We start from the raw sequence: 60,948 nt of genomic DNA, 5'->3' as shown, positions 1-60,948 counted from the left end.
CTAAGCCCGCTAAGCCGCTAATAGCGCTAATCTGCTAAGCCGCTAATGGGCTTGCTTCGCAAGACGAAAAAACCGCAAGACGAAGAGACTTGCGGAACGGATTCTTTTTGTCTTGCGAGGCACCACTGTAAATGGCCCTTGTGTGCACACAAGGTAACAGTGTAAGCTGGAGATGTTTTCTTTGATTGCCTCCCTTGTTTTCTTCTCAGTGCACCAGTTACCCTCCATGAACTCTTCAGTTACAGGTTACTAATATGTCCTTTAACATGAGGCGACATGCAAACCATGAAAAAGAGTGAAGTCACGAAAACATTCAAGTTAATGGAAACAAGTCTTTATTAAGTAACTTTTAATATCAGAAAAATAAAACTCTTATAATTCTCTTTACAGCAAATATATAATATCAGTGCTTTGGCCACCATAAGTTAAAGGCCCTTTATCATAAAATATATGGTTTGTTTTTTTTTAAATTTACTCAAATTGAATTTATAATCCCTATGACCTCCCTACATATACATAACAAAAAGAGTGTAGTAAAATTAGCAAATACTAAACTATATTGAGAGCTTTGTCATTCTTGAGTCTGTGGTTTATAGAAACGGTACACGCACCTAATGTCTGTTGACTCCTTGGCTTATTAGTTGCAGTGTACAATGCAAGGGTACAAAATACATGCTCTGTGAACGAGATTGTTCATATCTACAAGACTGCAGCTAAAGGTTAAGGTTTCAATACTGACATTTAAACTATCCTACAAGCTGTTAGCGTTAAAGTTATGCATTTCATAATATAATAATATTATAATAATAATATGCCATCAAGGCAACTTTTATACTGAAAAAAATCATAAAATAAAAACCGTTATCTGTAAACTTTTTCTTTTAATACGAAATGTAACCCTTTCAAGTGGAAATAAAAAATAAAGATTTCTGTATATTTACTAGTTCAATACACATAGAATTTGCTATACTGAGGGGAGCGGGGAATCTGTTTGTTTCAACTCGGGAAGGTATTGCTCCAAAAGGAAAAGAAAAGAGAGAAATAAAAAAATAAAGAAATCCACCAGAACTTCTGAGTGTTCTTTTTTTTTCAAATGCCAGCACAGATTTGGGAACATTCTGAGTATGAAGAAGCAAGAAAACATCCACAGGTTGAAATGTAAAGAAAACACAAAGGAAAAGAAGGGGAGAAGCTCATATTGACTTGCAAAGGGGAAGATGGGTGGCTTTGAAATGAGATAAACCCCTCGCTGGGCCACAGTCGCAGCTGCTCTCATGAATGATACAAGAGCACGAAAGTGACTGCTTCTCTGTCGTCGTCATCCCCTTTTACATTACTAAAAATAAAACACATGCTTCACATAATGTGCAAGTTATGGTTGAAACATAAAAATGATTCACATTTTTTGAACTCTGATATTCTCTAAAATAGTTAATTTAAGAACAGCTTGATCAAACTAGCCAATGGAATGTTAGCATCCTCGCTATCAGATACAAAGGGTGCAATGACCCGACAGCTGTCCGTCCACCAGACACCCCTCCTCTGAAGCAGATGGGGGGGGGAGGGAGAAGGTGGGAGGGGGAAGGGACTTTTGGTGGGCTGCTCGCAACACCACAGCTCTTCACATGGATTCCATGTGTGGTGTGGGTCAAACAGAGAGCTCCAGTGCAAGCAGAGGGGTCCCCCCCATTCTCAACGGGGTGAGCCAATCTACGGATACAAAATGCAAGACCGACTCCCTCCCTTGAAACGAATGGGGAGGCCAGCTACTTGGGGGGGGGGGGGACGGACTCTCTGCTTGCGCTGGGAGCCCCCCGCGTCCCTTAGCACTGATCGAGGCAAGGCAGACTTTCCCACGCTTCAGCAATGGAAGACCCGCACATTCCTGATTCTCTTAAGATGGCCCATTTGCATATTGGAGGAGGTGGCGGTCAATTCATACCATTTTGCCCTGTCCTCTGTCCCCTTATGAACAATGATCACATTAATAAAAGTTACCGCTACGCTACTTGCTGAATGCCAGGAAATCAAATTGTGCATCATAAAATTATTTGCAACATTAGGTAAGTTAAGCCTATGTTGTAAAGTGGGGAGGGGGGGGCGGAGGAAGCGCCCCCAAACCTGTTTTGAAAAACTGGCAGTGTAAAGAAGGCAGCATTGGAAGTGTGTTTGATACATTGATAATCCTTTGTACCCTTCTCTCTTATAAACCGACAGTTTCTACATTCAGGGCTGTGTCAGGCTTTTGCTGTCACGACCTGCGAAGCCTCACGCTCCATTCTGTCCTGTTCCAAGTTCCTGACCCTCCTATCGCCTCACAACTTCATTCCAGAACTTTGCTACAGGTGCCACAGCTGCAACCAAAATGGACAAAGACTGGCTAGGCTTAGTGTTAAACTGTACAGACCTTTTCCAAAAAAGAAAAAGAAAAAAAGAGAGTACATGCCTTTCAAACAACATTAGCCTAATCTCAAGAAAGCCCAATAACAGTCCGAGTTCATTATAAGTTTACTTAGGGGGTACCATTACATCCAAGCCATTAAGAGTTTAAAAAGTCCATATATAATATCTCTATATATTTAAGAGTGAATTTGAATCGCCTGAGTAACAGCTGTCTGGCAAACTGGACACGTGGGTACGTCTTTTTCACAGATCTTGTTGGCACATTCCATGCAGAATAGGTTGTGGCCACACGGAACCAGGGCAGCGATTACTTCGTTCTCAAAGCATATCACGCAGTCATGCTTCCTTCTCAACTCTGGAGGGGAACTAGAGGTGGAGCCACCATTGGAAGAAGAGTAGCTGTTGGTACCATTGGAAAAAGCAGGGATGTAGATCGGAAGGCCAACTTGGCTGACTGTACTGGGTGGATCGCTTCGGACTCTCCTTGCCAGCGGATGTTCCAAGGTTTCGGGAAATGTAGGTGACAGGCGAGGAGTGGATGGCTGACTCCCTCTCCGTGGAGCCTTCACGTTACTAGCAGGTTCGTTACCAAAACTGGAGAGCGGGTTAACGGGTTCAAAGGGTGTCCAGATGGTTTGAGAAGGCGTCGGCAAGGAGTCGTACGCAGGAGAGTCAACTGCAATGTCCTCCGCGCCTACGGAAGGCAACGTTTCTCCAAACCAAAAGTTGCCTGTGCTGAATGGACTTGTGGGGCTGAAGTCAGCCAGCCTATTGCTTCCAAAGTAGGAATCAGTGGAGCCGCTTCCTAAAGAACTGGAGCTGTCGTTTCTGTAATTAGAAATCATCCTAGTGCGGCTTGGAGGAGGTACTGGGTTGGAAGTAAGCCAGGCAGATCCCAGGTTCCCTCCTTCAAAGCTCACGTCCGTACCGTTATAATGGAAATCGTTTTCTTCGTTCAGTTCAATGTAGTTTCCAGTGCGCATGGCGATGTGCATTTCTATCTCTTCGCGAGCACGATCTACGTTTTCAGGCATACCGGTAACCTCAAAGACTGGCTCCTTGTCTCTACTGGGAGTAACTATGTAGGTGTGGGTCTGCTGCTGGATCCGCTTGATTGTAGCGCCTTTGGGGCCCACCACCAGCCCCACGACACGGTAAGGCACCCTGACCTGGACTGTAGTTTGGCCTGGTAGGTTGGGGTTACAAGACAGTCCTCCCAGTGCTGGGCCATTTTTGTTGCGTGAAGCTCTAATCATGGAGAAGTGTTCAGCAGCAGAAAGAATTTCCCTTTTGGCCATGGCTACATCTTCTTTGCGCCCAGTGACGACAAAAATGGGTTCTTCTCCGCGGACCGGGGTCTTGATGTAGGTATTTGTCTTGGCTCTCAATGCCTTTATTTTGCAACCTGCGTGGAGAAAGCACAAATAACAGTGCTTTAGTGAAGAATCTTGAATGGAAAAAGATGAAAGAAGCAAAAATCGCTTTGTGCTGACACTCTGATCCCCAACATCTCCCTCTCCCCACCGTTAGGTCAGTGCAAAATCACACCATTACAGTGAAAACAGCAATTACCCAATTAAAGAAGGTTGCTATTGAGAACAAGTGCTTAGGAAGCCTGGCAGTTAAGTCACAAAGTAACTAAACTCACAGAAACCTTTAGCAACCTACCCATCCATACCAAGTTGCAATTTGAAAAAGACAGCTAACTTTTTGAAAAGCCTCCTTGCCTGGCTAGTGACTATTTACAAGCCTCTTCCAAATCACTGTCTTAAGCTAATAAAAGTTGTTGACTTCTGTATTTGTTCTGTTCCTCCACGGAGTGAGGAACAACCTCTAAAGCCAGTGCACTTAGGTTTTCAAAGAAATCTTTTCCAAGTAATTAGCTGAAGCCAAAAACACATTGATCAATGGTGCAGCAGACAGTTTCATTCCATTCCGTATATAGCAATTAAACAGAAGCTACATGAAGGTTATTTAACTGAACAAGAGATTTAATTTTCTTCAATATGCTGCTTTTCATCAAAGAATATCAAAGCTGTTTACAATAAAATGAGCAAAACCCATATAAGGTCAACAGAAGCAGAAAAAGCAACATAGCCACATATGAGTGAGCAACAAAAAGCACACCCAGAGAAGACTCTCTGAAATTAATAAACAAAGAAAGTTCGGTCCAATAATAGTATGGCGCTGCCTTCTCAAGAGTTACTATTGATAAAAGAATAAACATGGCCTGGAGATCTTATTAAAGGTGTTAATAAAGGTATAACTACACTAGGTGGTCATCTGATATCTCTGTTAATTATATGATATAATCTTTTCTTATTAACTGGGGAAATGTTCAGTTCTAGTTGAGTGCAGATATTGCTTGGTGGCATATATATTGTAACTATATTCAACAATAACATTTACAATTTCATAGCCCAGGAAAATGTGGGTTTTTGTTAAATATCACTCCCCCCCCCCCAAAAAAAATGGTAAGTCTTGCAGTATTTGATAATTGGCACAAGATGGAATAATAGAATTCAGTGGTTTGAATGTTTTCAAGTAATGCACCTGCTAGAAGACCTTATAATTAACAGAAATTAACAGACAACAAGGTTTGAAAAATTAACTTCATAATTACAGAACTCTAAAGAATAATTATTTAAAATATATTGGAGCATAATGGTTGAGGAAAGCAAAGCAAATATAGATAGGTTTAAAAGCTAGATGGAATAATTATTGTGGGGTGGTCAAGCTATTTTCATTAAAAAAAACTCTAAAATCTCAATTCCTACTGCTTTAAAGGAAAATCATTATAAAGTTCTATACAAAAAACATTTAAATCCTTTAAAATTAAGCAAAAATGAATAGGGTAATGACAGAGTGAGTGCATTTCCAGCACAGAGGATGTTTCTTTTATATGTGGTGGGGTTCTGAAGGGAACTGGACGGAAATTGTTGAGTTAGAATCACTGCGCACCTTTACATTATTGCCATCACCAGTAAGAATTATTCTAAGATACACTGAGGATATAATACCATCTGAAGATTACAGAATTGGAGGGCAACTTAATATTTTACAACTCCAACTGAGGTAGCAAATAAATTTTAAAAAGTAAAAAATTCAAGGTGTGCAGAAATATAACAGGGTGAATAGTGTGGGATACACTATATTTGACAAAGTTTACCCACTTAGCTTGGTTTAGAAAAGTTAGGCGAAGGGTTTACTTGAAATTGGAATTTGTGAATTTTCGGAACAGAGATTGCCAAAAATAAGACATTTCTGTTGAACACAATGGGACTTACTTCTGAGTAGACACGTGCAGGGTTGTACCATTAAAACATCGCATATACAGTACAGAATTAAGCCTCCCAAGCTAAAGACACCCTATTTAGTGGCTTTAGGTTTCTCATCAGGAGAAATGCATGCGGTTTGGAACGTCACTGAAAAATGCCAAGTCCCGATCTATTATGTGAAAAGCCAACACAACGAGACCATTAAAAAGTTTTTCCTTAAAGTGACTTTTACAGGAAAGCTGACTCTACAGACTCCAAGGTCAATCTCTCCTCTGTTATTCGGAGAGAAGAAACAGCAATCGAGAGGAAGCCGCAGCCTCCGACACCTGAAACTTCTGAATGCGTCATCAATCAATGCTAAATGAGTTTAGCTTGTAAGGAACTGGTAGCAAGATACAGATGCAATAGACTACTGTAAAGGCAGCCAGGCCAAAACACAGGCCATTAACCTTCTTCTGTAGTTCCACTGGCTGACCTTCGTGTCTGCTGCCTTCCTTGTCTTCTCCATTAAATCACGTCTTCAACATGCCATCTAATAGCCTGGTAAAAGTATTAAGCCAGGGTGAGTTACTGGTACATTTTATGCTTCTAACAGACTGTCCTGGATGCTGAGGCCCAAAGCTATAAAGGAGGGAAACTTACAATCTCCCACACCTTGTTTCCAAATCCCTGGACATGTGAGAGATTGCCACATGCATTTTCTGTTGTGATGACAGAATAGATCTGATGCTTGGAAAAATTGAGTTAAACCGTGCAGTTCTGATTTGTTAGCAAGATATTGTCTCCAGACACGCTCAAACAGATGTTAAAGAATACACACAGTTCATGAATAAACCTAGGGCTACTGATCTACAACTATGAGAACGAACTACCACACTACATAGGTGATTCCCTATTTACTGGTACAAGGTGGTGTAACTGTATGTACAAACAAACCGACATCCACCCATGGGAAGTTGTTTTTTCTTATCTGAGGCCTTGAACTACATGCTCAGTTCTGGATGCGGAACACCGAAAGACTACATTGTGTTCCAATGTAGTCACCAAGATTTATGTACAGATATGCCTGCCTGCGAGTTGAATATTTCCATCGTTCTAAACAAAAATGAACAATTTTAGTAAAAGCAAAAGTTTGGCAGGCAAACACAGTCCTTCTCTCAAGTGGTTTTTTTTAAAAAAATTGATACTTTACCACCCCCCTTTCATTATTCCTCTTATTTCTATAGGTGAAAGATCACATTGAGGATGCCCAAGTCAAGTCAGCCAGGTATGTGCAGAAGGATGGAGGGAATAAACAAAGATAGTTTTCAGGACTGGAGTGCAGAGCTGCTGTAATTTTCTTCAGTATGTACATGCAAAATATATACCACTATGCCTAAATGTACCACAAACTGGGATATGTGGGCATTTCATGGGTGGAAAAGGAGAGTGAAGTATTGGGCTCAGAGGAAGTGCATTCCCAAGGCAAAGCCTCTGCTCCTCTTGCAACTTGTGAATGGGCCATTCCCCTTGTAGCTAAAACAATGCTTCAGGAAGGAGGGAATTGGGCCACTGGGTGTTTTACCAGAGGGTGCATGTCCTCCAAGGTTAATCCCTCACTGCATCTTTGAAGGGGGGTGGGGAGAGCTTGGAACTTGCATGCTGCAAGGTGCACTTTGTGCAAGCCCTATGGTCCTTTCCCTTTTATCCTTGAATATCCGTGTGATGTGTTGATGACATAGTTAAGGGGGGAGGACACTAACAGTTATAACCTCTCGACCTGCTTAAGACAGAAGCTGTGCCCATTACCTACTGCGGAAGGAGAGGGAGAGAGACTGTAGAGAATTCAAGATGTGTGCCTATTGCACCCATCTTGTATGGTCTCAATGTAGATTTTATAATCTAAGGGTGGGTGGTACAGAGCCTTTGTTGCTTCTTTTGAGATTTCTCAAATTATGAAACACATGATTCACTAAGTTTCCAGATGAAAGAGATATATATGGTTTGTTTTTTAACGTTTTGCTGATTTTTACATTACAAGTCTTGTACCCCGCTCTCCCTGAATCACAGCCCTGGAACTTTTTCCTCAGGTAATAAGATAACAATGTCTTTGGCCATGTGCAGTTAAGAGATGTCAGGGTTCTGGTTCGATCAACCTCTATTTGTAAGACCTTTTGTCTACTCTCTGGTGTGCGTGTGCATGTGAAAACTCTCTTTAGTTACTCAGTGCCAAATCCCTCATACAACCAGGCGAACTAATCATTGCCCTTTCCCAGAAAGACCATGATACTCATTATGCACCACTGCTGCCCTTTCTGACCGTAGAATTTGTTGGAGAACCCCCTCCACAAATGCAGCTGACTAGTTATTTGCTAGGTGAAATATTCCATCACCATACTTGTGAATAAAAATAAACCTAGTCCCATGTTCAGCAGCCTGCAAACTATATTGCAGTCTGCCTTCCAATGCAACTGATCAGGAAGTTCCATTGCCCAGGGAGTTAGCATAGGCTCATTTTTCACCACTGACCACTAATTAGAATTGGACAAGAATTTCTCTACTCAGATTGACTGTTGATCCAGACTACTTTTGTTAGCTTTTCTGCTTCACGTGGCTTGACTATGTGATTGGGTCAGCTTGAAGCTGTTTGCTTTAAGTAGCTTTCTGGGAACCTTGTAAGAGTCACTTGGATAGGTAAGGTAAAGGTAAAGGGACCCCTGACCATTAGGTCCAGTCGTGACCGACTCTGGGGTTGCAGGACTCATCTCGCTTTACTGGCCAAGGGAGCCGGCGTACAGCTTCTGGGTCATGGAGCCAGCATAACTAAGGCGCTTCTGGCGAACCAGAGCAGCGCACGGAAACGCCGTTTACCTTCCTGCCGGAGGGGTACCTGTTTATCTACTTGCACTTTGACGTGCTTTCGAACTGCTAGGTTGGCAGGAGCAGGGACCGAGCAACGGGAACTCACCCCGTCACGGATATAGGACCCACTTGGATAGGACCCACAGACAAATAAAGTCTTTCATTTTGTTTCCAACTGTGGCTGGCATTATACGTACGATGCTCTGTGGCGCATAAGTTTAGGTCTGATTTGCTTGGGTGGATCTGTGGTGCTCCTGCAGCAGTGTGTTAGATAAGGAGGTTGTGTACGGAAATATGTGTCCACGCCCTGAATGCTTGGCAAATCCCTCTTTCCAGATCACCATTACCAGCTTCCCCTTTTTCCAGAGTCTCCAGAAGTTTGGAGAAGAAGCAAGACAGACTCTTATTTACTTTTAGCCTTCTCAGGTGGTAAAACAGACCCGGGTTTCCTTCCAAGACCAGTGCTGCTTCTCCCCACTGCAGCAGTCCAGTATGACATGCAGCAAGATCCAGGGCCCCAGATTCCTCTGGAAGATGGCTCAGTGAATGGTGTCTAGGCTGCTGATGAGGGCAAAAAGCAGACCCCTCAGTATTATTAATTTTAATTATATTCTACCTTTCTGTAGAATACAATTACAGCTGATAAAGTACTAAAAATAGCAGCACTGTTAAAAAATCACGTTAGAAGCGGCAGTCCATAACGATCCCTAAAAGCAGCAAATTGTTAAGCATTAAAAGCTTGTGATGAAAAGTTTATGAGTAGATGAATCTCCACAAGGGCATCTCATAGTTTTGGTGCTTTCAGAAGATCCTGTGTCTTGTACCTGCCTGACTAATCTCACATTGTAATAGAAAGGGAGATGTCCTCTGACATTTATTTTTTAAAAACCATGCACCTTTACACAGAAATAGATAGTCCATAACCTAGGTTATGAAGTGATTGTCCAGCTCCAGATACCATGGTGCTAGCTGGGTTACATACGCTTCAGGTTACAGACGCTTCAGGTTACAGACTCCGCTAACCCAGAAATAGTACTTTCGGGTTAAGAACTTTGCTTCAGGATGAGAACAGAAATCACGCGGCAGCGGCGTGGCAGCAGCAGGAGGCCCCATTAGCTAAAGTGGTACCTCAGGTTAAGAACAGTTTCAGATTAAGAACAGACCTCCGGAACGAATCAAGTTCTTAACCCGAGGTACCACTGTACTATCTTGCTGTTTCCTCCACCTTCTCTTTGAGCCAAGGTTTCCCAGAGCAGAATTCCAGAATTCGTTTCAGTGGTGGGAACTCTGCAAGCCATACAGAAGTACCAGTTGACGGAAACCACAGGTAAGAGTACTCTTGTGTGAAGATCCTGCTTGCAGGCTTCACAAAGGCACCAGGTTGGCCACTGTGACAACAGGGTGCTGGATTAGATGGGCCACTGGCCTGGTCCAGTAGGTTTTTCTTATTATTTTCCTTCACTGCTAAGTAGTCCTAGCCAGCAGACACCTGGAGATAATAACTTCCAAGAGCAATACTTGAAGGGAAATTGGGGTTTGGGGGGAGGAGAATAAGATAGAGCAGGCTCCCATTCCCTAAACCAGTTCTCTTTCTGCCTATATCTCTTCCTCCAATCTATCTCCTAAGTTTTTCAAGACTGTTTGCACCCCTAATAGTGACTTAAAATAGTTGTGAGCCTTCTGTTTCCAGCTCTCTTCTACCACCACTGGTACAAACAGGTAAAAGCTTGGCCAAATTACATACTAGGGTGGTCCTTATTGTTTGCTAGCTCAGGGAGAAAATGTTGCTTTGGAAACAGAGCTAAATAGCACCTTCCTCTCCCCCAAAGTGCTGTGAACATTCTTTATAAAAAAAACCTGCTTATTGCCATTCAGTCCGCTGCTTTTTACTAGTCTCCTTCAATGCCATTAAAAATACACACCATTCAATTTAATCCACTCAATTAAAAGCTGGGCTATAAATCCTCAAAATGAGTAAGTAAACAGAGTCTTCTTCCTGGCAATAATCTCATTGATGATCCTTGCCTAGTGGGTATCGTATAGTGAGGAAGATGGTACCAAAGTTGACAACATGCTGGTGTGGCTGAGATGGAACATAGCAGGACTGCCCTCACTCTCAATGGATTTATCTTTTTGCCCTCTCTCAAAGCCATGTCCAAAAGGTTACTGTGCCAAGCGAGGTGCTTTTTGCTGCTGCCAATATTAATGGGATGTGCCCACCCCTCTTTCTGGCCGAGTTTCTTTTATACATTCCTTAGGGCTGGAGCAGTATTTCCTTGACAGATGCTTATTATCAAGCGCTTCACCTCACTAGGAAAATTTAATACTGGGAGCTGCTTGCAATAATTGAGGTTGCTCCTATCATGATTTTGAGTAGGTTCACCACTCCTCTCCCCTCACTGCCCCCATATGTGTGCATTATTTGTAGTTTTAAACTTTTCTACATGTATCCTGGGTTATATTTCCATAATAATAGATTTATCCTTCAAGTCAGCTAGCTGATACTTTCTGCATCTGTTGGGCTTATCCTGCACTCTCTCTCTCTCTCTCTGGTATTGTGGGTAGGATGATGAGACTCAAGTCAGCTTGGATAACTGGCAATAGCCATCTATCGCCGAGTGCTGAAATTCCCTACTCTAAGCTTGACCGCCATGTTATCTAAAACCTATTCTTGTTATCATTCCATATTATTTGCATGTTTAGGTGCGAGGAATCCCTCTCTCTGGAGGGGAGGGATAGTGCAACGACAGGAAGACATTTTGGCTGAGTACCAAGGCATGCCAATATCTCTGACCCCTGTTATCAAGCATAGAAAGAATTATTCCTGGAAATATAGAAAGCAAATAACTGGCTGCTATGCAACTAGAGGAACTCTAGAAATGATACCTTCGATTTAGACATCACATCATAGAAACAAATTATAATACACCAAAAATAAATATTTTTGAATACTATGTAGCCAAGGAAAGATCTACTAAAAATCAAACATGGCAGGTTTGGGGTCAGACGAGAACAAAGTTGATGTTTCTTCCATCTGTTTGTCTCTCCTCCACCACAGAATGAAATGTTACTGAATCTCCACTGATTTTTAGAAATGTTTCTCTACAGACTCGTTGCCTGTGCCTAAGTTATTACACTCCTTCCATTATAACTTACTTATTTCCCTTACAAATGACCACATTTTAAAAGTGGTTGAGAACACAAAAATGTATTTTGCATTATCTAACTCAGTGTGGTCCAACATGTGGCCCTTGTGCTACCTTCCCACAGCCTGGTGAGGCGCCAAAGGAGGTGGGAAGACTTCAGAACCCTGCCAGAGCCTTGTGCCTCCTTCCTAAAGCCTGACACCTCGCTTAGCTGGCTTTGAGAAGGCAGGCCCCCCCCCTTTTGGTCTGGCCCCCCACTTTGTGCAACAAGGTAGTGTGTGGCCTGCAGGTATGAAAAGTGGACCGCCCTGATCTAACTCATTGCTTCCTTCTGAAGAGTACAGTGGTACCTCGGGTTACACACGCTTCAGGTTACAGACTCCGCTAACCCAGAAATAGTGCTTCAGGTTAAGAACTTTGCTTCAGGATGAGAACAGAAATCGTGCTCCAGCGGCGCAGTGGCAGCAGGAGGCCCCATTAGCTAAAGTGGTGCTTCAGGTTAAGAACAGTTTCAGGTTAAGAACGGACCTCCGGAACGAATTAAGTACGTAACCAGAGGTACTACTGTATATCCCAATATCTTTTGAATACAACCCTTAAAACCCAAAAGCTAAGCAACAATTAAACAACCAAAATCTTTCTAAACCAGAATTTACTTTTTTTAAAAAAAATTGCACTAAGATGAGCAATTTTGGAGCAACGCTTACCAAAAGTATAATGGATTACCGTATTTTTCGCTCCATAAGACGCACCAGACCACAAGATGCACCTAGTTTTTGGAGGAGGAAAACAATAAAAAAAAATAATTCTGAATCTCAGAAGCCAGAACAGCAAGAGGGATCGCTGCTCAGTGAAAGCAGCAATCCCTCTTGCTGTTCTGGCTTCTGTGATAGCTGCGCAGACTGCATTCGCTCCATAAGATGCACACACATTTCCCCTTACTTTTTAGGAGGGAAAAAGTGAGTCTTATACAGCAAAAAATACGGTAATTAACTACCATTCAGGATATTTGCAAGGCAGTTGAGTGTGGAAATAAGCTTGCTGCTAAACAACCAAGAAATTATTTCCTATTCAAAGAAAGGGCATCTCAGTGTCAACAGGTGATGACCTCAGGCACAGCAAGGACATGGCAGAAACTCTCCAAACAGCCCAGCTGAGCATATCTCAGTCATTGCTTTAATCTCCAGGAGTCTGTGCCTGCTTGCACATGTGTGGCAACGTCACGCTGCCTGCTGAAATGTACAGCTCTTCTTAGCAGTCAAGCCCACCTGTTTCCTTCAACTTGGTTATTCCTCTTTACATGGAAGAGAGGCACCAAATTAAGGAAGTGCTGCCTACGTCACTGCAAGTGCTGGTCTTTGAAGAATAAGGAACTGAAACAAGAAAACTTGTGCTTACCCGTCAGCCTCTGGTCTGGAACAGTGGCAGTTCAGAAGTCGGCTGTTCCACTTGCCCTCTCACCTCTCTTGCTGACATCTGTTTAGACTTGGCACACCTTAAAATCTGCTAGCTTCCCTTGGGATATGCAGGCCAAACGCATGACTTCTGTATATAGCTTAATACAGCCTGCACCAATCTAGTGTCCTCCCTATCTTTTTGGCGGCAATTCCCATCAGCACCAGCATCAATATGGCATTGATGGCTGGGGGTTGGTGGGGTTTTAGTTCAAAACATCTGAAGGCCACAAGGTTGGCAAAAGCTGGCTTAATATATACAGTAACTTGTATAGAGGTTAAGAAGTGCCTGAATTCACTGGGCCTCTAGCTACAGTCAAGGCAACCACTAAAGTCTCTGGACATCTTTTAACTCTAATTAGGGCAGGCATTTTTCTAGTTGCACAAAAAAAGTGTGAATGATAGGAAGCTCCCACATTTTGGAATACAGATCCCAAAAACCTGTCTCCTTGCATTTCTGCACTTCAGCAAAATGTGATGCGCTATCAGGCTTATTGTATTGTATTATTATTGTATTGTATTGTATTATTATTGTATTGTATTATTATTGCCAATAAACTGACAGACAACAGTCTCAAAGAGGAAAAGCAGGGCTGTGTGTGTGTGTGTGTGTGTGTGTGTGTGTGTGTGTACATACACCCCCCACCCACCAATCTGTTGTATCATTGCAGCCTTCTCTCCTTTGCTTGTTTTACACATGTTTTTACCATTCTCTCTTTCCAACAGCAAAGGGTGAACCAAAGTGACAATTATTTGATTGCAAGATGCACACAACCACATGAGGAGCCGGTTGTCTGCACCGCATAGCCACATGCAAAGGCACCCCATATTCCTCCACATTTATGATTGGTAACAGGTATCAGGGTGCAAAAGACTCCCCACAAAATTAAAGTTTGCAGGCAGTCAGCACATGGCAAATGCCACAGATATTCCAATCCTGCTCTAAGAGTGGAGTCTGGACCCTTTCCTGTGATGAGAAAAGCAACACCAACCAAGCAAAGTTAGTTGCTTGGCTCTGCTAGTTTTACAGTGCAAGTTATTTTATACGACGACAAAACTGTCTGTTCACTGGCAACTTTGAGTAGCCTAAGGAGAGAGAAAAACAATACCCAAGGGAACTCTGGCAGTTACCCCCAAATACTGATGCACATAACAAGCCTGTGCTAGTCTCTGCAAGACATGTCTGTTAAGTAATTACTATTAGCATTTCCATGTTGAAATGCATAACTTTATAGAGGGAAACAGCACATATGGAAATACTGCCGAGGTAAAATAGAAGAATATATGCACATTTCTTAAGTAACTAACAATCCCTGAGAGCTCTCTCTCTCTCTCTCTCTCTCTCTCTCTCTCTCTCTCTCTCAAGGTAGGCTGCTGAAGACAAAGTACTTGGCTCCAAATCAGGTCAGTTTGGAAGAAACACTACAATAAAGGACACCGAAAGATACATCTTTGTGGGGGAAACGCATAGCAATTAAAACATTGGATCTTGAGATATATTAGCAGAATTCCACTCATGTGGCAGGGCTTTCCAGGCACCTATCTGCACTGCAATCCCAAGGATCCCTGGAAAGCCACTTCTGAAGGGTGAGGGACTCTCTGGAATGGCATGTGACTGGGTATGGGGGACTATAGCAGGGTAGGGTAACAAGAGATAAATTGGCAGGCGACTGCCTTGCGGAAGTGCTTTTCTGCTTGTGCAAGACGTCTCTGGTTCCAAGCTCTTGTAAATAAAATGTGATTGCCATATAAGTTGGCAGGTCGGACATATACAGTGGTGCCTCGCAAGACGAAATTAATTCGTTCCGCGGTTTTTTTCGTCTTGCGATTTTTTTCGTCTTGTGAAGCACGGTTTCGGAAAAGTTTCAAAAATCACCAAAGTCTTCAAAAACCTCAAAAAAGGCTACCACACCGCGTGCTATGAGTTGCTCCTCGAAGTCAAGTCGCAACTGTATTAACGGTGTTAAGAAAAAGGAAACAAACTTGCAGGACGTTTCCGTCTTGCGAAGCAAGCCCATAGGGAAAATAGTCTTGCGAAGCAACTCAAAAAACAAAAAACCCTTTTGTCTTGTGAGGCATTCGTCTTGCGAGGTACCACTGTACCTGCAAGCACAAGGGTCCAGGTTCGATCCATGGCAACTTCAGCTAAAGGAAGCTGGGTAGCATAGCTTTGAGAAGCCTGCTGCCTAAGGCCTGGAGAACTAAGTCCACTTCAAGAGAGGATACTAAGCTAGGTGGACCAGTTCCTTCTATCTTGTTTTAGAAGGTTGATTTTACAAAAACAACAAGTGTGAATTTGCTTGCCACCCTAGGCACCTTTGGGCGGGATAATAAATTCATTAAATAATAACCCTACGCCCAAAAGGGAACTTTCACTATTTTGTACTGATTCAAAGGCCAGAAGCCAGGTTATACTAGCTCAACTAGTCTTACAGTGAGTATATTTTAATCAAAGGAGCAATTAATCCATCAACTTTAATTACACAAAACAAGGTGGAGCACTTGTTCAATGACACCTGTTAACTAGACTCCAAAACTTCAACTTAAACTGGTGGGGATGGGGAGATAGAACCATGCAATTATATAGTGTAGCTTATGTACAAAGACTGATCTGGGCATTATGGTTTATTCATGTTTAGCAGCTTAAAAGTCACAGATACAGAAATGGTAGGGGTGAATTCATTTATTTAAGAAAATGGACACAACCGCCTGATTATAAAAAACCTCAACCTTAAACATAGTTAACTAGTATGTGGGACACATTATCATATCCTCCTTATCTCATCCACTCACTGCCAGGAGAGATAAAAACTGATTACTTTTAAAATTTTATTTTAATGAAAATTGCCAGATTGTAAAAGCTTCAAGTATAACAAGTTTCTATTTTAAAAAAACTGGTAAAAATGAAATATGAACGTAATGCAAACATTTACGGTGGAATTTAATGTGATACTACAAGTGTTTTCGTTTGCATAAGCTTATCAGCCTTGCTAGATAGTATTCCCCGCCGCCGCCCCCCCCCCCCAATGCTGGGAATTCTCCTACACACACACCCTGAGCCAATTTCAGGGTGAACAGGGAGTAAAAGGGAGGGAGCCCAGTTGCAAAGGGTTTCTGTTGAGGGGGTTTGAAAGGTGAATCCTGCCCGTTACAGTCGTACCTTGGTTGACGAACGCCTTGCGAGTCAAATGTTTTGGGTCCCGAACACCGCAAACCTGGAAGTGAGTGTTCCAGTTTGCGAATGTTCTTTGGAACCCAAACGCCTGACGCAGATTCCACAGCCAATCGGAAGCCACGCCTTGGTTTCCAAACGTTTTGGAAGTCAAACAGACTTCTGGAACGGATTCCATTCGACCTCCGAAGTACCACTGTATCTCTTAAAAACCATATTTATGTCACTCTTGTGAGCTTTTGATGAAAGGCTACTCTTTGAAAAGCAATCACGGCGGGGAAAACATATTCAGTAATTATCACTGCAGCACAACAGTCCATGTGGTCATATTATGGTTTGATCCCTGGCAGCAGAATCTAGTTGATGCCACTCTGTATCTCACTAGGATCATACACCGAGTACTTATGAGGATCATATACTCCCTTTTTATGCTGAGCTACCCAGGAACTGCAATGTATTAAAGTTTTGAAATAATTTCTATAAACAAAATGAATAGTCTATTTCCACTACACAGAAAACCCTGCTTTGTCCTGTTTTAACTATAATTCATTGCTTCTGAAAAGATATTGGCGGTTGTTACAGTCCAGTCGTATGAACACTATACTGGTGGGATGCAAATACTTACCAAGTTTCACTGGGAAAGAGGGTCCCTAGTGGGAGTGGCCCCAAACCAGGTACTTTGGGCAGTGCTGCCTGTTTCTCACATGTGGACTAACTTTGATGTCTCGTGTGATCACCAAATGCATGGAACTGTTTCATACAGCCAGCAGTTCTTTCTCTCTATTGGCTGCGTTGTCATTTGTGTATGGGTAGAAGATTCGAATCAAACTGGTTCAGAGCCAGTCCAAGGGTAACTCACCCATTACTTGCCTATAAGTAGATATTATTTCACAGTATAAAAAACACAGTGCTATCTTGCTTGTTACAGCTGCAAGCAGGAGGAGCACAGAGGAGCACTGAAATCCCTCCTTAGGTGGAAACTACACAGATATGAAAAACGCTGTGGAAATGCTTTTTTAAAACATGTTTTGAAAAATAAATTGAATTTGCCATAGCTCGCCATCGCCATCTAGTGTCACATTTGTATGTTGTATTTTACAACGCATTTAAAACTTTTTATTTGCAGCTGTATAGCTGAGTCCTCAGTAACACATTATTCGTGAGTACTGATGCGTTTCTGAAGCACTACCTTAGCACTGATTTTAAACAAATTTATTTAAAGAGATGCAGCAATAAGCCTGAAATACTAATGTATCACGAATGGGAAAAACTATTCTAAAAGCCAGAATTCACCAAGCCTCTAGATTTCCACTACCAAGACTTTTCAGTGGCTGACACAAATCTGTTCACCTTCAAAAGTAACCATAACATTGAAATAAGACAGTTGCAGCGGGTCCCGGGGGAAATGTTGCAAAAAGTGTAGACTTCCTAAGAACTGAAAGGGACTGCAAGTTACTGAAATTTTATTTAGAATTCCCCAGTAAGAATGATAATGGAAAAAATAACATGCCATATCAATATATAACACACTGAATTACATTTGGAGTTCACAACTGTATGTTAAGCGAGACTATCTGCACTGGAGGAAGTGTTTCAGGATTTATTTATTTATTTTGAGCCCAAATGAGCTTCATAACTTGCCCTCAGATAACAGTCACAATCACTCTGCATGGAAAGGGCACCGACTGCCATTAGTCACAAAGGTTATGGAACAGAGAGAATAGTTATAAACAAAACCTCCATGGCTGTGATCAGATCACTTGGCCTTGGCCTCTTAGGAGGACTCTGGGAACTCAGCTTTCATTAAAATAAGCCTAACAAAAACATACACAGAGAAGTGCTTCGAGCCCTCACAGCTGTCAAGCAAAACTAAAATCACGTGCAGACAGCGCCTGCCAAAAGACTGAAACCAGAGAGGATGTGAGCAGGAAGCACGGGCAGAACTTCCTTAATCATCAGAATTCCCTAACCCACAACACAGCCTCTAGCCCGGCTTCTTGTCCCAGAATCTACAGCCTTGAGCAATCCCTCCTCGATCTTTGCAGGACTAACAGAGTTTTGCAATAGCTCTCAAACCCCATCACTATTAAGGTGACTATCGTGCGTCTTTATGATCATGGTTGGAAAAACACGTTTTTATTTTGACAAATCTGCATGCCCCTTTCTCCCAGAGAGCTCAGATTACCTGGAGAGTAGGTTACACCCAGGGTTACCTTGTGAGAGTCACAGCTGGATGGTGATTTGAACACCCACCTGCCTGAGTCAGGTTTAAATGTTCTATTACACCAAACAAAGCACCTAAGTCCCATACCCCTTCAAAAGCCCCAGATTGGACAAATACACAGAAAGTTTCAAGGGCTCTGTAGCCTCACACTCCTGGAGTCTTGGATGTCTGCATTTCAATGCTTGTTTATTTATTTTAGCAAATAAAATAAAGCACCATGAAAAGGAGGGGGGTCCATTGTATCACTGCTTCTCAAATGTTTTAACTAACACCATGCACATATATGGTAAAGGATTAAGAAATGCATGTTTGAGTTAAAAGTGGGTGTTGGGTCTGAAAAGATCAAAAATGCTTTACACTACATACCTTTTCGTAACCCGATTAGCATATCAAGTATATTCAGGTTGACTCTCATCTAGGGAAATGCATGAAGAGATTTAAGCATGCGATATGGGACTCTCCCCCTGACTTCTCTGACTTTGGAGTTCATGTCTGGAAATGCACTCCAGTATTTTATTATTACTCCTAACACATTCTAACGACTGTGTCACGAGCTGAAGTGATTTCTTATCCTCTGAATGAGGAGCTCCCCATGTCCACAAAGATAAATTCATTTTTATTTGTGGCAGGGTCAGAGATTAATTGCTTTGCATGTTGAACGTCCCTGGTTCAATCTCCGGCTAGAAGGGCTGGCAGAGACCCCAGCTGAAATCCTGGAAAGCTGCTGCCTTCCAGTGTAGACAATACTGAGCTAGATAAACTACTGAGCTAGATGAACTCAATACAAGACAACTTCCTATGTTCCTACTCATTCAGGAGTCAAATACCCACAGCTGCCTCTTGATGTTGGCACTCAAAAGGCATAATTTATATAAAATACAAACAGACAGACACGACAGTATTTTCTTTAGCAGGTTTAGAAATTTGCCTACTTTTTAATTTTTGACCTCTGTTCTGGAGATTCAATAAACCAAAGGCCAGGTTGGGGGGGGGTGTTTCTTTTTCCCCCTTCTGACCTTCCTATTCTTATTGCAAGGAGGTTTGGAGATGTACAGACTCCAAGAAAGCTTCGATTGGGGGCTGCCTGGTTCTCCTCTTTGGAAATGGTACTACAAGTTTCTATGATGTCATCACATGCAGCAGGTGGGACCAGCAACCAAATTTGGGCTGGAGACAATGCAAGCCAACCAGCAGCGGTCAAAAACCTATTCTCAAGGTGGTCATTGAAACTTGTTCCTGGCCTGAATTCTCTGTGCAGTGTGCGTAACACTGTCCATTTTTGGCAGCAAATCATTCTGGATGACTCTGTGCCTCATAACACAGAGCAAAGCTTGTAGTGAATGGAGCTGCGAGATACTTACTGCAGCCCTGCCAGCAATGGCTTCAGTACTGACGGTGCTGAATGTAAGGCAATAAATTCGCAAGCAGCTGAAGAAATGGAATGTGCACACATAATGCCCACCCATTGAAATCACATGAAGGCCAAAAAAGAAAGAAAAAAAGACCTAAAATACCTAACACATTCCAGTTTCGGACTCTGGGAACTCTGATGTATCAATATTCCACAGTGGAAGTTACAAGAATACGCCACTAGCATATTTCAATATATACTAATTCTGGATGGAAAACATCTGCCATCAAGATGCATAATTACCTTGCTTGGTTAGGTTACCACATTTCTGTTAAGTTACCACTCTACAGGAACTCTCTCAAGAACTGTAATCTTAATGTCCATCTGGCCCTGTTTTCAGAAAGCTCACAAATCTTTCACCATTGTAAAGTTTCCTTGTCTTAAAAAATAAATCAAATCACTCCTTCTGCAACTACTCCACCCCAATTATTAATGCTCTGAAATACAGTTTCTTGCAGTGCAAATTTCACAGGAGTCATCATAAGAATATAAGAGGTACCCTACTGTATCAGATCAAGACCCAGAAACTTGTTTCCAACAATGGTCAACCAGATGCTTCCAGGAAGCTCACAAGCTGAAGAGGAAGACAGCAGCCCTTCTCAGCATCTGGCACACTGCCTCTGAATCCAGATGTTCCATATAACTGTAATGTCTAATACCTGTTGATAGAGACCTATCCTCTATGAACTTGATTTGATTTCTCCTCCACCCCAAATGTGGAGTGTACAAAAGACTGTCTGAAGAAATTGCAAACTTAAATGGCAATTTCCAGCTAAATAAATCAGCTTTATTGTATTTTTTGTTTTGCCGTTATAAAGCACAGAGGTCCTCCCATATTACCTCTATTAAAATTTCAAGTATCTTTTAAACCTAACACTTTTCAGTCAGGAAAGAACAAACAAGGTAACAATGGGTAAAAATGAGCAGCCTAGTTAGCAGGGGAGCCATTTACTGTTCTTAAAACCTTTAGAGCTATTTTCCCCTTGTTAACCATAATTTAACTAAATCCATTTTTCATAAAATTACTATTTATGTCAAATGAGAACTTTAATAACATGTAATGTACCTTCAATTTATTACCTTTCTATAGCACTGTAGAAGCTATACTTGTCCTCAAAGAAGTGTCAAATTGGGTTGGGAGAAACAACTTACATTGGCCTAGTTTGCACACAACATAAACTATGTGCAGTACAGTCATACCTCAGGTTACAGACGCTTCGGGTTGCACGATTTCGACTTGCGCACTGTGCCGAACCCGGAAGTACCGGAACAGGTTATTTCCGGGTTTTGGCGCATGCACAGAAGTGTGACCCGTGCATGCGTGGTGCTGCGGGTTGCAAACGTGCTTCCCGCACGGATCACATTCGAAACCCGAGCGTCCACTGTAATGTAAATAAAACACAAAAGAGCTTTTGCTCCTCCCCTGCTTGTGACTTTGCCACACTGGAGAGGAAATGAGTCTGAGTCTGATTTTTAGATGACTATCATATCTCCTCTCATCAAGGCTACCCTACTTCCTCAACCATTCCTCCCAAGGCTTGGATTCCAGACCCTAGATCATCTTGGTTGCCCTCTTCTGCATAAATTCCAGCTTGTCAATGTTCTTCTTAAACTGCAGTGCCCAGAACTCGACACAGTACTCCAGGTGTGGTCTGATCAAGGCAGAACAGACTGGTACTACTGAGTTCCCTTGAATGGGACACTGTACATCTGTTGATGCATCCTAGAATAGAATTAGCTTTTCTTTCTTTTTGCTGCTGCATCACACTGCCAAGCTAAGTGTCCCCCATTTTATATGTGTGCAGCTGCTTTTTCCTGCCTAAGTGCAGAACCTTACATTTGCTCCTATTGAAATTCATATTATTAGTGTGGGTCCTGTTCTCCAATCCGTTAAGGTCAGAGTGAATCCTATCTTCCGTGACATTAACTATCCCTCTCATCTGCAAATTTGGTGGCCATCCCCTCAATTTCTTCATCCAAGTAGTTAATAAAGATGCTGAACAACAGTGGGCCTAGGACAGAACTCTGAAGCTGCACACTTGTCACTTTCTTCCAGGATGATGAGGAACCATTAGTGAGAACTCTTTATGTATGGTCAGACACCCAGCTACAAACCTACCTAAGACTTATACCACCCAACCCACATTTTACCAGCTTCACTGCAAGAATATTATGGAGCTGATCATACAAAATGGGACCAATAGCCCTTTGCCCATCCATATCAAAGGGGATAGAGCTCTACCTGCTTTGGTAATACAAGCTTTGACTATACATGGCATGTACAATTGTACTGTACAATGTAAGCAAGGATTCTAACAAAATGTCCTTCTGAACAGGTATTTATTCTTCACTATTCCTCAAAATGTTTTATGACAACCACATCTTTAAGTGGAGCAAGCCATTCACTATAAAATGGTGATAACTCCCCCACCCAACAAAACTCTATATTAGCCTGGATTAACCATGCCTCTTATGGCAACTTTGTCACTGAGCATGCCTGGCAAAGCAGGTATCATGTGAGTAGGGAAAATCCATTTAGCCCCATCCATTTTTAAAGGCAAATTCTACTCAGATTCCTTCATGTTAGTAGGGTGTGGGTTTTTTGCCTCTGGATGAAACACAGTTCTTTTGTCCCACCCACTTGGCCTTTGGAAGGCTGGATAAATAACCTGGGCAACTGTTTTAGGTACTTTCAGAAATGTTAAATTCTACCATGGTGGCATCGAACGCTGAGCTGGCCGGGTGTAGTCTTGAATGCAGAACTACTCAGACATCTCAACTGGTCAACCTTTGCTTTCTAGGTTCAAATAGCACAATATAATTTTGAGAACTGTTTAATATGTACAGATGCACTAATGTTTGTTTATTCCTCCCCTCACTCATGCCTCTTACAGAAAATATATTTTTTTCAACAGGAATTTCTTTGTGGAGTCACAAATCTATTTATGACATGTTCTTTGCTATGCTGACTCTGTAGTGGCATCAGAAACTAAATAGCAGGAACATGTAGTACGAAAAGTAACTGCAATAAACAACAATAGCCTTCGGTGGTGGTGATGGGGAAACAGAACAGGACTCAATTCTTACGCAAATAACATTTTCTGAATCTGGTTTGAAGGAACCGAATCCCTGATAAAGTACTTCTGGAGAAGAGCTACTTGTTCAACATTGAGGAGCATATCAGAAGCATATACCACACTTGAGGATTGTATCTTGCAACATTTAATTGCAGGTAGTTAACATAACTTGCATACCAACCTTTATGACAGATGCCAAGCAACAGATCCTATAGTGTGCTTGTTTTGCAGTAGCTCACGCCTCACTGTGAAAAGGTGGTTCAACCACTTGTTATGAACTGAGAACGGAGATTGGGGAAACAATGTATTTAGATTGGCTGCTACTTCTTTCCTTACTTCTTGGTACAATCAACAAACTAGTATTTTACAATCCAGGCTGCAGAAGATATTACAGCTACTGGACTAGCAAAGCAATCCTATGCAGGAATTTATTTCTAGGTAGACAACTCTTAAGTTCAATGGGACTTACACCCAAAGTAAATTGTGCATAGGATTCTAGCCTCCAGAGAAATACTAATGAGGCAGATAATCCAACCTATCTTCTATGCAAATTTAACTACATCCTAACTTCTCTTGTAGGGACGCAGGTGGCGCTGTGGGTAAAACCTCAGCGCCTAGGACTTGCCAATCGCATGGTCGGCGGTTTGAATCCCCGCGGCGGGGTGTGCTCCCGTTGCTCGGTCCCAGCTCCTGCCCACCTAGCAGTTCGAAAGCACCCTCGGGTGCAAGTAGATAAATAGGGACCGCTTACTAGCGGGAAGGTAAATGGCATTTCCATGTGTGGCTCTGGCTCGCCAGAGCAGCTTCGTCATGCTGGCCACGTGACCCGGAAGTGTCTGCGGACAGCGCTGGCTCCCGGCCTATAGAGTGAGATGAGCGCACAACCCTAGAGTCTGTCAAGACTGGCCCGTACGGGCAGGGGTACCTTTACCTTTACTTTAACTTCTCTTGTGCGTATGGTGTATATAGGTGGAACTGTAAACCTTCATTTTCTGCCCTTCCATTGATGCCTATGGGATGAATTTTAGTTACACTTGTATTTTGGTGGTGTATATTACACCAAACAGGTGGGCAGGATCAGTGAATGGAGTCAGGATGAAGTCGTTTTATACCTCTCCCCACCCTAGCACACTCATTTCCCACACTTGACAGAACCCTTTTTGCCCTAATCTCTCTCTCTCTCTCTCCCCCCCCCCCCACCACCACCACTTTGATTTGTGCCAGTATGGCTTGAACACAGGCAGTCTAAGCAAATGTGCCAAGTTATGTCGCCAGCTTAAGAAGAGCTCAGCCGGGGTGAAAAATATGCCAGCTGGAATAGTGGGGATGTGCTGTATGTAGGAGTCATGATTGCACTGTAAATGGTCACACAATTTCTTAAATTCTCTAATGCCTGCGATTCTCTTAAAAGGAGTAACTGTGAACACTCCAACACATTTCTTCTGCTTTTGTTTGTATAAAAGGTCCACATTTAAAAATGCATTTTTCTTCTTTGAAAGTATGATTTCCTGCTTTTGTGCAATGTAGTAAGATCCTCAGGACAGCTATAAATAAAGAATCTAGAGTAGATAGGGCATAAATTTGAGAGCAGAATAGCCTTTTTGTCATAAACATGAAAATAAAAAGCAGGCACCCAAGAAACTTCAACCTAAGTCATATAAGAAACGATGGGACAGCTATTTATTTAACATATAGTTTGTAATGGGTTTTTTAAAAATATTATTACTTCAATAAAGCCTTTTAGGGAATTACCGGTACATCTAATTCTGGGCATCAGAGTTTAAGGAAGATATTGACAAGCTAGAATGTATGTAAAGGAGGGCGACCAAGATAATTAAGGGCCTGCAAACCAAGCATTATGAGGAATGGTCGAGGGAGTTGGGTATGATTAGCCTGGAGAAGATAATACCAAGAGGTTATAGGATAGGATAGCCATCTTCAAATATCTGAAGGGCTGTCACATGGAAGATGGTGCAAGCTTGTTTTTTCCTGTTCCAAAGGGTAGAACCCAAACCAATGGATTCAAATAAAGGAGATTCCAACTAAACATTAGGAAGAACCTTCTGATAATAAGAGCTGTTTGATGTCTACATCGGAAGGTGGTGCACTCTCCTCCTTCAGCGGTTGGATGGCTATCTGTCAAAGATTCTTTAGCTGTGATTTCTGCATTGCAGAGGGCTGGACTAAATGACCCCTCGGATCCCTTCCAACTCTACAATTCTATGATCTGCCTCTGAGATTTAAAATAGACTTCCATGGCAGCTCTAATCTCTAAATAGTGTTCTCCTTTGCCAGTTACCAAGGTAATAAAATCCACAGGACTACGTGCCCCCAAAGGCAGTCTATTACGTGGAGAGAAGCATAAGCATGCATGCTCTCTCTACTTAGTCCCTGATGCCCCTAACCATGGGGATGCAATGTTCAGATGCTATCTAAGTGCATAATTTCTCATGTGCGCAAGCTAAAAGTGTATATTATTCATCAGCAGATTTTGTCAATAAACTGATTACAAGATTCGACTTACACATGTTGAATTTTATGCACATAAGATAAGTGCTCCCTTCTGGATGCCCTCCAGATCTTTTTAGACTATAACTACCATTATTTCCCACCACTGGGTGGTGATGATTTGAGTTTCAGTCTAAAATACACTAGGTTGTGGAAGGATGATTTAGGACAGGGGTGGACAACTCCCAAGAGACTGTGATCTATTCACAGAGTTAAAGACTGGCAGTGATCTGCCCCCTTTTTGGGGGTTCAGGTCAAGGTTGTTGAGCTTTTTTAGCGAGGACGAAAGCCCCATTTTTTGGGGTGCAGGACGGTTTAAATGTTGAACTTCTTTGGGGGAAGCCAGTGATTGTCTAGTGATCTACCACAGATGTCCAGTGATCTACCGGTAGATCACTATCTACCTGTTGGACGTGCCTGATTTAGGACATAAGTGGGAACAGGATTTGGCTGGCTGGTGGGCTTCTTACCTCCCACAGCCTTGAGGGCTAAGTTAGACAGGTGGACAGGGCTATCCACCTGTCAATCAGCTGGCATCACAATGACCAGTTTTTGCATAGCATGAGCATGGAAGCCTTAACCCTGTGCTCTGCAAGTTCCAACAATCAGCTGATTATTGAGCTTTCATGCACAGGACTATGCAAGTCCCGCTGACGTCCTTGCAGCCCCACTGTGCCTTTATCTGCCCATACCTGACAACATATGAAGTTAGGTGTATGGCAGGTGGGCATGGCTTAGCCAAGCATAATTAAGCCTGTGGGCAGGAGGATCCCCACCACAGAGTGCTGGATATATTTGAATTTTCCCACATGGACAGCTGAGGATGCTAGAGATGAAGGTCAGTGGGTCAGTCTCCTCTCCACATGATGGACACGGGTAGGAGGAAAGTATAGTCCAATTTGCCCTACTGAATAAGTACATCACATGAGTAATCTTTAAAAGGTTATCTATCCTGAAGCAGAAAAGCTGTTGGTTCTGGAATGTTATTGTGACATGGAATGAAATACAGGGAAAGAGGATTGTTAATATTTTCTAATAATGAGCAATAAGTACCGTTTATTAAATAATAAATGACTTTCAGCATCATAAATAATATGCAAATTAACCAAATTTAAAGCAGCTGATCAATCAGTTAAGAAGCACAATGATTGACTAAAAATACTTTTAAAACACAAGAGACAGCCAAACTTTTGAAGTGTTTATCAAACAAAAAAAAATCACATGCTATATAGTACTTTGGTTTAATGGAAATGCTTTTATCACTGACCACACCATCCACAAGGAAGTGATAACTTGATTTTATGACATCACAAGTCATGTCCTTATCAGACAAGCACAAACTGAGAAACAGGGTACTTGGTAGAAGCAACAGCAGAAAGCAGAAGCTGGAAGATTGGAGACATTGGCCAGGCAAACATGAAACAATACATGTATTCCCTCCTTAAATCTGCTTACTGTAAAACCCATTTCTTTTTATTTATGGCCTGATTCAGCACAAAGGGAAGCGTGTCAAAGTAAAAGTCACAGTGGCATAACTTTGCTCATCTGAGTCAGTCCCTAACAAGTCAGTTGACTGCTAACAGAGGTAGTTAAAAGCCTGGTGGCAGCATCTGGCCTGAGGTTAATGGGTTTCATATTCAGTTATAATCAGAGCTAAAGTTTTTTAAAAAACAACAAAATCAAGTTTTTGGGAGGAAAGGATAGGCACTTAAAATTTATAGCAGCAAATGATGTCTATCCTTGTATCTGCAAAGCCAGCTACGTCTGCTTCAGCTTTTTATTTATTGCTTCACAGGTCACACCAGCCTGGCGCTTTTGTTGTGTCCTTGAATACGCCTTCCCACCAACTTCAGGTTATTGTGCTCCCAGACAAAAAAGGACAGATGGGGGATAACTCTGAAGAGGAGGAGGGGTGACAGGAAAGCATCTGACAATTAACTGACTGAGAATGGGAAAGGATGAGTGGCATTAATTCAACTAGTTTGTTTTTGTGCTTTTATGAAACTTGGAATACAGTACTCTACACTGTAGATGGGGGGGGGGAGGGGGACAAGGAAAGCACAAGCTGTGGAAAAAGTGGCTGCGCCTAATCTTTATTTGCATATTGCTTTACAAAGGAGCTCTGCTAGTTAACTTCTAACCCACCCCTCTGATACTGCACCAGCTTGGATTATGCCAACCCTTCAACTATAAATTATTATATTCCAGTAGATCTGTCGCCAGAGTTCTCCCTTCCCACACTTATATTACCACTGACATCGTTACAGACCACCTACATCAACGAAACAGTATCTTCCCAAGTGTATCCCCGCAGATAGCAAATCGCCACATAGCATGCTCCTTCATTGAAAGAGCTCTCAGAATCATACAATTGTGGTAGGAGTCCTATAAGGTGCTTGTGTATATTAGCAATGGCCTCACACCACATTACATGTCTATCTTTCCATGGAAAATTGGACCTCTTCTCACAATGAAGACTGAGCAGGTGACAAGCGCATCATTAAGTGAGCTACATGACCAAGTTGGGGACTGAACTCTGGTCTCCCTAGTACTCTTAACATCACACCAGCTTTCTACCAGGAAGTCATCTCAATATTCATGCCTCTTGCCAGCCCCAGGCATTGAATTCATCACCTATCCCAACTCAATTCTTTCCTAACCTCCCCCTGGCCTGAAGGGTGGAGATTCCACCACACCCCAGGCAATCTTTTCCACTGCTAAGTTATGCTTACTTAGAAAGTTTTTCCTAACATCAGGCTTCGATATCATCCATTCCAAACTCTGCAACAATAAGACTTTGTGCACAGTTCTAGCTGCGATAAATGTTCTATTCGTCTTCTCCAAAATAACGCTTCCTGAAAGATCTCTGATCCTTTCCCTACGAGCAATATATAGTATTCCCAACCCAACTTAATGGAAGCAAACATTCTTTCTAAGTGTCTGTTCTTCATTAAAAAAACAAACCCCACAGGCCCTACTCAGTTCTACCACCCATACAACTAAGTTGTTACTATCTGTGAAAACTTAAGTCACCCAAATCTGCTCATGCTTTCTGTGGAACATGCCCGGGCCTGTCCAAAGGCCTCCTACACTTAGTTTTAAAATACCTTGGACCTTTCCTTCTCAATCCAGCTCATAACTCTTGCGCAGCAGCTTCCCTTTCTCTACAGGTCACAGGAACACCAGAAAGCACCCCACATTTCAGAACGCCACTTCTTCACCCACCTGTTGGTATTACACACCCCCCCCCCGCACCACCAAGGTAACCCATTCAGCAACCCTGTAACCGGGCAGGGCACCTACCAATCCCAACCCCCAAGTTCCAAAACCAAGAGGTCTTCCGAACTTCCAGCACATGTCAATACTGCGCATAGCTGTCAACTTTTCCCTTTTTAAACGGGAAATTCCCTTATTCTGAATAGGATTCCTCGCGAGAAAAAAGTTGACAGCTATGATCCTGCATCGTCGGAGGTCGCACCCCTCCAAACCCCTTATCCTCCAGACAATTTCCCCCTCCTCCCCATTACCCCCCACCTGGCATCCTGGCAATCCCAAGGTTCAGACCCGACCTCCTCCTGCTCCGAATGCCCGGGGGTCTCCTGACCCACCCCGGAACTTCGCCTTCCCTCCAAGTCACCCCGCGTGCATCCCATTCCATCGGAGCCAGCCCTTCCCAGTATCCCATTGCACTTACCCTTGGCTTCCCTGGCCTCGTGCAAATTTCGTGTGTGTGCATTCAATGGGCCATGCTACCCGCCCGCCCCCCTCGTGCTTCCCATGCACAAGAGAACAGGGCAGCCTCCAACAATGGCAATAATAATAATAATTAGGGAGGCCTCGCCCGAACCCAGTTTATCCAGATCCCCGCCCCCCACGCACCAGCCTCTCCTCTTCCTTCCCCAGCGCCCACCTGATTTCGGGGTCCCGATCCCCCATATACTCAGCCTCCCCCACCCTCAAGGCCGCCTCCTCCTGCTCTCCTCCCCACCCCCGAAGCACTCACCCTGCCGCCCCACAATCTCGGCCACATGCTCGGAGCTGGGCACCGGCACGCACTCGGTGGTGTTGACGCTCTTCCTCCTCAGCAGCGCCGCCTGCTCGCCGTTCAAGGCCGGCACCGGAGGGATCCCGGCCGCCGCCGCCGCCGCCGCCACACCTCCTCCGGGCGGCCCGTAGCCCTGCGAGAGGATCGCCGCCATCACGCCGCCGTGGTGGGCATCGTCGCCGGGCCCGTACAGCGCCCCGCCGAGCGCCGCCTCCTGGGCCTCGAAGGCCGAGCCGGCGGAGAGGGGCGGCGGCAGCATGACCGAGCCCAGCCCGGGGGGCAAGGCCGGCGGCGGCGGCGGCGGCAGCAGCAGGAGGGAGGCCGCCGGGACGCCGCCGCCGGGCTCCAGCAGCAAGTCCTCTCCGCCGCCGCCGCCTCCTCCTCCTCGGTCGTCGTCCTCCTCGTCAGGCGGCTCCTCCAAGTCCAGCTCCAGGTCGCCGCCGCCCTCGGGGGCCGCCGCCTCCTCCTCCTCGCCGCCGCCCTCCTCTTCCTCCTCCGGGCGCTCCAGCGACGGAACGGGCGCCGCCTCGCCCAGGCCCAGGCCGGCCAGGCGTTCCCTCAGCAGCGGCGGCGGCGAAGGGGGCGGCGGCGGCGGCGGCAGCAGCAGCGGGTGATGGTGGTGATAGTGGAGCAGCAGGCCCGGCGGTGGCCTAGGCGGCAGCAGCAGCCCCACCAGCTCGGGCGGCTCCTCCTGAGGCGACGGCGAGGCGCTGCCGCTCGGCATGGCCTCGGCAAGGCCGCCGCCGCCGGCAGCAGCAGCGGGCGGAGAAGAAGGAAGAGGAGGAAGGGGCGGCGCGCTGGGGCTACTGGGCCCTCCTGGGCGACATGCTGCTGCTGGTGCTGCCGGCTCTCCCGCGGCGGCGGCGAGGACGACGGCCTCCTCCTCCTCTTCCTCCTCCTCCTCTTCTTCCTCCTCCGCCTCTTGCGGGGCTTGAGGCGAGGCGCTGGCAGCAGGAGCGGCGGCGGCGACGACGGTGGTGCCGCCGCCACGGCCGCCGCTCGGCTCAGCGCTTCTTTTGTTCCATGGCGGCTTCCCCCCGCCGGCTCCTCCAGCAGCAGCAGCGGCGGCGGCCGCAGGCGGCGGCGGCCCAGGCAGCTCCAGCCCCGCCCCGCGCCGCTCCCCCAGCCGGGCGATTGGGTGGTGGCAGCGGCGGCTCAGCAACCGCAGCAGCAGCCGGCGCTTGGGCAGGGCCCCGGGAAGGCGGTGGCTGCTGCTGCTGCCGCGGCCGCAGGAGGAGGAGGAGGCGGCGGAGGAGGTGGAGGGGGGGAAAGCGGCTGCTCCGGCCGCGCCTGGCCGGGGAAAGGGGCGCGGGGCGAGAAGAAGCGGCGGCGGCGGCGTTTGCGGAGAGGGCGGCGGCGGCGCCTCCTGCTGCTGCTCTTCTCCCTCCTGCCCTCTGGTCTCCTCAGACACCATCCACGCGCCCGCCCGCTCGCCTCGGGCCCAATCTCGCCGCCAGGCCCCGCAGGATTGTTGGGTCGGCCGGGCGGGTATTGTGACGGGGGCGGGAGGGAGGCTGAGGCGGCGGTGGCGCCGGCCGGGTGAGCCGAGGCCTTGCCCTGCTTGCCCTCCGCGGCCTGGCCTGGCCCGCCCCTCACTCACCCCGGCCTTCGGTCAGCTTCCCGCTTCCCCCCCTCATCCCGCGTGGGAAGAGGAACGGAGGGAAGAGGGAGAAAGGCAGAAGCGCCTGAGGGAGGGAAGGTTGAAGGGCAGGAGCCGCGGGGAGGCGAGGGAGGAGCAGGAGACAAAGGATGGGCGCCCGTCCAGAGATTATATGCCATTTTTAAATAATAATAATAATAAATTCGACGGGTTCACACACAAAACACACCGCAAGCGTGCCTCTGAACATGCACAGAATGCACGCACCTGCGCGCACACAACTTTTTAATTTACTTTTTTTTTTTTTGCAAGTCTCGTCCCCAGAAGCTTCCCCAGATCAAAGGCATGGCTTCCACCCAGGAAAGCCTGCGCCTCCTTTTTAATAAATGGCAGGGTGGCACCAGCCCTGACAAAAGAGAGAGAGTGTGGGGAACTTGCCCAGTTCCTTCCAGAACAAGCTTCTGCTGAAAATCTGCAAAAGTGCATGTAAATTTCTTTCTCCAAAAGAAAAGGGGTTTTTTTGGTTTTTGTTTTACAGTGCTTTCTGGAGAGTTGCCTGGAAAAGGTTTCTTGGGTGAGCAGGCCAAGTTGCCTTTTGCAGGCTGGGGGGGCTAAGTTACCCCTTGTCAATTTTCAGCTGCTCACCATCAGGTTTCTTAAAAGTGGCAGAAAGGAGAAATGTCTTCCGTCTTTATTTAATTTGTAAAGCATCCTCCATCTGAAGATCCCAGGGTGGTTCACAACTTAAAAATTAAAAACCAGAACACAAAATACATAATAGAACCAAACCAATAAGATCCCCCACAATCTAAAAAGGCCATAGAATGTTTAATCAGTTCAAGGCCTGTTTATGTGATGATGTATAATGAAAGCGCCAGGCGAGCCGCCCTGGGGAGAGCATTCCACAAGTGGGGAGCCACTGCAGAAATGAGGCACACAAAGAAGGTCCTCAGGATGATCGTAGGATCCATTCATATGGGGAGAGGCAGTCCTGAGCCATTTAAGGCTTTATACGCGAAAACCAGCACTTGGAATTGGGCTTGGAATTGGACCTGGTGTAGTCAGGCCAGGATTGTTGTAATATGCTCAAACTAGCGAAAACAAAAGGAAAAACTAAAAGGCCAGATGATGTGGATTCCTAACACAACAAGTGTTAGGTGTGCAACCTGGCCACCAGTTTCTGCAGCAGCTGAAGTTTCCAAACCACCTTCAGAGGCAGCCCCATGTATAACACATTGCAGTAATCTAACCTATAGGTTATCAGAGCATAGGTGACAGAAGTTAGGCTATCCCTGTCCAGATGTAGGCGCTACATATCTGCACCTTCAGAGGGAGTGTAACCCCATCAAGAGCAAGCAACATCCCATCTAGCTGATTTAGGGAATGGTCCAGTAGGGTTGCCACCTGTCCTTTATAATACAGGATTGTCTCGTATTTCAGTGGAAAATGCTATGTCCTGCATTGATACACTTTTGTGATGTATTTCAGGTCGTCTCTCCCCGTGTGTGTGTGTGTGTGCGCGCGTGCACGTGCCAAGTTAGGGATCCTCTCCAAATGCATGTGTTTGAAAGAGTGTGTGAGAGGTCATGTCTTTAAGCTCTGGGTAGCCAAGCCCAGAAGGATTTACAAATTCATGTGCATGTGTGTGCACACGTGTGTATGTGACAAATTCCAGAGGGGCCATCCTGTTAGGCTGAAATAGATTGTAATGAGTTGCTTTGAAGTCACTTTGCAACATATTTTTTTTTGGGGGGGGGGGGAGAGATCACATCCCCAACCACCCCAGCCTGTCCTGTATTTTGCCAGAACAAAGGTGGCAATCCTACCGCCCACTAAGAATGCCTCAGTCTTATCTGGATTGAGCCTCAGTTTGTTAGCTCTCATCCATTCCATTACTGAGACAAGGCAATGATCCAGCACATCCACTGCCCCATTTGCAGATGTAAAGGAGAAGTAAAACTGTCGCCAGCTTACACTGCAGGCTTCCTCTACCTCGGCCATCCAGATGTTTTGAGACTACAATTCCCATCATCCTTGACCACTGGTTCTGCTAGCTAGGGATCATGGGAGTTGTAGGCCATAAGCATCTGGCGGGCCAAGGTTGAGGAAGCCTGGCTTACAGTGTTTTCCATATCTCTGTACCACAGCAGTGGTTTTTAAGACTTTGTTTTAGGGACCGCTGGGATTCTTCAAACATAAAAGGGGTGCCTTGAGGAGATCAGTAATGGCAGGCAAGCTTCTTCGAAGGACAGGTTGCTCACCAGTCTTGATATTCCTCTGCAATGTGCAGGGGGGATGTAGGGAGCACATGGTAATCCATATGGGTCAACACAGATTCCAGAGCTCTACCCTTGAATATGCCCCATGTCCTCTGCAGTACACAGAGGTTTCATGGCAAATGTGGCATTCCACAGTGGAGAAGCCAACAGTGTTTGAAAACTGGTGATTTAGAGTGGTGGCTATTGTTTTAAATGTATATTGTTTTAAATGTTTGTTTTGTTTTTGGGATTGTAGTTCCATTTGTGTTTCACAAGCTGGTCTCTGACCGTAATAAATTTCATGTTCATGAGTGGTGGCTACTTCAGACAAATTATTTTCCACTTAGAACAGCTTGCATGAAGCTAGCATTTTCAAGCAGCTACCATTAATGGAGTGGTCTGGGTGAACCGATATCTGAATGCTGCCGATGGGAAGGTAGTGCTTATGGGTCCAAGGGAGAAGGCACCTCAAGCAATATGATTGAAAACGTCCCCACTCAACCCCCCCCCCAAACCCCACTTTCTATTTGGCCTTGTGCAAATGTATACTGGGAGACAAGAGCTGAGATGAAATGTGAGTCTGAGGGCCTATTACTTAGGCTGGCAACTTGAGTCTGCCGTTCATTTCGGGAGTTGCAACATTCTGAATAATTTTACAATTAACAAAGTTTGAGCTGATGATGTGTGAGGGTAGAAGAACTACACCTTAGCTCTCCCATAAGAGCTGTTTATCCAGTTTAGTTTTTTAAAGCCTTCCAGTGATAAGTATCACACAACCTCCCTTGTTAACTTGTTCCACAGCCTTTTTTTTTTTTTTAAAGTTACTGTTACATAGGAGAATATTAGAGGGGAAAGTAGGTCATAGAAGACTGAATTTTTCATCCTTTTCCTGTGGACACATGCTTTATGGAGAAATCCCAATATGGTGTGAGCTTAGACTATTTCCAGACTATCTGCAAGGCTCTATTTTAAGCCAACCTTCATCATTTTCCCCTGGAAAATAAATATTTATTCAAACTTTATGTGATATAAAACAGTTAGGATGACACACATATTGCCTTTGCTACGCGTCTTATGTTTCCTGCATGCCTGAGGCTCTGCAAATATGCTTTTGAGTCATCCTGGCTGACACCCACAAACCACTTAAGAAGGCTTTTAGCCCCACTGACATCAATAAGACTAATAGCCTAATTCTAAGGATTGTTTTGCTATTAAATAGTGAGGACGGGTTCGGAAGGGGTGTAGTGATTTCTGTACCAATGTGTCTCAGTGGAAATTGGGATGTTATGGTGCAGATGAGTACAGTGGTGCCTCGCAAGACGAAATTAATCCGTTCCGCGAGTCTCTTCGTCTTGCGGTTTTTTCGTGTTGCGAAGCACGGCTATTAGCGGCTTAACGGCTTAGCGGCTTTAAGAAAAAGGAAACAAACTCGCAAGAACTCGCAAGACGTTTCGTCTTGCAAAGCAAGCCCATAGGGAAATTCGTCTTGCAGAACGACTCAAAAAACGGAAAACCCTTTCGTCTAGCGAGTTTTTCGTCTTGCGAGGCATTCGTCTTGCGGGGCACCACTGTACATCAAATAGGATTGGACTGTGGATTTCAAAACGCCCCACTGTGCTAGCTTAAGTGGTTTGCCAATTCCACAAATGTGGGCTTTTACATGAATAACAAAGTTAAGTAGAATCCCCACAGAATTCAGGAGGGCTTTGCATATTACCAGGAAATAGGATGGTGTTGAAGGAAGAAGGGTTTGCATCACTATGACCAATGCTTTAATGCTATCCCTACATAATGGGGGGAGGAGGGATTAGAAGATACGGTAGGTAAAAAAATTAGAGTGAAAGCTTTTGGAAATGACAGTGGGTTTAAGAAGACATGCTGTGATGTCATGGGCACTGTCCAATGGACAGAAGCTGCCTTGGAGCATGAGTGGTCATGGAAAGACTATTCTGTCCTAAACTTGATAGTTGGACTGAGGGTGTGTCTGTCCTAGCACTTTCAGAGAAAAAGATATAAAGCTAGATATGTGCTTTGCTATCTGCACAAAACACAAAGGCATTGTTCCATTTAGTATTACCGTTTGGTAGGAATCATAGGTGGGTCCTCCTTATGGGCTTGGCCACCGTGAGAACAGGGTGCTGGACTTCATGGGCCTGGTCCGGCAGGGCTCTTGTGCTCATTAGAATTTGCCTCTTGAGGCTCTGCTGAAATGAAACAAATGTTGACACAACAGAATAGAAGTGTGCTTAGTTGCCTTGGACAATGACAGTCTCTCTCTCCCCCCCTCATCTGTTATTCCTTTTTCTGTTTGCCTATATCTCTCCCTATTTCCCTTTACTCCAGCTGGGATGCTCATCTTTTCAGCTTTTCACTTGTTTGTGGTGCGTGGGTATATATCTGTATCTGAAATGTCCAGAGAATGTACAAAATTCAGTTGATATATGCACATTCCCCAGTTGGGGATTATGCATAATGACCGGAGAATGTACAACATTCCATCTTTGTGAATAGCTCATGTGCCCATTCTGTACGTGGCCTGGTGAATGTGCACCATGGCTGGCTGTGAATGCACATAAACAACTCAACTTACACGTCCCTTAAAATTATATACACATGTATACAGACACACTCCCCACAACCTGGCGGAACATCAAAGGCATTCTTGTAACTCATTTCAAGGCCGCCTTTTGGAGAGAAAACAGGATGTATATTTTTAAGTGCATAAAAGAAGTCTGGCTGTTGAAGTCATAACTAACTGGTCTCTAAGAAGCACAGGAATTGTTGGGGGAAGGTCTTAAGAAAGGGTAAAACACACACACACACACACACACACACACACACACACACTTGACAGAAGGTCAAGGCAATAACTTAGACCCCAAAGGAACACAATAGCTCTTCATAGGAAAAACCTGCTTTCTCCATGGTTGACTGGAGAGAGTAGCTATTTCTATCACTCCATCTAACACTGAGCTCAGGTGCTGAGTGCCAACAGGCCTGGAGTCAAAATGGGGCCATTGGGAAAGAGATATTCCCATGCTTCTGGGGGGATACTATGGTTTGCAGAACTACAAAAGGAAAAGCAGTAAAAACGAAACCCCAAAGGGCGTCACGCCCCCTCTCCAGGTTGCAGAGGCTGCTGAGCATGCTTAGTCCTAACTGAACTGTTTTTGAAAGGGAAGTGGAATGCCTTGCTGGGAGGAAATGGCTTGCTGGCATCCTGAGCAGAAGCATGCTTTTTTTGGGGGGGGGGGGGAGAGAACAGACTGCAGCATTTTGTTGCAGTTGCCACTTGTGACTCCCTATTGTATAACTGCTCTAAATTTGTTTGCATTTAAAGCCCTGCTGCAACAGCCGAAGGCTGTTTAGTTTCTCGAGGGGAGAATGCAGCTGTTAGGAGCACATTGGGAATCCTGGGAAACGTCCACAAGTATTTAGGAGGCCAGGATTATGTGATCTGCCTCCATAACTAGCCTCAGATGACCTGGAGTCTCTCATTTATAAATCTTTGCAGACTGTTAACAGGCTAAAATAATACTCAGCTGGAGGTCCTGGAATTTAATTGATTCATCTGCATGGCTAATCCATTAAAAATTTAATTGCAGATTATAAAAGCTTACTGGTTAATCAGGAAAGTCAGTAGGCCCATGGAACAGGCTCTTAGAGCCCAGCTCTGACAATATTTACCTAAAATAAATATCCAGGCCATGTTTGTGTTCTTTTAAAAATGTTTAGTGCTGCTGGACAATGCTTGATAGTTTGGACCATTACCTACTTTGGTAACTCTTCCGATAGAAGGACAAACTTTGCTAGCGCCTTTCCTTATCTATATGTTTTTAATATTGTGCTTTAATACCGTTACCCACCCTGGGACCTTGAGGGAAGGTAATTCTGTGCCAGCTTTTAAACATCCGAAAACTTTTTCTATTCTGCCAGGCCTATGCAGGCAATGAAGAGCACATCACTCACAATGGTCTGTTTTAAATTCTTTTGCTTTTAACTTTTCGTGATTTTACTGTGTGGTTTTGGGTTTTTATATTGCTGTAAACCACTGTGTGCCTAGGGCTTGCCGATTGAAAGGTCGGCGGTTCGAATCCCTGCGGCGGGGTGCGCTCCCGTTGTTCGGTCCCAGCGCCTGCCAACCTAGCAGTTCGAAAGCACTCCTGGGTGCAAGTAGATAAATAGGGACCGCTTACTAGCGGGAAGGTAAACGGCGTTCCGTGTGCGGCTCTGGCTCACCAGAGCAGCGATGTCACGCTGGCCACGTGACCCGGAAGTGTCTGCGGACAGCGCTGGCCCCCGGCCTATAGAGTGAGATGGGCGCACAACCCCAGAGTCTGTCAAGACTGGCCCGTACGGGCAGGGGTACCTTTACCTTTTTAAACCACTGTGTGACGTGGCACACACACACACAATGCTACAGCAGTATAGAAATAGGTTTTTGTGGGGTGTTTTTGTAAATAAATAATCCTAGTAACAACTGCCCCATAGGCCTGTAACCGAAGGAAAAAACAGAGATGTAGTAGCTTCATGCTATTCGTAGAGCATAATAGGTGGTTTGGCCTTCAGTTCCATAGTCCGTGGTGGCTGGTATCTATTGGAACTGTTAAGATAGAAGGCAGACAAGACCAATAGCAGATGGAGTCAGAGAACCAACAAATTCTAGCTTTGCTCCTGTCCTTCTTCAAGCTGAGTTGTACAATGGAAGACCAAGGAAGAGGAAATGATAATCTGTGCTCCCCACTTTGGACTGAAGGCAGGACAGGTGGAAGTTGGCTGAGGTTGGTGGGGCAGTGCCCCATTGTCCTCATGGACCATCCATAATTAGTTATGGGTCAACAACCAAGTATGTAGTACGTGGAGGAAGGAGAGCTTTCAGGTAAATACTGCCGTTTGTGGTCATCACCTCTGAGATTTGGGAGGGCAGAGTGAAGTCAGGTTCAACCCTTGGCATCTTCAGGTAGGGCTGGGAGAGATCCCTGTGTGAAAACCTGGACAGTCTGTGCCAATGATGTGGAATGCTAGACTGGTGACTGGGAGTGGCCAGCGAGACCATATAACACTGGTCCTGAAAGACGTACATTGGCTCCCAGTATGTTTCTGAGCTCAATTCAAAGTGTTGCTGCTGACCTTTAAAGCCCTAAATGAACTCAGCCCAGTATATTTGAAGGAGCATCTCCACCTCATCATTCAGCCCAGACACTGAGGTCCAGCTCCGAGGGCCTTCTGGCGGTTCCCTCACTGCGATAAGTGAGGTTACAGGGAAGCAGGCAGAGGGCCTTCTTGGTAGTGGCGCCCGCCCTGGGGAATGCCCTCCCATCAGATGCCAAGGAAATAAACAACTATCTGACTTTTAGAAGACATCTGAAGGCAGCCCTGTGTAGGGAAGTTTTTAATGTTTGATGTTTTCTTGTGTTTTTAATATTCTGTGGGGAGCTGCCCAGAGTAGCTGGGGAAACCCAGTCCGATGGGTGGGGTATAAATAAATTATTATTATTCTTCCCCACAAGCGTCGCAGGAAAACTGGGACATCCCCTGTTTTCTTGCGAGAGAACACAGCCATTTTGGTCAGCGTGATCTCGCATCATTTTGTGCCATGATTTCCACCTGGGGAAAGTGTGAATTGTGGCACGAAATCAAGCAAGATCACAGTGGTCAAAATGGCCGCCATTCTCTTGCCATCAAAAAAATCAGGAAGGTGGTGTCCATGAAGATTGTGTCCCAGTTTTCACTGTCCAGATGTTGGAGGGTATGTGAGCGCAGAAATCCTGAGCTAGATGGGTCAAAGGTCTGACTCACTAAAAGGCTGCTTCCTATGACTATTACTCAAAAAGATCACAAGGCCTTCCCAGACTCAGAGTGGTTCTAACTTTTCCACCCAAACTTCTGCATCAAAACATTTTGTGGAAACAAAGGCTGTCAATTCCAGACAGCAGCTGGATACAAGGAACTGTTTTATGTTGACTCAGGTTATTGGTCCATCTAGCTAAGTATGTATTTTGTCACTGCAGCTGAGCAACCAGCAGAATGGGTTAAGGTGCCTTTCTGTTTGAAACAGAAGCATGGCTGTTCTGCCATGTGATTGGCTAACACTGCTACAGCTGACTGCATGGCAATCCTTGCTACGTTGGTCGGCGTCAGGCTCATGCTGCTTTTGTCATTCACCTTTACCTTTTTTATCAACTGCAGTAAGGTAAAGGTAAAGGGACCCCTGACCATCGTGGCCGATTCTGGGGTTGCGGCACTCATCTCGCTTTATTGGCCGAGGGAGCCAGCGTACAGCTTCCGGGTCATGTGGCCAGCAGGACTAAGCCGCTTCTGGCAAACCAGAGCAGCGCACGGAAACGCCGTTTACCTTCCCGCCGGAGCGGTACCTATTTATCTACTTGCACTTTGACGTGCTTTCGAACTGCTAGGTTGGCAGCAGCAGGGACCGAGCAATGGGAGCTCACCCCGTCGCGGGGATTCGAACCGCCGACCTTCTGATCGGCAAGTCCTAGGCTCTGTGGTTTAACCCACAGCGCCACCCACGTCCCTCTTATCAGCTGCAATAGGGGTGGTTAAACTGTTGCTCTCCAGATGTTTGTCTGCAGCTCCCATAACCGCTAACCATTGGCCAGGCTGCCTGGGGCTGATTGCAGTTGGAATCTTAACATTTAGAGCACCATCATAGTTGCTACAATACACAGTAGTTTGGGGTGGGTGGGTAACAGTGGCATGCGGTGAAACTTTCCGTAGGGCAAAAGTTAGGGCCAGGGGTGCCCACTTGCGAGGGCGATTAGGGCAGGGGGCCAATGTTGTGTGTGTGAGCATCACTGGAGCTCTGCTGCCTCCTTCCCAAAGGCCATCGGACTTTGGGAAGGTGGCGGAAGGGCTCTTGAATGCTTAAGAGCATCATGCATCTTTCCCTAAGCCGGGCAGAAGCTTCCAGGGCTTTGGGGAGGAGGCACCAGGGGAACATTTAGGAGACTAGCCTCCTCCCCCAGTCCACTGACTGTACGCCACTGGTGGGTCAAGAAAAGAGAATTAAAAAAAATATGCCCATTGCTCTAATGAAGTCTGCTGTTGCTTTGGGAAGCAATAGATCAATGTGTTTCTCCTGAGCTAAATTACTCTCTGGCATCTCATCTGAACTGAATTTATTTATTTGATTTCCCCCCTAAGATTTCTATACCGCTTGATTGAAAAACAAACAAACCTCAAAATGGTTTGCAAAAAGATTAAAACAATAAATTTATTGGTAAAAACAGTTAAAATATTCAGAAAATTAAAACAAACTAATAATAATATAAAAAATAAAAATAAAAGACCCACGAGGAATTCCCCGTGCCTGAGTGCTCTCTCTTTTGCTTTGAAGCTTTCCCAGTGAAAGCCTGCTCTTTACTGCTGAATCGGAGCAAACAGCAAACTGCAGAAAAACTGAATTGACGTCTGCTGTGCTTCAGCTTTAAGGAGCGGGTTTTCACAGAGGAAGCTCAGGGGAGGGGAAAAAAGGAGCACTGGGACATGGAGCTCTAAATGTGAACCTGGAAAACGTAGGGCAAAAGCTCTACCTTTAAGTGTGCTTTGTTTTGGCTTGCCGATGATCAAGATAATCTAAATTTGGAAAGGTGATAGTTATTTTTTTAAGTTCATCAGAAAGGTTCCCTGTTTTGCATCCCTTTCCTTTAGTCTCTCTCTTTTCCACTCCCTCATTCACTGACTCAGGTCTCTCTCTCTCTCTCTCTCTCTCTCTCTCTCTCTCTCTCTCTCTCACACACACACACACACACACACACAGAGAGAGAGAGAGAGAGAGAGAGAGAGAGAGACTTTATCTTACCTCACAATCTTCTCCTTTGCATACTCCCTTCTGACTTCCCTTCCCCTTTTCTATGAAAAGTTGCTTGTCCGTATTCCTTCCAGCCCACTTCCAACTGCCGTGGGGCATTCCAGAACTTTCTGAGTCCAACATTCAGTGCCTTTTGTTAGAGATGGAGTCCACACAAAAGCACCCTTCTGGGTCATTTGTATAACAAAGGGATCGTCCCAGGATTTCTAGGAATGGCATCTTAGAACTTTCCCTGGAATTTCTGTAATAGGCTGGGAACAATGTGGACTAACGGTTTGCAAATCTCCCAAAGTGATTTAATGGTGTTCTGTCTCTGTTCCTGCTCTCACCATAGGCAGGGGGAAAGAACTACAGAACCTCTAAAAATGTTGCGATTGTCAACTCCCAGAGCATGGCCAGCTGCTCACGAGAAGCGCAAAAATGGTTTTATTACCCATATGAAAAAGAAAAGATACAACGCGATACTTAGAAAACGGGCTGTCCTATGTCCAGTGAAATGATGGCCTGTCGTGGGCAGTGTGGCGATCACACAGGGTCCCCAGACGTTTCACCGTCTATTGATCCCTTTGCCACCACTTTATTTCTCGCTGCCACCACCCAGGCCCTACCTGGTTCAATACTGAGTCCAGTCAGTATTATGTTAAATCATGTTAAATTATGTTAAACTGGAACATAAACTTCTGTTTATTTCTTGCAGTTTAACAAGCGTGTGGTTTCATAAACGGTATCGGTCCATTACAATCATGGGGTGCCTATCCAGACCTATAACTTCCGCTATCTGCTCTCACTCACTAAACCACCTCTCATATATTTACTTGTCTTCCTAGCCCCTAACTGTTCCTGACTCAGCTTATTTCGCTACACTAACTCAACCTACCCACAGACTCTATCCCAATTCACTCCCACTCCAACCAACCACCCAACGAACTCCTCCCTTCACCCCTCCCAGAGCTGGTTTTATAGTCCCTCTGACTCCACCCCCTGGGTTCTGATTGGGTAACCTGTTTAACTATTTCACCTCCAGCACTCTCGTATGTTAACGTCACAGGCTGGCTGGACACAGAGGAATGGTGGGAGGCACTAGGTGGGGAGCCCCCAAGGGAAGAAGGCTCAGAGCCTAGGGACTTGTGGTGGGACGGCACTGAGCGGTCAGGGGAAGAAGAGGGAGCAGAGTAGGAGGAGGAGGTGTCGGAAGCTGAAGAGGTAACAGGGCTTAGTGAGCAGGAAGAAACTGTGGACTAATAAAGAGTTAACTTCATGTGCTCCGTGTGATTTATTTCTGGCTGCCTTCCTGACATTGTCCTAGTTCTGCAACTCGAGATCCTTTGAACTGGGATTACTGGGGACCGAAGTTGCTTGCCGGCCATTTGCTGCACTGATGGGCTGCACTATACCAAAGGCCTGGATAACTCAGCCAGTAGATCAGGGGTCAGTAACCTTTTTCAGCCGGGGGCTGGTCCACCATCCCTCAGACCATGTGGTGGGCTGGACTATATTTTGGAAAAAAATATGAACGAATTCCTATGCCCCACAAATAACCCAGAGATGCATTTTAAATAAAAGCACACATTCTACTCATGTAAAAACACGCTGATTCCCGGGCCGTCCGTGGGCTGGATTGAGAAGGCGATTGGGCCACATCTGGCCCATGGGCCTTAGGTTGCATACCCCTGGATTAGAACATGCTGCTGCTGATTATTATTATTATTAATAATAATTTTATATACCGCCCTATACCCGGGGGTCTCAGGGCAGTTCACAGAATAAAATCAAGCTATAAAACCACAAAATACCTAATAAAAATAAAAATAACCCAATAGCACTCCCCATACACAAAAACACATAAAGGGCATAGGATATAAATTGGATCAACCAAAGGTCTGGTTTAAAAGGAACGTTTTTGCCTGGTGCTTAAAGGTGTATGATGAAGGTGCCAGGTGAACTTCCCTGGGGAGAGCATTCCACAGACGGGGAGCCACTGCAGAGAAGGCCTGTTCTCATGTTGCCACCCTCTGGACCTCTCAAGGTTAGGCCACACGAAGGAGGGCCTTAGAAGATGATCTCGGGGTCCAGGTAGGTTCATATGGAAAGAGGCAGTCCCTGAGGTTGCAGGTTTGATCCCCTTTAGGGACCGCTGCATATTCCTGCATTCCAGGGGATTGAACTAGATCATTGGTAGGGAAACTAAGGCCCTGGGGCCGGATGCGGCCCAATCGCCTTCTAAATCCGGCCTGTGGACGGTCCAGGGATCAGTGTTTTTTTACATGAGTAGAATGTGCCCTTTTATTTAAAATGCATGTCTGGGTAATTTGTGGGGCCTGCCTGGTGTTTTTACATGAGAAGAATGTGTGCTTTTATTTAAAATCCATCTCTGGGTTATTTGTGGGGCATAGGAATTCGTTCATTCCCCCCCCCCCCCAAATAATAGTCCGGCCCCTCACAAGGTCTGAGGGACCGGCCCCCTGCTGAAAAAGTTTGCTGACCCGAGAACTAGATAATCCTCTGGGTCCCTTCCAATTCTGGAATTCTATAATTCTATGAATTATTGCACAGCCTGAGCTTAATCCTTGGGCTCTTCAATTGTAAATTTGGAAATGAGAGCATAGAGGGTCTTATACCGTGTACAAGAATTGTGACATAATGAAATAGATTCATCAAAGGGGCATCGGGGAAGTAAGAGTCACAGAGGCATATGACATTTTATTCTGATGTCTACTAAAGTATACCGAACTTTCTGCTTATTTTCTTCTACGTGCAACAAGGTACAGCTATTGTTTTTTGTTTTGTTTGTATGTTTTCATTTATTAAGTTTTCAGAACCAAAAAACACAAGCCCATCTTGGGAAGAGAGAGAAAAGAATTCTGACATGCGTGGCAATCCTGGCCTCTCACTCATTCCCAGTGGCGTAGCGTGGGGGGTGCAGGGGGGGCCGGCCGCACCGGGCGCAACATCTGGGGTTAGGGCAAATCCACAGGTTAGGGGCGCAAATCCACGGGTTAGGGGGCGCAAATCCACGGGTTAGGGGGCGCAAAATACTTGCCTTGCCCCGGGTGCTGACAACCCACCCTACGCCACTGCTCATTCCCCAGACAGAATTGTGCACATGAGTGTGTAATTTCTCCCCCTGCTCTGAATGGCGACCAAAAAAACAAAAGCAAAAACCCACCCTCGCACCGCTGCAGTTTTACATCTGTGGCTTTAATTTTATGAATGAGCAGTATCCTAATTATTTCAGCATTCAGGGGAATGGGGTTTGTTAGGAAGGCTAGCCATGCTTAGAATTCAGGTTTGTGTAATTCTCTTCTCGCTGTATAATAGATTAGAGGCATGCTGCTGTCGGAAGCATAAAATGTACCCCTTGTTAATAAGCATTTGATATCAGACTCTGAGCTGCTTCTCTCTCTCTTTTTAATGTACTCTTTGTAGCTGCAGGAGCCGGTGAAGGGAATCATGGAGTCCCTGGTTTGAATCTTGCCTCTGTCATGAACTCATGACAGAGTTGGGCAAGCCACTCTTGATAACCCCCACTCCACCCCACAATAGGGTGAATAAAAATGCTGACTTAGCTTACAAGTGGATTCTTATTTATTCATTTATATACCACTGAATACAGGGACGCGGGTGGCGCTGTGGGTTAAACCACAGAGCCTAGGACTTGCTGATCAGAAGGTCGGCGGTTCGAATCTCCACGACGGGGTGAGCTCCCGTTGCTCGGTCCCTGCTCCTGCCAACCTAGCAGTTCGAAAGCACGTCAAAGTGCAAGTAGGTAAATAGGTACCGCTCCGGCGGGAAGGTAAACGGCGTTTCCGTGCGCTGCTCTGGTTCGCCAGAAGCGGCTTAGTCATGCTGGCCACATGACCCGGAATCTGTCTGTGGACAAACGCCAGCTCCCTCAGCCAATAAAGCGAGATGAGCGCGGCACCTCCAGAGTCGGCCACAACTGGACATAATGGTCATAACCATTTGGCCCTTGATCTGTGTGGGCTGCTTCCTTCATGCTGTAGCCTGCTAGTACTGTTGCTCCAAGGTGAGCACAGAGCTCCCATACAGGAATCTAGCAAAAGAGGACCAAGGCTCACATGAATAGAGGATTGGATGTCTTTTGTTGGTGGTTATGCCGTGGGAAAGAGATCTATCTCAGATCTTGGAAGAATGTGGGCTGCTGCTTTGACCAGGCTATGCTGGTCTAGATGAACCATCGGTTACTAGTAAGGTTTCTGACATAATAATAATAATAATAATAATAATAATAATAATAATAATAATAATAATAATATCATCTTTATTGTCATTACGTCGCCTCTGTTTCTGGGTCAGAGATTAATACTTTCCACCCCTTACGTCTCCACGAATCAGTGGCCACCGGGCCCAAAATTACAAAAGGAAAAAAAGAACGTAGTAATAAAAAATAAAAAAATAGTGTGGCCTCCCCTCACACAGAAAATCTCCCAATTTTCTCATGGGCAGACTGAGGAGCAGATTTGGGTGATGGTCAGTCGCTAAGACACCCTGCCCTCTACACAGGCTTTAGAAAGACACCCACTCCTGACCAATCCGCTGCCCTACTCTCTGCTGTGCTTGATGCTCATAGGGTGCCACGGCGGCCACTCAGGTAGGTCGCTGAGCTATTGCCCCTTGATTCTAGCCTATTGGCAAGTGGTGCTGAGGATACTTGCCTTGCCCGGGGCACTGGCAACCCACGCTATGCCACTGCCCTGACTGGAAAGCTTTGCCTGCTAAATCTTTGTGGGGCACACCTGCTTTTAAAGGCATTGGAGCAGGATTGGTAAGAAGTTGGCAGCCTTAACTGAGCTCCTGGAGAATGGGAGAAACAGCATAGCGTTTCAGAGACTCTCTTGGGGTTTCAGTAAGAGATGACCTCTATTAGCCTAATAAAAACATATTTGAGTGGGTGATTCTTATTTCTAGCGGGTGTCCAAAAGATAGCCAAAGTATTGGAAAGGCAGGCCAGTTGAAAACAGGTGCATCTGTAGATAGCGTGGGCTGTCACAGCGATCTGTGTGCTAACGAATGAACTGTGAGCCAGAAAGATGATAAACTCAGCAACGGGCACCATTAATCTATATTTAATTGAACAAGCACCTGGCCGTGGAAAAAATATATACTCTCCAACTTGGGAAAGGTGAAAAGGTTAATTGCTAACCCATTAATCACTGGCCGATTCTAAAGCTTGCTGATAAAAATATTTTAATTGGCCAACATTGATCCTTAATTGGCGTTTTATAAGCAAAGATATAATTCTGTGTCTGGCAGCAGTTTTAATTTATTTTTTAAAAGGAAACATTCATCGATGGGTCAATACACGGGCAATGTCTCTAGTTATGCTGCCTGAAAGAACCAAATGTTAATTTCTTGGATCACTGCAGCACAAATTTAAGCCAGTACAAAGAAGAACAGAAGAAACCCAGTCTTGTGGATATTGGTCCTAGGAGATTCCCTTCTCTAAAGCAGGGATGAGCTTGCTATGGTCCAGCATGGTTCTGCTTTTAACATATATAGGATGTGAAGTTTCTAATGAGGTTGTTATAGACATATATATTGTACAGTGTGTATCAGAAACAACATCAAGGAGTATAGCTAGGAACAGGGCCACAAATAAGGCTCAGAAGCAGATTTTGGTAAAACCTAAGAGCATAACGCGGGTGGCGCTGTGGGTTAAACCACAGAGCCTAGGACTTGCTGATCAGAAGGTCGGCGGTTCGAATCCCCATGACGGGGTGAGCTCCCGTTGCTCGGTCCCTGCTCCTGCCAACCTAGCAGTTCGAAAGCATGTCAAAGTGCAAGTAGAAGTACCTTCCAGTGGGAAGGTAAACAGCGTTTCCGTGCGCTGCTCTGGTTTGTCAGAAGCGGCTTAGTCCTGCTGGCCACATGACCCGGAAGCTGTACACCGGCTCCCTCGGCCAATAAAGCGAGATGAGCACCGCAACCCCAGAGTCGGTCACGACTGGACCTAATGGTCAGGGGTTCCTTTACCTTTACCTTAAGAACATAAGACGAACCACCTAGATCAGGCCAATGGCCCATCTAGTCCAGAGATCCACAGTTTGACTATGTGCTGTGAAGAAAGACTTTTATCTGTTCTGAATCTTCCAACCTTCAGTTTCATTGGATGTCCACAAGTTCTAGTGTTATGATAGATGGGGGGGAAACTGTTCTCCGCACTATGTATACGTTTATAAACTTGTATCATGACACCTCTTACTGTCAGGGACTGGACAGAGGGAGAGTGGTGGAGATCGCTGCCCCAGCCTGAACCTTCCAGAGAAGAGGAAGACAGTATAGATTTACAACACTAGTTTGCAGAGCATTAGCAATCACCCCAGAATCGACCTTACTAAACAATGGCCACTTACACCACAAATAACTCATAACCCACCTACTTTCAGCAGCCAGAAGCATCACTGGAGAGACCTGTCAGGTGTAAGCATCGACCAATGGCACCAAATAGTATGGGAAACAGCCTTACTAGAAAAATTAACCAATAAACTGAAACTGACACGGGGACAAATAGAAGAAGGCACCTTCACCCCGGTATGGCTCCCCTTTGTCACATACACAGCCCAAGAAGACAACAACAAGAACCCACCAACAGCATACAAATCAATATGGCTAACCTGATCCAAAACACCCACCCACCCCACTCACACATGCAAACAAAGACCACCACAGCCAACCACAAATGAATAACCACACCCTAGGCCAACCCCAACCTCTCTCCCCACCAAAGGAACACAAGCGAACAGCAAAGAACCTGCACAAGCGACGCTGACACCAAATCCTACATATAGTAAGTAAAATAGAAACATCGCCACCCGACCCCCCCATCTCCCCCCCCCCACACTCCACCTCTCAACAAATGAAACTGATTTGTAAAAATGTTAAATGGGGGGAAAAGTACGAGAGAGAGACATTGCACACACTTTTGTAAATCAAGAAAATCTTTAATAAAAACAACAACAACAAAAACAAAAAAACACTGGTTTGTGGGAGGTCACAGCTCAGAGGCAAATGAAGGGCAACGTTGAGAAATAATGGGAGAGGAGGAAGAGGCAGAGCTGGAGCAGCTGGCTGACAAGTTATCAATAGAAAGCATTCCAGATCCCCGCTCCCAGAACCTGGCGGGCATTGAAAGTAGGAGAGGAGTAGGCTCAGAGACAAATGACCCTAAGTGGCCACCATAAGGTGGGTGGCGCTGTTGACGATTGAGGAAGTGGAGCGAAGGTGTGTGTGTGTGTGTGTGTGTGTGTGTGTGTGTAGATTTACTCAGAGCAACAAAATAACTCCAAGAGGCTGCATTTCTAAGCCTCTCTCTGTGAATATGGAATAAAAGACATTGGTAAGAACTTTCCCTGTCTTATCTTTTCCCGGCAAAGGGGGGATAGAATTCACTGACACCTGACACTTACTCTCATTGACTCTAAACTAAAAATTCCCCAAATGCTGCAATCTTTCTTCATGAAAACTCCACCCCCTTGATAATTTTGGATGCCCTTCTGTTAACCTTTTCCATCTCTTAACATGAGGTGACCTAAACAGAACTCAGTGCTGTATTCCAAATACAGTTGCACCATAGATTTGTACAAAAGCAGTCAGATGGGTGGGGTAATAAAATAAATAATAATAATAATAATAATAATAATAATAATAATAATAATAGAATAGGACATTCCTATTTTAATTGGAGAAATGTTGGAGGGTATGGTGTTGCACGGGGAGAGGGACTCAAGATGAAAACTGTTCCTGTCTTACATGTGTGGTTCCTTCCCCAAGGAAGGAAAGGAAGTTTGTGGCCTGGGCACGTCCTGTTTCAGAATCAAAGGCCTGTAATAATATGAATTAAACACACTTATGTCAGCATAGGAACCTCCAGAGAAGGTAATTAAGACCTGTAGGTGTGCTGACTACACTAAGATGGCATGACAATGGCCTCCCATTAAGGAAGATGCCAGCTTCTATGGGCTATCCAAGAAACCTCAAAGATTAACCCTCAGGTTGCCAAATGTTATTACTGGTCCAGCCCCTTACACTTGTAACAGCAGCCTGACACACAGAAATCTATCAGCACAAGCTTTGGGGCCAAGGCAGATTTAGGGAAGTGCGACTGGTTCCCCACCACAGGCTGCAAAGGTAAGGGGGCACCTTTCCCCCAAAGCCTAATTAGTGCTGGGCTTTGGGGATGTTAACGGAGAAATCTGAGGGCTCCCTTGGACAAAAAACAAGGACACCAGCCAGGAATACCAGAGCAAAACAACAGCCAGTAGGCTTGGTCTTTATTGAAGACTGTCGCGACAGGACTCCCACCTGCCACAAGGTGGAACAAGATGGAAGCCCCAAACAAAAGAGCCCCCAAACTTTTATTAGCTGCTAATACCCATGTTACACCTCCCCCAAACTACATCACTCACGGTTACATCATGAAAGGGGAGGTCTGGTGGCAGTAATCTGAGCATCCTGGACCCTGCCCCATGGTTCTCCTTGCCCTCCACCAAACACCTATCAAGTGTAACAAAAAAATAATATTTACATTTCCCTGTTTCCCAGCCAAGTTAATCACACCCTTTTGTCTTCATCTGGGTTTGTTATTTCTGGAATGGCTACCTGTCTGGCACTCAGGTATCAGGATGCCAGGGATTATCATTCAGGCAGAGTGGCGGCTGAGTAGCTGAGCTCACAAGTCTATATGAATTTCTGAAGTTTTCCCAGTGAGCCAGTACCTATAGATACATATATCAGTGAATTGTTACATTTGGTATTGTGCAGCAAAGGCCCTTTGAATAGATAGGAAGAAAGTGTGATGAAGTATTTTGTGGGGAGAAATCACAAAAATCACAAAAGTGATTGTGCTAGTTTTGGTAGTGGGTTGCATGTGTATGATATCTGCTGGAGGGACAACCCCCCAAAAAACTATATATAAATTCCAACAGGTAGGAGACATGAGTGCTCTGTCAGGGTCCTGGAGTCCTCCTTCCTCTTCCACAAAACCTGCTTATCACTTGCCCAGCTTTGGGAAGGAGAAGGCACAGTTATCCAATCCATAGGGTTGCCATATCTTGAAGAGCGAAAAAGAGGATAGCCTGAGCTGCTGCCAGCCCGAGTCAGGGAAAGCTTCCATGCTTCTGTGCCTCTTTTCCTGGCTCAATATGGCAGCAGCCATGGTGTGCAGAGCAGCCTGAACCCCAAAAAACCCCAAACCCCAGACATTTCCTTTAAAATGTAAAAATCTGCCTGGATAGGCATGTTGGTCCCCTAAAAGAGGACATGTCCGGATTTTCCAGGATGTATGGCAACACTACCAATCTGTTAAGGACATATCGATTTTGTCAAATCCTGATGCTGAATATCGGAGATCACCAGTGCTCCCCCCCCCCCGGAGGGCACTCAAGGGTACACAGTACTGGCACAGTTGTTGTTGTAAGGTGTGGCACTTACTGTAACAACATCATGGTGAGTACCGGCACTTTTTTTCTCTGAATATTACTTACAAATAATGTTGTGAGGGTGGCTTTGGATCAGATGATTAACAGTCCATAGACGTCATTTTGGCTCCTCATTTAGCCTACCTTTTGGAATTCAATGGACAATGGGAACATAAGATACAGTAGTACCTCTGGTTAAGAACTTAATTCATTCTGGAGGTCTGTTCTTAACCTGAAGCACCACTTTATCTAATGGGGCCTCCTGCTGCCGCCGCGCGATTTCTGTTCTCATCCTGAAGCAAAGTTCTTAACCCGAGGTAATATTTCTGGGTTAGCGGAGTCTGTAACCTGAAGCTGTACAGTGGTACCTCGGGTTACATACACTTCAGGTTACACATGCTTCAGGTTACAGACTCTGCTAACCCAGAAAAAGTACCTCTGGTTAAGAACTTTGCTTCAGGATGAGAACAGAAATCGTGCTCCGGCGGCACGGCAGCAGCAGGAGGCCCCATTAGCTAAAGTGGTGCTTCAGGTTAAGAACAGTTTCCGGTTAAGAACGGACCTCTGGAATGAATTAAGTACTTAACCCGAGGTACCACTGTACTGTGGATTCAACTGTAGGTTTGTTTTTAAAAGAGTGAAAAATCTAAGTGTTTTCTTCCCTCTAGTGGTTGTTTCATGTAAGAGAGCAACAGTTAATGGATTTAATTAAACTCGCTGTTTTGCTTATCGGATATCAAATTTTAATACCCAAGTAATAGTGGCGAGTGGTTATAAAATGAAGTTTGCTACAAATTAATTTGAGAAATTATTTACTGAAATCCCAGCATCAACACTGAACATTTATTTCTATATTATTTAATTGTTTAAATCATATAAGCCAGGCTTCCTCAACCTTGGCCCTCTAGATGTTTTTGAGACTACAATTCCCATCATCCCTGGCCACTGGTCCTGCTAGCTAGGGATCATGGGAATTGTAGGCCAAAAACATCTGGAGGGCCGAGATTGAGGAATCTTGATATAAGCTATGCTAGGACCTGGATCGCATATGCATGAATAAGCACTTGATTATTCTTTTAAAACTGTACTTTTATTAAGTATATCAGAATTGCAAATTCAAAGAGGAAAATAAGTCCTTCAAAGAGACTGAACAAATACAATAATGAAGGAGCACATACTTTGCTAGAAAGTATGCACAGAAAAGAGTTGGATATGAAAAGTATACCCCAGCCTTCATCAAAATACCAGCCTTCAGATGTTTTGAACTCCATCAGCCAGAATGGGAGCCGTAGTCCAATATACTTTTTATATCCAACACTTTTGGAGGGGCCCAGATTAGCAGAGGTTGGTATATTAATTAGATAATCTTCTTGACTATTAGGAAGAGTCCTTCCAGATTGTGGTGTGAATGGCTGGATTCCTGCTGCCATTTGACATAGATCTGGGAACCAATGCTCAAAAAGGTGTTCATTTTGTGTCACACAATAAAGAACATGAAATGGCTGAGTAAACTGGTCCATGAAGTTCTGACCGTGATGCTCAGCGACCAGCTCATTCTCCACAAGTATAGTTTTGACGTTGCACAAATCATGACCCAAAGCCTGAAATGCACAACTTGAGTGGGACGTCACACATCTCCCTGACAATGTTTTGTAAAACAAACTTTTTGAAGATGCCAGGCTAACTAGCAAAGCACAGGGACAGGAACCCTGTGTCTGCTATGCCGCACTGAGCTGCAGCCAGAGGCACCCAATTATAAAGCATGGTTTCACAATGTCTTTCATGAATTCATCCCAAACCGGTGACAAACGGCCACTTTGAGGAGCATCCGCAAGGTTTCCTCCAGCGCGCTCTGCATAAATGCCCTTGCAGTAATCTCTCTCTCTATTACATCTCACTGACAGCGCTTTCTTCGTTATTGCAAGCAAGACCTCACCTGTCGACTCGGGGACTATGAAACTTTAAACATGGAAGATTGCATGTCAGCTGTAATAATGGGGCTCTGGCACAAAATCTATTTTGACCGGGCAATGAATCCAAGCTGCAGCCCTGTAAATCTATGCAAGATGACATACTGCAAGGAAGGAAGGCCATATTCTGCTAAGGGATGACAACACATTACATCACTGCTCTAACATCTGCAGTGGCTCTCTGTTCTTTTCCAGGCATAATAGATGGCAATAGTTTTGCAGAAACTCCATATGGGTCAGTCCCAACATAACCCTAGAGGCTACCCTCTTATGCGTCCCATTATGTCCTCTGAGCTCCAACAAGGGCGCTGTTTTAGAAGTGCTTTTCCCCCAAGAAAAATAGGTGTTGGAACTCACCATGAAGTTGTTAGAGGAAGACGCCCGGTGACCCGGGCAGCGCTGAATGGATGGTTGGACAACAGCTCTGTTCATCGCCTGTGGAAGGGCTAAAACCTACAGCAAGCTGTCTCCCTAGCTGGTTTTTTTTGGGGGGTCCTCCTGGTTCTGGTGCAGGTCAAATGAATGCACCCCATCTTCCTCATTCTCTTAGATTCAGGGTGGTGGCTAGGACATCTTGGAAGGACCCTCACGCAAACACGAGGGTGTGCAATGGTAGAGGTCTGACTGGAAAGCTTAAAGCCCACCACTGCTACATGGGGGATGGATTGAAGAAAAGGAAATAGGAATTGGCCCTGCCCCGTAGCTTGACCAATCGCAGCTAGGAGCTAGGTGATGTCATAGATCTAAAAAAAGGTGTAGATTTGCACACTGAGCCTCTTGGGCTTGCCAATCAGAAGGTCGGTGGTTCGAATCTCCATGACGGGGTGAGTTCCCATTGCACTGTCCCAGCTCCTGCCAACCTAGCAGTTTGAAAGCATACCAGTGCAAGTAGATAAATAGGTACAGCTGCGGCGTGAAGATAAACAGTGTTTCCGTACGCTCTGGTTTCTGTCATGGTCTCCCGTTGCACCAGAAGCGGTTTAGTCATGCTGGCCACATGACCAGGAAAGCTGTCTGTGGACAAACACTGGCTCCCTCGGCCTGAAAGCAAGATGAGCGCCGCAACCCCATAGTCGCCTTTGAGTGGACGTAACCATCCAAGGGTCCTTTACCTTTTTATTTACCTCTCCTTCCAGTCTTCAGTTCAAGTTCTTCACATTTATACATCAGTTTGCATTTTATAAAGTCCTCATGACAATTCATTAGCATCTGAGTGCATGTTTGTCCTAATATACACATTTTTGAATGCAATTTTGCTTAATACACACAGGGGTTTTTTTTGGCAAAGCTATTTCCCCTAATATGAAGCATTTTTATGCACTCTATAGTTCATGCATTTTTGTCAACATTACTGGGTTTGGGCACTGCAAAATTCAGAGAAGTGTGAATTTTGAAGGACAGCTGTGCTTCGGTTTGCGTATTGTTTCGGAAAGTGTGAATCAGGTAGGTTCACCTTTAAATGTGAACTGAATCTGATTTCTCCACCATCTCTAGTGGTGTCCCATCCAGGTGCTCACCAAACCCCAATCTGCTTGGTTTCAGCAAGCTGCTGGCCCCATGCTCCTTCAGACCATACCCTGGGACATGATTTGAATCGGGTACTCTTCCACCGATAGCGGACTTTGGATCAGTGCATTGCTACATGAGTTGCATCCCATCGCAATCAACATCTACATTGTCCCCTCCCCTCTACAGGCTGCAGATATATGCAATGCTGGCCTCTGCATGTCTCAAATATAAAGGAATTGATTTTGTACAGCAGTAAAACAGAATGCAATCGCCTCATTTTTTAAATCACAGTTTTGGGTAACGACATGCCAGTTTCCCAACAAATGAGATAAGGGTATAAAAAATAAGGCTTTGACCTTTTTCTACTCGTTGTCCATGCTGCCAAACCGTACAACAGTTTTGCATTTCAGAGAACTTTTCCTTATGCATTTTGCAGCAGAATTGATGGACGGCAGTTTTGTTTCCAAACCGCAGGGACCTTTCATAAGTCAAGTTTATTTAACACCACGCAAGAATGTGTGTTGGAAGCAATATTAGCCAAGCGCTGGAATTCGTGTTCAACACTTGCCTTTAGAATGAGCTAGAAGATTTGGGGAGTAAGCAGCTGAATCCCGAAAGACATATTACCCATCTCAAGGGATTATGATAGAAGTGGAACAAAACTTGACTTTTACAGCTGTTATGGCTGGCACGCGGGTGGCGCTGTGGGTAAAAGCCTCAGCGCCTAGGGCTTGCCGATCGAAAGGTCGGCGGTTCGAATCCCCGCGGCGGGGTGCGCTCCCGTCGCTCGGTCCCAGCGCCTGCCAACCTAGCAGTTCGAAAGCACTCCCGGGTGCAAGTAGATAAATAGGGACCGCTTACTAGCGGGAAGGTAAACGGCGTTTCCGTGTGCGGCTCTGGCTCGCCAGATGCAGCTTCGTCACGCTGGCCACGTGACCCGGAAGTGTCTCCGGACAGCGCTGGCCCCCGGCCTCTTGAGTAAGATGGGCGCACAACCCTAGAGTCTGTCAAGACTGGCCTGTACGGGCAGGGGTACCTTTATGGCTGGCACACAGAGTGGGCTGAGTCTATCGACGGGCTCTAGTGATGGGTTCAGGGGCTCAGGTTTCTCTGGATCTGCTATGGCCAAACTGACCACAAAGGTAAATTCCTCTGCCCATTTTGGCCTCAGGCATGTGGCCCCTGAAAGACTGCACATAATAATGGAAGGGTAAGATAAGCGTTGGGACGCAGGTGGCGCTGTGGGTTAAACCACAGAGCCTAGGACTTGCTGATCAGAAGGTCTGCGGTTCGAATCCCCGCGACGGGGCGAGCTCCCGTTGCTCGGTCCCTGCTCCTGCCAACCTAGCAGTTCGAAAGCATGCCAAAGTGCAAGTAGATAAATAGGTACCGTTCTGGCGGGAAGGTAAATGGCATTTTTGTGTGTTGCTCTGGTTCACCAGAAGTGGCGTAGTCATGCTGGCCACATGACCCGGAAGCTGTCTGCGGACAAACACCGGCTCCCTCAGCCAGTAAAGTGAGATGAGCGCTGCAACCCCAGAGTCGTTCGCGACTGGACTTAACAGTCAGGGGTCCCTTTACCTTTAAGATAAGCGTTGATCTTACTCTGGGACTTTTCTCTCAGTGCATACCACAAAACTGCTTCTACTTCCACAGTCTCTGTGAAGTTTTAATCTCAACAGAAGTCAGCCATTTTTTCCTTTCCTGACAGAAGCAGAACTGCGAACACTTTGAAAGATTTGTTCCCTGAGCAAGGATGCTGGGTTCTGCCCCACATTGGGGGTGCCCAGAGAGCATGGCATCCTGCGCTTTGCACATGGAACGTCACACGGCACGATGGGCCCCATCGGACCCTCCCATGGCTGTGACAAGCCCCATCGGGACTTGGCACACCCTGTGATGTCACACTCGTGAAGCATCGGGTCGCCCAAATTTTGTGGGTGCCTTGGCACCCATGGCTCCCCAGAGATGGTGCCTATGTCCCTGAGCCGTTGGAATGTTTTGGGCCATTACACCAGTTCAGTCAATCAGTGAAAGGAGCTACATGCCAACAGCCACAATACACTGCAGATAAAATCTGCGTTGCATGCCCACTTACCTGAGAGTAAGCCCCATTGAACAAAGAGGGACTTGCTTCTGAATTAACATGCTAAGGATTTTGCTGCTATTTATTCACTTGTTGCAGCTCTGCATACTTTGGAGTTTGCAAATGCCTTCTCATCCAACAAGAAGCCTTGAATAATTCCAGAGGGACGAATCCTGCACTCCTCCTTTTGAGCAGCTCTTTGTGACCTATCTGTGTGCCATTACATTCTGTCTGTGTTTGCTAAAGTTTCATTGTGATCTATAAACGTCTCTTGAGAGTGGCTTCTGCATATTGGAGTATGAAACATAAATCTTCCATGGGTAATTACATTTTGGGGATGGGAGAAAGATTTCATTCTTCGTCAACAGCTTGCCACCCATACAAACTAGGGAAGCTGGAAGCCTTTCATGTAGTTATCAATTGATTTGTTGGATGAAAATGTCTTTCCCAAATTGCACTGCTTTTACCACAAGATGGAATGGAGCTGTTATTAAATGCAATCCGACCCTTTTCTTCTTTTTGTAGTCTTGCTTGAAATCCATCACCGATACTTTCCTGCAAACTACATGAATAGTGACAGATTTGTCCCCAAAAAATCTGGGATCTGACCTTTTGGATTCAGAACTTCCCACTTTGTGACACAAATCCAAAGGAAGTTATTTATGCTTAAGACACCTTGAAACCCACTGGTTTCAGAAATACCAAGAGACCTAAAAAGACTATTTATGCGACAACAGCTTCAAGAATGTTGTTAGCCCAGGTGTGGAAGGAAGAGAAGGTCCCAACAAAGGGAGAATGGATTACCAAAATGATGGACTATGCTAAAATGGCAAAGATGACTGTGAAGATCAGGCCCCAAGATGACAAAAAATTTAACCAAGAACGGAGAAAATTTGTAGAATACCTTAAAAACCACTGTAGTTATTTAGAAACTTTAGCAGGGTTGTTATAACATTTATAAAGTGATATGAACTAAAGTAAAAAATAAGAAGATGAAATAGTATGGGTAAATATAATTATATGCAAGAAAAGAGGGTAAAATTTGGAAACTGGGGGTTTGTTTAATCCCAGTACTATATAAATATATATATATATATAATGTTTGGAGTGTATGGAAATAACTCCAGGCTGGTAGAACGCTCTCTCACAAGAGACCAGGGCCCTGCGGGATTTGACATCTTTCCGCAGGGCCTGCAAGACGGAGCTATTCCGCCAAGGGGTGTGTGTGTGTGTGTGTGTGTGTGTGTGCGACATCAGGCGTGCTGCCCGCTCGCGATTCCCACCTACCCTGATCCATCTGGGGAAGGGGGAGCTGTGGCGTTCCCCACTTCCCACTTCGTTTTGACAGCCCTGCTGGAAGAGGCATTCAGGGAGAGGACGCAAAGGAGGCAGGCGAGCAAACAAACAGGCAGAGGGAACTCTGGACCCCCCCCCCAAAAAGCTCAGCAACAAATGAGAATGGGTAGATCACAGGCAGTCTTTTTATACTGTGAGTAGATCACAGTCTCTTGGGAGTAAACAACTTGACTGTAAACTACATTTAAATGTGTTGTGTGGTGGTGTAACAATAAATTGTCTGCACCGGGTACCATCTGACCTTGCTATGCCACTGCTGAGACCTGAGCCTGCCCTCACACCCCACTTGGTGATCCTGTAGCCTGTGACTCCATCTCCATCTCCCTGCTACATTCAGGCGTCATGATAACTATGGACGAATCTTAAGATGACCCAAGGGAGATGGAGTCACAGGCTACAGAGCCAGTATGGTGTAGTGGTTAAGAGCGCTAGTCTCGTAATATGGGGAACCGGGTTCGCGTCTCCGCTCCTCCACATGCAGCTGCTGGGTGACCCTGGGCCAGTCACACTTCTTTGAAGTCTCTCAGCCCCACTCACCTCACAGAGTGTTTGTTGTGGGGGAGGAAGGGAAAGGAGAATGTTAGCCGCTTTGAGACTCCTTAAAGGGAGTGAAAGGTGGGATATCAAATCCAAACTCTTCTTCTTCTTCTGTATACAGAATAATCGCACCCTTTGTGCTCTCTCTCTCTCTCATTATTCAATACTAGAATGATGATAGGAAAATATTTATCCTGGTGCTTGTGTTTCTCTCTCTCCTTCCCTCCTCCTCCTCCTCTTCTTTTATTCTAAATGTTGTTTTCAAAAGTAAATCTGAAAAACATCCACACTCTTATTCAGAACTAAATTGAGGGAAATCAATCACCAGCGTGAAGGAGAGATCCATCCACAGGTTATTTTCCCTGCCCTCTTTTAACAAATTTTTCATTTATTCTCCTTATTAATCCCACTAAATCTCTTTTACGTTAGCAGCATGTACAAATAATTCAAGTGCTTGGTCACTGCTGTGAGTGAACATTATGCCTTGCAGGTGGCAAGGAAGATATTAATTTTATAGTTGCAGGCAAAGAGGAATTGACTGGAATTAAGAACAAGAGAAAATGACTCGCTGCTCCACGGTAGTTTATGAAGAAAAAAAGAGATGAAGAGGACTAGAGAATCACATTTCATTCAGTCATTGCTTAATGTCTCGGCTCTGCTCCCAAACGTTTGATCTGTGGGACACTTTAAAGAAAAATAAAATTTAAAAAATGGAGGCCTATGTGGTTCTATACACTCTCTCTCTCTCTCTCTCTCTCTCTCTCTCTCTCTCTCTCTCTATCTCTGTTTCTCTATCTCTGTTTCTCATTCAGCTCCCACAACATACATCCAACCTCCATGGAACTGCAGGATCACATAGTACATATTTTGGCAACCTGGTGACCTCCAGATCTTTTGGATTATGATTCCCATCAGTCCAAGCCAGCACAGCAGTACTGGGTGAGAGTGTTGGAGCTGAAGGTTTCTGAATTTGCCTATTTTTCTCTCCCCTCCCCTCCCCATCCGTTTTCCTTTTTCTTATGTGTCTATTGCATGGTAAACCTTTACGGAAATGAATTGCCTCTTCTGCTCTTTGTATACTGCACTGGCCTCTTGAACCCTGCTCAGCATTTTGAATTTTAATACAATACAGTGGTACCTCAGGTTAAGAACTTAATTCATTCTGGAGGTCCATTCTTAACCTGAAACTGTTCTTAACCTGAGGTACCACTTTAGCTAATGGGGAGTCCCACTGCCGCCGTGCTGCCGGAGCACGATTTCTGTTCTCATCCTGAGGTAAGGTTCTTAACCTGAGGTACTACTTCCGGGTTAGTGGAGTCTGTTACCTGAAGTGTCTGTAACCTGAAGCGTCTGTAACCTGAGGTACCACTGTAATAAAAATAAATAACATACTACTTCCATACTACTGAAGCTTCCTTGCTCAGAGGGACATAGAACGAAGGACACACCTAACAGAATGGGTTAAATTTTTTTTTGGGAAATACACACTTCAGCTCACCTCACTTTGATGGCACACAGTTTGGGAAACAGTACATTAGAGAGCACCAGGCTGAATAAGGCTCTTGCTGTGAGACACTTGGGTACCTAAAGCAGGAACAAATTCCTTTTATTGCCTGCTATTTATTTGGTGCCATCAAATTGCATGGCATTTGACCAGGTTGTTATAAGAGTCATACCCTGACTCCATGGGCTTTAAAAGCTTCCCTGATGCCTGCTGGCTAAACATGGTTATGTCAAATCAATATGCGCTTTCTCACCTCTGCAGTTCCTATTCTGCTTGTTTTCTCTCCTAGTTCCCCCTTCCAACTTTCTGGATTAAGGTGGCCAATTCTAAAATGCCGAAAAAGAGAACCAAAGAAGATAGATTTGAACAAAACCTCTCTCTCTGTGTGTATGTATGTAAAGGTAAGGTAAAGGGACCCCTGACCATTTGGTCCAGTCGTGACTGACTCTGGGCTTGCGGCGCTCATCTCGCTTTACTGGCCGAGGGAGCCGGCGTACAGCTTCCGGGTCATGTGGCCAGCATGACTAAGCTGCTTCTGGCGAACCAGAGCAGCACACGGAAACGCCGTTTACCTTCCTGCCGGAGTGGTACCTATTTATCTACTTCCACTTTGATGTGCTTTCGAACTGCTAGGTTGGCAGGAGCAGGGACCGAGCAATGGGAGCTCACCCTGTCGCGGGGATTCGAACCGCCAACCTTCTGATCGGCAAGTCCTAGGCTCTGTGGGTTAACCCACAGCACCACCCGCGTCCTGTGTATGTACGTACCACTGAGCAAAAGCCATGGTTGGTCTGGCCTGCCAGAAGGAAGCTGTTGTAGCCCCTTCGAGCCCCTTTGCTGAATATGCAGGGGTTTGGAGTCTCTGATGAACACTTGTCTGAGAGCAGAATCCACATACAAAGTCAGACAGTCCAGAGATCAGGGAATCCGGATTATCACAGAGCCAAGGGTCGAGATGGAGAGCAGGCAGCAACAAGGTAGGGCTTTAAATGCAATAAATGTATAGTGCAGATGGGGGCCATAATGTGCTCTTCTGCTCTAAATAAACTTCCAACTTTTAAAATATGCTCTATATTCAGTTCCTTCCAGGAGATTCATTTAAAAACTTTCCTCTGTCTAGGTTTCTCTGCCTTAGCAATAATGCAGCCCTTTCTATTGTTAGCAAATCTAATTAACAAGGACAGCTCGGGGTTACTTGTCTGAAGCATTTTATTGATCTCAGGATGATCAGAGCAGGAGGAACTGTCAAATGAAGTACATAAGCAACAGCAAAAGAAAAACCCCTAAACCACTAATTCCTT

At 45.1% G+C, this 60,948-nt stretch overlaps 1 protein-coding gene across 1 annotated transcript; it reads right to left on the bottom strand.

The window, feature by feature from the left end:
• Positions 1-318: 318 nt before the first annotated feature.
• Positions 319-31,166, bottom strand: MEX3C (mex-3 RNA binding family member C). Its single transcript, XM_028748287.2, has 2 exons — positions 29,518-31,166; positions 319-3,808 (listed from the first exon to the last, which is right to left on the bottom strand). The coding sequence occupies exons 1-2, from the start codon at positions 30,971-30,973 to the stop codon at positions 2,580-2,582; spliced, it is 2,685 nt and encodes an 894-aa protein (XP_028604120.2). The 5' UTR covers positions 30,974-31,166; the 3' UTR covers positions 319-2,579.
• Positions 31,167-60,948: the final 29,782 nt, after the last annotated feature.

Source organism: Podarcis muralis, chromosome 11 (genome assembly GCF_964188315.1).
Source record: "Podarcis muralis chromosome 11, rPodMur119.hap1.1, whole genome shotgun sequence".
Classification (NCBI taxonomy): Eukaryota; Metazoa; Chordata; class Lepidosauria; order Squamata; family Lacertidae; genus Podarcis; species Podarcis muralis.
Note: the sequence above shows the minus strand (reverse complement) of the source record. Positions and strands in the feature narration are given on the sequence as shown.

Coding starts and splice junctions, on each gene's coding strand:
- MEX3C (XM_028748287.2), bottom strand. CDS start 30,973: ATGGTGTCTGAGGAGACCAGAGGGCAGGAGGGAGAAGAGCAGCAGCAG. Junction 3,809..29,517: donor CGAGATTGTGGGGCGGCAGG/GTGAGTGCTTCG, acceptor TTCTCCACGCAG/GTTGCAAAATAAAGGCATTG.